The 71,600-nt window shown below is 33.7% G+C and overlaps 1 protein-coding gene across 1 annotated transcript; it reads left to right on the top strand.

Moving 5' to 3' along the window:
• Positions 1-29,011: 29,011 nt before the first annotated feature.
• On the top strand, positions 29,012-40,256 carry LOC126882343 (uncharacterized). Its single transcript, XM_050647240.1, has 2 exons — positions 29,012-29,687; positions 39,138-40,256. Exon 2 carries the CDS (start codon positions 39,468-39,470, stop codon positions 39,852-39,854), a length of 387 nt encoding a protein of 128 aa, XP_050503197.1. The 5' UTR covers positions 29,012-29,687; positions 39,138-39,467; the 3' UTR covers positions 39,855-40,256.
• The last annotated feature ends 31,344 nt before the right edge of the window (positions 40,257-71,600 follow it).

Below are 71,600 nucleotides of genomic sequence, written 5' to 3'. Positions count from 1 at the left end.
CATAGTCAAGCACAGTGTTATAAATCTTAGTTAGCAAGGTTCTGTGGTTTATCGTATCATAGGCCGCTGTGAGGTCTATCAAGGCTACTCCCACTATCTCCCTCTGCTCAAATCCCTCCTCTATGTGCTCTGTTAGGTTCAGCACTTGGCCTGTGCATGATTTACCTGGTCTGAAGCCTGCTTGTTGTGGGATTAGTTTTGCATCTAATGTTTCCTGGATGCGGTTCAAAATGAGGCGTTCATACAATTTATATAAATGACATAGAAGAGATATCGGACGGTAGCTACTCGGAAGTTCAGGGTCTTTACCAGGTTTTAGATGGGCTACTACTTTTAATTTACGCCACATTTGTGGAATCTGGTAGGTAGAGCGACAGATGTTAAATAGATCGAGCACCCATTGCCTCGCTTTTTGCCCGAAGTGTTTTATCTGCTCTGTTAGGATTTCGTCCACCCCAGGGGATTTTCCGTTTTTCATACAGTCAATACCATTTTTAAGCTCTTCGATGGTAAATGGGTTTCGCAAGAGAGTTGTTTCCTGGTCTTGAGTTCTTATAATCTTTGGCGTTTTGCAACGATTGTTTGTTTTGCCATGCAGAAGCAGTTGGTGGGCTATCTGATTTGGCGTTATTGCACATGGCTCTTTCACCTCTGTGGGATCACCATTAAGTTTTTTGATCATATTCCAAGCCTGCTTACTACTGTGCGTCAAATCCATCTTACTTAAAGTCTCGCTCCACCGTTCTTGTCTGGAGGCGCTTAGTATTTGCTGCAGTCTCTCCCCTATCTCTGTCGTAACTTCGCTAAATGGGTCTTTACTATATTCTTCGGTGTACTTTGTCATAATGTCCTTTGCTTCATCGTTCAGACCAGATATGTAATGTTATTGACATCCTCTGGGTATGTGTTTACATGAGGTTCGTTTTACAAGTTTGATGAACGCATCATAGTTTTTGGGGATCGGGACTATATTTTTCACTTGTGTTTCCAATTCATCAGTATATTTTTCCCAGTTCGCTTTTTTGAAATTAAACCTTCGTTTGAAAGGGATTTTGGGAGCTTTTATAGCGCTGTATACGGATATTCCTACGGACCTATGTTGTGTCTTTGGTATAGGCTTATATATCTTTCTGACGCAACGGTCCTCTAAAGACATGCTGATAAAGGTGAGATCAGGGTTGTAACCTTTCTTCCATATTTTGCTTTTAAATGAATATGGCAGTTTTGGACCATGCAGCAGTGCCAGGTTGTTTTGTTCAGCCCACGATTCCACAAGATCTCCATCAGTTGAAGCGTAGCCCCAATGAACATTATGACTATTAAAATCCCCGAGAATGAATCTGGTTTTTTGAGAATCAAAATTTTTGGAGAGGAGAAAACAAAGTCTCTCCAGGGTGGTTTATACAAAGATGTAACTGTGCAGGCTCCTATTTCGACGGTCAGAATTTCAATGTCATTGTAGCATGATTTTTGAGCTGACGTTACATCAATATCTCTTTTCACGAAGATGGCGCTTCCGTGCTTTGCACTTGGATGTTCAATGATAAGCTGCATTCCCTCAACGCTAGGTATATGTGCTGATATGTCACGGTGAGTCTCTTGTATGCATAATATATCACATCTGTGGATTTGACACAGTTCAGACAAAATTTCCTGTTTATTACAAGTAATACCCTCAATGTTTATGGTCATCATTGTCAATGTAGGCTCCGAGAAGAGCCGTTGATTCTCGTTTGTTTGTCCGGATCCAGTGGTGGAAGGATTGGCCGCCCGAGGGGCGTTTCCAGGGAGCGCCAGTGACATTTTGTTCTTACAATATCACTTGCGTGGAGGCTCCTTCCGTGCTCCCCGTCTACATCTACAAAAAGGTACCTATGTATAGGGTTACCATAATTTATTAAGGCCAAATCCGGACAGGGGTAGTCCAAGAGGTTGTAGAAAATGTAAAATGTGAATTTGATTGTGTTGCTACCTCTACATTGTACATACATGCGAAATGCATATGGCACAATTAAAATTACAGTTGTTTCGCTACAATATGCAACTAACATCGAAAATCTGTGCCAGTTTAAAATACATATACACCTATGTTTTAACATACTTTAGACCTAGAAAATAATATTACAGAACGAGAGGTGCTGCGCAGAATGAAATTTCCCACCGTTGGGCCAAGTGTTTTCATTTTTTTAGTAAAGAAAAAAATCCGGACATTTCTCATATCCGGACATGTATTTCACATCCTGACTGTCTGGACGAAATCCGGACGTATGGTAACCCTACCTATGTATTACTACATATTTGATTCTTTAATCCCAGAGAACGACAGTTCTCGCCAGTGGCGCACAACACCCGTACATGCGACACTATATATACACGAAATTTTCGATTTTCTAAATCTGACTGAATTGAAAATTGGACCAAATCCCATCATAAAGTATATGAAAAAACTCGCCCATTCATATGTCAACCATCCATTTTGGCCCATGGGTGTGGATTTTACGGCCATTCCCATTTAGGGTCTGTTTTTCGTTATCGTCCCCAAAACTCACAAAAATTTCGAAAATTTAAGTTCGACCTTTGCGGCTTCTGATAGTACTGATCATTACCTTTCCAACGCATGTTTAATTTTGACAATCGGTTATACCATTCAAAAGTTACCGAGCTAAGAAATTTTTTTCAATTTCTATTAAAAAAGGAGAAAATGTTTGTATGTATGTGTGTATGTTTGTGGAAAAGTTTCACCGATCTAGATTTTTTTTTCGGTGTCTCAAAAGGGGGTCAGGGCCGATTCAGAACCGGTGTAGTCTGACTTTCGACCACCCATAAGCCAGCCATAGGACTTTGTAGGTACAAAACGGCATATTTTTGGGGGTATATATCTTAGGTTCTAGGAGAGGCAGTAAAACCGCAAATACACCAAATCAATAGCGTTGAGTTAAGCTTTCAAACGGTGCCTAAGCGGTTAGGATCAGACATACACACGGCTCAGTATAGCCAAAAAACTGAAAAACTAAACTTTGAAAATTTTGGTTTTTCGATAATTACTCAAAATTTCAACCTACGAATTGTGCCAATAATTGAGTGTTTGTAGGAGGACTCTAGACGCGTCTAACGGTGTATACCTCATATCTGGGAAAATTCGAATTTTTAAGTTATAGGCTTCATAAGTGTGATCAAATCTATTTCCTGTGGGAAGAACAGTTTTTCAAGCTCAATAATTCCTGCAATTAGTACATTATTTCACGGTTTTTGCTCCAAATTTTAAAGAACCGCTTAGATTGACATGAAATTTGGCATACGCATAGCAAACAAGTCAAAGAAAAAAGTGATATTGTGCTGATGTGTGCTTTTGCCCTGGGGGTACGTTTCACACCCTCTCGGGGGTGAAAAAATCTATGTCCAGAATAGGTCCGGAAATGGATAAACTGACTAATTTTAAGCAACTTTTGTTCTATAGAATTTTTTTGCAAAATCAATACTTTTCGAGATATTTGCGAGTGAATATGTTAATTTTTCAAAAAAACCCACGTTTTTAGACGGTTTTTCGCAAATTAGTCCAGAAGTAAGTGTTTTAGTGAATATGTTAATTTTTCAAAAAAACCCACGTTTTTAGACGGTTTTTCGCAAATTAGTCCAGAAGTAAGTGTTTTGTCTAAAAAACATTCTTGGAAGAAATATAGCCTGTAAAAAAGTGAAAAAATGGTCTATATACTAGGTCTCTACACCTAGTAGAAGCTGAGTTATAGCTAATGAAAAATATGTTCATATTCGTCAAATCGTCTGTCTTTCTAATACCTCGTAACCCCAAAATCATGATTGTTCAGGAGACAAGAAAAACTATTGCTATTCATACGCTCAGCAACGGGGATGCGCGTTATTAGAAACCCTTTTAATAATATAAGCAATGAAGTATGGCTTACAAGGTTTTTTGGCTTACATTATACAAATCTGCAAAAAACGCATTTTCCAATTTTTGTGGGTTACGAGGTATTAGAACGACAGACGAAATCCCAAATAGAATATTTTAAAGTGAAATAACCAAAAAATGAAGCACGTTTTGAGGAAAACTCATTTTAACTTTTTTAAACTGTTTAAAAAAGCTTTATTTTTGTTTTATAAAAAAAATTGTAGCATTAAAATTAAACAAATTACGCTCAAAATAAAGTTGGTCCCCTTTTTTGGCAAAAAAGATCGGGAAGATAACCCCCTAATTAGCAACTTAATGAAAATGAAATGAATCTACCGCTTCGCAAGTTACTTATGTTGTATTTATATGATCTGTAAGTTTCGCCGATTTAAAGTGCTTATTTTTGAAAGGGTAGTTAAAAGAGCTTAAACGAATCACTAATCACGAGCGTATGCAAACTTAGAAACACCAAATCTTAACCAATATTTGTCGTACAGACAAATAAAAAATACAAAATATTTAGGAAAGCAAAGCCGACTTTTTTTATTGTTTGAGATTTTTGGTATCTCTTACCATTTTTAAGTTATTTTGATAAAAACATTTTTTTCAAAATTTAAAATTTTATTTTAAAACCAATTTTTTTCAAAAATCAGGACTTGGAGTCGATGAAACTTATAGATCATATAAACACAACATAAGTAAAGTAACTTGTGAGGCGGTAACGATTAATTTCATTTAAGTTGCTAATTAAGGGGAGATTCTCCCGATTTTTTTTCCAAAACAAAAGGGACCAACTTTATTTTGAGCGTAATTTGCTTACTTTTGATGCTAGCTAGAAATTTTTTTTATAAAACAAAAATAAAGCTTTTTAAACACTTTAAAAAAGTTGTAACGTATTTTCCCCAAAAAGTGCTTTATTTTTTGGTTATTTCACTTTAAAATATTCGATTTGGGATTTGACGAATATAACCCTATTTTTCAGTTCTACTAGGAATAGAGACCTAGTCAGTATATACACAAGTTTTTCACTTTTTTACAGGCTATATTTTTGCTAAGAATGTTAAACACTTACTTTTTGAGTGATTTGCAAAAAACCGTCTAAAAACGTGGTTATTTTGTTGAAAAATGAACATGTTCACTCGCAAATAACTCGAAAAGTATTGACTTTGCGAAAAAATTCTATAGAACACAAGTTGCTTAAAATTAGTCAGTTTATCCATTTCCGGGCCTATTTTGGACATAGATTTTTTCACCCCCCAGAGGGGGTGAGACGCACCCCTAATGCAAAAGCATATCTCGGCACAATATCACTTTTTTTTCTTTGACACGTTAGCTATGCGTATGGCAAATTTCATGTCAATCCAACCGGTTCTTTAAAATCTAAAGGTTTTGCAATATTTTACCGTTAAAGAACGTACTAAATACAATACCTTCAGTTATCATACTTGACCTTGAATGCATCAGATACTAGACTACTTGTCAATACGTTTCAAACTCATGTTTAGTGATTAAAATCGGTTAAGCCGCTTCGAAGTTACCAAAACTCCAAAGTATAATCCATTTGCCCATTATCGCCGAAATAGTTTATATAGTTGTAGTGGTTACGACGTTAAATTTGACAGGAAAATCCGAGTTCATTTACCGGCCATCCCAATACTTTTTTCAATCTGTTTCGAATAGAAAAAAAAATCTAGTGTACATTCAATGGGCACTAGATCATTTGAGAGATAATGCTAGAAAGACGACCATTTATAATGCTTAACGTGGAATCGAAAAACATTACATTCAACTTCATACATTTAATTTATAAATAACTTTGAAAAACTCCTGATACAAGAATAAAAAACCGCTAAGCGCCGTAAAAATGAGTGGCGCATACAATATTCCAGCTACAAAAGAGCTGATATGAATATTACGTGGCGCGAAAATGTATTTTCATTTTGTTGGAAAATAAAATTCTAGAATTTGTAACTCAAAAACTACCTGACCAACTCACCTGGAATTTTACATATATTTTCTTTAGACATGCCTTGAGGTAACGCTGTCGAGATATTTTTTGTTTTATGCTTATTTTTTGTTTAACAATAATAAATATGTTGATTTTCAACCTTATTTGCAAAATAATTATTTGTTTAGCCTTCTGACTGATATCAAAAAGTCGAATTCTAAGTCAGATAAAACTAAAAAAACTCGACAGCGGTATCTCGAGAAACTCATAAGCTAATAAAATTGTCAAGTCCTTTTTACTTAAAGGACGTAAGTATTTGTAATGAAGTATTACTCGATGTAAAATACTTTATTTTAGAAAATTATGCACATGGTTTCCTTTTATTATCAAAGTATTAAGTACATGACAGCTGTCAACAGTAGTACCAACCTACATTTATGGTTAAGGGAGTTTTACACGAACATAACACCTCCTCCCTTGACCATGAATTACAAAAGTTAACTAGAAGTAAAAGTACTTACAAATTCAATCTGGTAACAGGTTTTCTTACTCTAGTGGAACGCCTTAAAATGGGTTCCTCAGTTTCAGTTTGAGCCCCAGGTACACTATTCGAACTTTCCATATTGTTTGAAATTTCTGATTCATCAGTAATCACTTCGGTAGGTGGTGGTGAGACACTGTGCTCTGGAATTGATGCCTCCCTCGCAAACAAATTGTGAGTAATGGTATCCGGAATGTAACATGTCGGATTATTTTGAGATGGAGTATATTCCCCAATTTGCCGTATTTGGTCTACATGACGTTTCCATGTTCTACCATCATCTAACTGAATTAAATAATGCAATAACCCTAATCTGGGTACAGTAATGCCAAATTGTCATTTAGAATGAAAATAATCACTCACGGAAACCCTAGTTCCTATATCAAAGTTTCTTAGACTCGTATCAGTATAGGTAACTCTATCACTACACGAAGGTTTAAGTAAATCTAATCTATTCCTTATTTGTCTTCCTAACATAAGTTCTGAGGGACTTTTACCTGTAACTGTATGTGGGCTTCTGCGGTATTGCATAAGTACCTTACATAATTCAAACTCCCTGTCATTTCCCTCACTTCGCATAGCCCTTAAACATTTTTTCAGTATTTGGACATATCTCTCCCTGTCCATTAGTTGCAGGATGGTAGGGTGCAGTAAATTTTTGTGTAATTCCATTATCTTTCATAAAAGTTCTAAACTCATGAGAGTCAAATTGTCTACCATTGTCCGTAACAAAAACTTTAGGAATACCAAAAGTTGCAAAAATTTTTCGGCAAATTTCAATAGTATTTTTATTAAATGAACCTACACAAAATGAAGAAAAATTTTTATTTTAAAGACAAAACCTACTTTAAATTTACTGAAATATGTATTAACATTAAATAACATTTACAAAAATTACAATTTTGCCCTTCTTTACTGACTTTAATTTTGGCAAACTCGTCAATCGCATTGTTTAAAGTAGCAGCTAGTGAGGACTCTATTGAAATGAGTGCTATATTTTTTAGTTTTGTTTATCTTATGGACTTTAGTAAATAGTTTTTAATAATTTTTAATTTTGAAAAACTTCTTTACCCACTAGCTACCGAGACAGGGAGTGTTAATAAAATTCTTAGTGGTACAACTATATTTGGGTATAAAGAAGATAGGTTATTTTGGCATAAACAGTTCAAAATCTCCAAACCTTAAAAAAAGGTTTCATGGAGTACGGTATCATTAGAGATATATCACGCAATTTTTCTAGAATATCATTTGACTCTATATATGATTCTTATTATTTTTCTATTGAAAGTGTCGAATGAAGATTCATACAATATTTTTCTAGTGTTTTATGATCTATTTTCCTCCATTAAAAATATCATACACAAATTTAAAATTTTTATTATGAGTTTCTAGAAGCGAAAATCGGCCATTCAAAGAATTAATGGCAATGTCTAAAATATAGATGGAACATTATTTATTTTAAATTTATCTTCCTCTGCTAAGAACTCATCCACAGATTTTTCGTAATCAAATTTGCGATTCTTTCTCCTAACTCGAATTTCATTTTCAGCTAAAAATTCGGAACTTATATCAAGATTTTCTGCAATTCCATTAACAATAATTTTCATTTGGTCTTAGCCAGATTGTCTGTAACTTTTCATTTTTTCTGTAGTTTCTGACAACAGTTTTACACAATCTGACAAATTTGTCAAAATAAGTTCCGTTAAACCTTCACTGGTTGAATCACTAGCTTCAGAAAAACCAATAAAAAATCCTTCGATATTATAGGTATTTGTTCTGACAAGAATTAAAAGCGACAACTCTTATCGTCAATGCGAGCTGTTCAATATGACTTATGTACGTCTGGGGTACAATCGGCGATTATCGAAAAATATTGTGCGATTTTTGGTATTTCGACAATTTCGTTTAAAATAATATTACCAGTTAAACTTATCAAATCATCTGGTCTACTGTTGCTTACATAAATCAGAAACCATGTATCAGACTCTCTTTGAACTATCCTGATGTGTTCTTCCATTACTGGATCAAACTTAGAGAGCAATTTTACTAACTTAAAAAAGTTTCTATTATTAGGTAGAAACAAATGATGTTCCACGAAAAGCTAAACATTGTGAGGCCAAAAGTCTAATTCTTTTTAAAACTTCTCTTCAATAATGTTGAGTTATCTATTATTATATTAGATTTTACTGATTATGCCGCCCCTCTTGTGATGCCGCCTGATGCGACTGCCTCACCGCATCATAGCACGGCACGGCCCTGTATGAGAATTATTTTTAATTGGGTTGTTCTTGTGCTTATTGCACTCTAAACAATTTTTACAAAGTGACTCAATATCCTGGTCTATGTGAGGCCACCAGCAATAACTACGAGCTAGAAAGATTTCATTCTGACTATTCCAAAATGTGCAGTATGTAATTCTGTCAAAATTTTATTTCTCAATTTAGTAGGTATAACTACTCTTTGTCCTCTCATAATAACATCAGATTGTAATGAAAATTCAGCTTGATTTATATTGAAGGTAAATCGTTTATCAACAGGTTTTCCTGTTTTTAACCCAACAAGTAATTTTTTTTGCTTTGTCAAGCGCAGTTTGACAAGTATTCGACCATTTAAAATTGACATTCTTTTTAAGTAAATTATTTCATGGTTGTAAAATTGTAGAAGCATCTTTTAAAAAACCTCTGTAATAATTAATTAGGCCACAGAAACTCCGAACTTGAGTTCTGTTTGTAGGTATTGGAGCATTTGCAATTGCAGTTACCTTATATGTACTAGTAGACACCCCCGCTTTACTCATCTTATATCCACAGTAGTCAATCTCGTCTTTGAAAAATTCGCTTTTATCCAAATTTATATGTAAATTATGTTCAGATAATTTCTTTAAAACTTGTTCAAGTCTTTGTAAGTGTAAGGTATTATTTGGAGCTGTAATTCTTATATCATCCTGAAATATTGAAATACCATCTATTCCTTGTAGCATTTGCTCCATTAAACGTTGCCATTTGGCAGGAGCACTAGCAATTCCAAACATTAATCGATTTGGTTGAAATAAAGCTTTATGGGTGTTTAATGTAAGTAAATGTTTCATTTCATCTTTTATTGGCAAGTGTAAGTAAGCTTTCGTAATATCTATTTTTGTATATTTGTCCCCACCTGCTAATTGGGAAAGTAGGTCATCTGGTGTGGGTAAAGGGTATTCATCCACTTCAATGCAAGGGTTTAATGTGATTTTAAAATCACCACAAATGCGTATGTCCCCATTTTGTTTAACTACAGGAACAATAGGAGTTGCCCAGTCCGAAAATGCTACTTTCTTTAAGACTCCCTGATTTACTAAGGACTCTAATTCTGCCTCAACTTTAGGGCGTAATGCAAAAGCTACAGGACGGGCCTTACAAAATTTTGCTTTAGTACCAGGTTTTAGATGAATTTCAGCCTCTAACCCTTTTATTTCAGCAACTGACTTTTCAAATAAATGTTTATATTTATCTGACAAAGTTGCAATTTCAAAATTTTCATGTAGAATTGTATTACCTGATGTAAATTGATTTCCAGAGCATGTATCCACTCCCGACCAACCAGTGAGTAGCCATCACCATCCACCACATACAACTTTAGAGTGTGCTTTAATTCCTGGTGCTCAACCTCCACTGAAACTAAACCTAAAACATTTAAATTATTTTTGCAGTATGTAGTTAATTTAACATCCGATTTTTGTAATTGTAATGCAGGAAAATATTTTTCAAATATATTTTTATTTACGATTGTAACAGCAGCGCCAGAATCAATTTCAAAATTTAAAATGTTACCATTCACTTTATAAAAAATTTATCTTTGCAATTTCCAGCATTTACTTCTAAAACCTCTTGAGCAGAGTTTACTGAATTTACTTGCCTGTATGAATTTTTTTGTGCCTTTAAACAAACTTTTTGAATGTGTCCGACGTTTTTACAAAAGTTACAAAATAAATGCTTTTTATTACATTTATCAGCTAAATGCGAAGTGTCTCTGCATCTATAACAAGTCCTATTACGGTTATTTGACATTGTAGAAGTATTTTAGGAGGGCTACTATGATTAGTTACTGTATTATTATCATTTCTACTAGTGTTTGTATTTTTATGAGAACTTTTTGCTTTCACATTTAAAACAGTTATACTAGCCTGATTGTAATTATTGTTGTGAGAAAATTGATTACTATTCTTTTCTGAAGTTTCCATGCTTGCTGTAATTTCTACGGCTCGGTCCAAGTCCAATCCCTTTGTTTCTAATAGCCTGGCTTGAATCCTCTTTGACTGTAAACCAAAAACAAACTGATTTCGTATAGCACTTTTTAAGTATGTGGAAAAGTTGCAGTTTATGGCAAGTTTCTGTAGAGAATGTAGGTATTCTTGTATACTTTCGCCTTCTGCCTGTCTTTTTGATTGAAAAATAAATATTTCAGCAATTTAAAGTGGTGCAGGGTTGTAAAAATTATCCATTAACTTAACTGTATCCTCATATGACTTGTCTTCAGGGACCTCTGGAGCTAGTTTATCACACAGTGTATCGTATGCTTCCGACCCCATGTAATGTAGTAAATAGGGCAGTTTCATTTCCTCTGTAATTTTAAAAACTTTGTATGCTCCTTCCAACCGTTTTACCCACCTGGACCATTTTGTAGCTGTCTGGTTAAAAAGTTCAACGAAAAACTGGAATGTAGAAACTTGTGTAGACATTATTGGAGCTGTAGCAGGTGCAACTATCGTTGCAGTTGTAGTCGAGGAACTCGTTGCTGTACCGGCTGTAGTTGGAAGCGTTGTAGTTGATGTAGGTCTGTAGTATTTGTCTCCATTACCCTCGTCGCCAAATGTCAAGTCCTTTGTACTTAACGTAAGTATTTGTAATGAAGTAATACTCGATGTAAAATATTTTATTTTAGAAAATTATGCACATGGTTTCCTTTTATTATCAAAGTATTAAGTATATGACAGCTGTCGTTCAGATGACAGTAGTAAATATCAACCTACATTCATGGTTAGGGGAGTTTTACATGAACATAACAAAATCTTTTTGAATTTTTTGTTTACCATGATCCAATCATGAGTTCTGATGTCCACTGCAAAATTCATTAAATTTTGAGGTGCCCTCTAAAAATTTGCACCGTTGGCTTATTTTTCCTTGAATTTTTTCTTGAGTAATCTATGAATTGTACTAAATATGCCTATTTAATTTAAAAATAAAATAATTCTACCATACTTAAAAAAAATGTGTTTGAAATATTGATTTAAACCCCTTCGCCCCCCTTAAGGATAGCTATGACACGATTTTGATAGGCAACCCATGCTAGAAATATTTGTCTATGTATGAAATTTAATAAAAATAATGTTTCATCCGACAAGCAGATGGGTACTAATTCAAAAGCTATCTTTTTAAAGTTAATAATGAGATTTTCAATTAATATTTAAATATCCATACCAGTGAGAATTTTACTACACGTAATTTGCTGTGTAAAGACAGAAAAAGCAGGGATAATCGTAAAATATTTGCGCCTACACCTGTTTGTGCCAAACATTAATTGCAACAAACATTAGGTACCTGAAATTTGATTAGGTTGGCTGTAAAAATATTCAATCAAAAATAATTTTTCTAAAATAAGTACATATTAATCTATGTTCGTCCTTAATTTACTAATATTGGTTGAAATAACAAAATACCTACGTAGTTTTTTTATTTAATGGCATAGACATTAGTCATTCAGCCAGTTGCAATAAAGAATATACAATTAGTAATACAGTAAATAATACAATAGCATCGGAAGAAGACGAATTTCATGGTTGAAGAACCTGAGAGAGTGGTTTGGATGGAGCTCGAAACAACTATTTAGAGCTACTGCCTCAAAAATTAAAATAGCTATGATGATTGCCAACCTCCGTAGCGGAGATGGCACCTGAAGAAGAAGAAGAAATAATACAATACAATAATACAATAAAAACAATGATGGATCTCTGATAAAGTGATATAAAATTTATGATAAAAAAGGATACAAATTTGAACTTAAATCATAAAAAATTTCATGCCTGCGAGGACCGTGCGTGTATCTGACAAGAAATATATAATGGTATTGTATATTTGTTGTGAGACTGTAGCTAACAGAGACTGCATATTGAATGGTGCATGCATATTTTTTTTATTTAATGGCATAGACATTAGTCATTCAGCCAGTTGCAATAAACAATATACAATCCTATCCCTAATACAAAGTTAAACAGACACAATATAGTAATACAATAAATAATACAATACAATAAAAACAATAGTGGAACTCTGATAAAGTGATAAAACATTTATGACAAAAAAAGTAAAGATGCAAATCTGAACTTAAATCATAAAAAATCTCATGCCCGCGTACAAATCTTATAGGACCGTGCGTGTATCTGACAAGAAATCTATAATGATATTGTATATTTGTTGTGAGCCTGTAGCCAGCAAAGACTGTATATTGAATGGTGCATGCATATCAAGTTTAATTAAATTTTTATAGAGAGAGTTTGAATACTCTTGAAACTTAGTACATTCAAAAAAGATATGATCAAGATCACCCTGCTTTCCGCAATGTTTGCAATTATCGTCTTCAATCACATTTATTTTATATAAATGACTTGGATAGCAAGCATGCCCAAAACGTAGTCGATTTATAGTTGTTATATATTTACGTGGAGCTTTAAAACTCTTAAACCAGGTACTTTGTGAAATCACTGGTTGTAAAGTGGTATATCTTGTGGGGTTTGTTAAGCAATAAAAATTCCATTCCATTGTGGTTTCTTTTAAAAATAGTAATAACATCTGATACACATAAAGAATTGACAATAAAGTGCCTGATGTTATACTGGATTTAGCTAAGTAGTCTACATACTCATTATCTTTGAGTCCAATATGTGCCTTAACCCAAATAAATTTTATATTGAAGCCAGAGTCTTCTAACTGCTTTAACATATAACATATCCTTTATTAAAAATATGTAAGGATTACTAAATGTTTTGGGCAAAAAAGTATTTTTGATATTCTGTAAAACTGATAGGCAGTCTGAAAGAATTAACGTTTTTTTAGTATAAGAGCTTTTAATATATTTCAACGCTTCGAGTATGGCCAATGATTCCGCAGAGAAAATTGAAAACTCCTTGGGAAGTTTATACTTGAATTCGAAACCTCCTGAGGGTAAAAAATAAGCACAGCCAGACCCTTCTCTTGATTTAGATGCATCTGTTTATATAACTGTTGCATCACTGTAGCAGTTCAAAATAGATTTCAGGATATTGTTGCTGATTATGTTGTTTTCGTTGTATGTAGGTATTATTACATCAGTTTTATGGAACAGAGCAAAGTAGTCTAAGTTTTTGTCTACTGTGTTTAATTCCTTTAAAAAAATAGGATTGTTCTGTAATGCAGTACATAAAGGCGGAGATGGTTTTTTAATCCAATACTTGTGAGTAAGATCTGATTCGTTAAGATGACATATACTGGAAAATAATTCGAAATTTGTAGTGTGTGCTTTAAGTACCCATTTTTCGCTTAGTAAATTTCTTCTAATCTCTAAAGGTGGCTCAGAAGCTTCAACATGGATTGGTTGTATAGGTTTGCGGAGGGTTGGGATTGGGATGTATTATTTGGAATGTTTTGATTTTTATGTGTGGTAGTAGAAGGGGATGATTTTTTTGAATATGTTGGGAGGGGAGGAAAACTGTCTTCGATATTGTCTAGTGTGGAATATCTATTCTGAATAAACAATCCCGAGAAGGACGATTCACAGTAATTTTTTGCCTCGATAAAGGAAATTTTTTGCTCAATCATCACGTTCTTTATCTTTTTTTGAGGTTCGTATTTTGGACACTTCTTGGATATAGAAACATGATCTTTACTATCACAATGTATGCATTGAACATCATTATCTTGACATGTATGATCTTCATTTTTGATTTGTCCACATTTTATGCAATGTGCTTGTGGACTGCGACACTGCTTGGAAATATGTCCAAATCTTAAGCAATTGTAACACTGTGTTACTCTGCCAATGTAGGTTTCAACAGGAAAAAATACACTATTGAAATGTAGCTAGGAAGAATATTTCCTTCGAAGGTGACTATCATTGTCCATTTGGGTACATAGCTAGTTTTTCCATCGGTATCAACTTTTCTGTAAGTTCTTTTAAAGGCTATTATGGGGGAGGGAGATTTACTATTATCTAACAAATACTTTTCATCGTATTGAGTATCAATATCTCTTATTAGGCCTCTAATTTCTAGTAAATGGTTAGGGACATATGCTACTAAGTTTTGGTCTTTTAATTTTATATTTTTAAGCAAATTATTTGCATCTACGATTGACCTTAACAAAACTTTAATTCTGTTTTTTCCAATGGCTTTTATTTCAATAATATTAGGAATGTTCAATTTTTTATGCAAGATGTCCGCAACAGTAAGTGGATGTAAACGGCCAATATCCTGATTGTTTGATTTTTCTATATATACATAAACGTTATTAAAATTGTACTTATCTGATGCAACGTTGAACAATTTTGTTGTGTCGGCACTTTAATAAAATATCTGGTTTTAGTTGTAATTTTCGCAGTAGAATCATCCAAATTTTCGATTAAACTTGATTCAATAATATCCATTTCACTATTCTCACTAGCACCTGAAAAGTTTTCACCTAATGGTGTCCCTGTGGAAAAAGCTTCCCCCATTGGGGGTCGCTTATAGCACTGTTTATCGCACTCAATCAATATCAGTTTTTAAATCACACCAAGTGTCCCTTTTTCTACTAATTAACTCGCTAAATAGTTAATTTTATTAAGAGCAGATTTTAATAGGCACTGTCAGTTTGACGTTTTGCGTGACGGTGCATGCATATTAAGTTTAACTAAATTTTTATACAGAGAGTTTAAAATGCTGTTGAAACTTAGTACATTCTTTAAAATTCTTAAACCAAGTACTTTTGGAATCACTGGTTGTAAAGTGGTGTATCTTGTGGGGTTTGTTAAGCAGTAAAGATTCCATTGATCTTTCCATATCAATAGTTGGTTTCTTTTAAAAATAGTAATAACATCTGATACACATAAAGAATATGACAATAAAGTGCCTGACGTTATACTGGATTTAGCTAAGTAGTCTACATATTCATTATCTTTGACTCCAATATGCGCCTTAACCCAAATAAATTTTATATTGAAGCCAATTTTAGCCATATTGAAGCCATATTTTATATTGAAGCCTAAATGCTTTAACATATGGTTCTTTTCATGAGCATTTTTCAGTGCGTCACAAATGATAGGAAAAAGGTTAGTCCGTGATAAATACACATTTATGACATTTATTCTAACATGACATTTTAGTTAAATCTGACAGTTGTCACATTTTATTTGCAATTTGGTATAAAAACAAATCAATTGCATAGGCGTAACCAGGATGATCCTATGGGGGGGGGGGGGGTTACAACTACTGGAAGGTCTCTGAGGGCTATGGTGTTAAGCTTATAGAGCTCAAAGTACATCCCAATGGGGGGGGGGTTATAACCCCCAAAACCCCTCCTGGTTACGCCTATGATCAATTGTGTTTATTGCATTTATAAAATGGTATTTTCTTTGATTTGTATAGTCTTATAAATTGTACAGATTAATTTTTTTATATAAATAATATAATATTATTTAATATTATATTATTAGCGCCATCTATTGACAACTAGATTAAATGTTATAAATGTCACCGGCGAAATGTAATCAGAAACGTGCGTTTTTTTCTGTCACATACAATTTAATGCGTTAGAGAGAAATCGAAAAACTGTGACGCACTGAAAAATGCTCATGAAAGGAACCATATCCTTTATTAAAAATATGTAAGGATTACTAAATGTTTTGGGCAAAAAAGTATTTTTGATATTCTGTAAAACTGATAGGCAGTCTGAAAGAATTAACGTTTTTTTAGTATAAGACTTTTTAACATATTTCAACGCTTCGAGTATGGCCAATGATTCCGCAGAGAAAATTGAAAACTCATTGGGAAGTTTGTACTTGAATTCGAAACCTCCTGAGGGTAAAAAATAAGCACAGCCAGTCCCTTCTCTTGATTTGGATGCATCTGTGTATATAACTGTGGCATCACTGTAGCAGTTCAAAATATATTTCAGGATATTGTTGCTGATTTTGTTGTTTTCGTTGTATGTAGGTATTATTACATCAGTTTTATGGAAGAGAGCAAAGTAGTCTAAGTTTTTGCCTACTGTGTTCAATTCCTTTGAAAAAATAAGATTGTTCTGTAATGCAGTGCATTGGATTAATCCAATACTTGTGAGTAAGATCTGATTCGTTAAGATGACATATTATACAGGAAAATAATTCTTGTCTATTGTAATAAATAATATTTGTAGAGTATGCTTTGAGTACCCATTTTTCGCATAGTAAATTTCTTCTAATCTCCAAAGGAGGCTCAGAAGCTTCAACATGTATTGGTTGTATAGGAGTAGATCTCATATCACCTAAACAGATTCTCAAGGCAGAATTTTGGAAAACGTAAATTTTTCTTAAAAGGTTTCTGGAAGCAGAACCGTAGAGAGTAGCACCATAATCTATAATGGATCGTATATAAGCTCTATAAAACAATAAAGATGTTTCAACATCGCAGCCCCACCACACTTTAGTTGTCATTCTAAGGAAATTACTACCTTTGTTACATCTATCCAGCATATATTGTATGTGTTTTTTCCAAGTTAGTTTTTTGTCCAGAATGAGGCACAGATATTTGACATTATTTTTAAATGTGAAAGATTGATCACTAAGTAATGCATCTTGGTTTATAGGAAGGTTGTGTCTTGTAAAGACAGATACTGCTGATTTGTTAATTGATAAATTTAAGCCGTTCTCTAAGAACCATGAAAAGAGGGAACTACAAACTGTACCTACTTATGTTTTGCATACCGTTGTCATATTTCTTGCTTTCCGTGTAGACACAAAAGTCGTCCGCATATTGTATGATATTGTGGTATACCGTGATAATTATCTCGAGGTCCTATTAGTTTGTTATTATGATCTCTGATGTAAATTTAACAATATCATTAATAAGTCACATTCTCAAATTATTCTTGAAAATAATACATGGTCGTATAAATAAAAAACTAGAAGAAGGAATAGATGATAGTCAGTTTGGGTTCAGAAACGGACTAGGAACCAGAGGCGTTATTTGCTTTTAATGTGTTAGCTGAAAGATGCATGGACATGAATGTGGATGTGTATGTTTGTTACGTTGATTTTGAGAAAGCTTTTGACAAAGTAAGACATGAAAAATTAGTCCAAATTCTAAAGACAAAAAACATAGACCTTTACTGGAATCAAAGAGCACAAATTGTAATAGATAACGAACCCAGTCCAGAAATTGAAATCAGGAGAGGAGTTCGGCAGGGATGTATTATGTCTCCATTACTCTTTAATGCATATAGTGAAGCCATTTTTGAAGAAGCATTGCTATCTCAAAGTGATGGAATAATAATTAATGGAAGATCTATTAACAACATAAGATATGCAGATGACACCGTGATTATGGCAAGCTCTGCTGAACAACTCCAACTACTACTAAACAAAACAAACAATTTCTGTGAAGAATATGGACTAAAAATGAATATAAAAAAGACCAAATACATGATAATAACTAAGAAAACAAACATACAAACAAGCATACATTTGGGAAATGTACCGATAGAAAGGGTTGATAAATACAAATACCTAGGAACCTGGATTTCAGAGAAAAATGATCAAACAACAGAAATAAGGACCAGGATAGAAATAGCAAGAAATGCGTTTGTAAAAATGAAAACAGTTCTCTCCAACAAAGACCTTAGCTTAGAACTGAGAGTAAGAGCTTTGAGATGCTACGTGTTCTCGATACTACAATATGGACTTGAAAGCTGGAGATTAAAGCAAGAACACATACATAAGCTACAGTCATTTGAAATGTGGTGTTACAGAAGGATGCTTAGAATAGCATGGACACAGAGGAAAACGAACACGGAAGTACTGCGAGAAATGAGTAAATAATGCGAAATAATAAACACAATAAAAATAAGAAAGTTACAATATCTGGGACACGTAATGAGGGGACCGCGATATGAAATGCTAAGACTGATAATACAGGGAAAGATAAGAGGCGGAAGGAGTATAGGAAGAATGAGAGTGTCATGGTTAAATAATTTAAGGGACTGGTTTAGATGCAGTTCTATAGAACTCTTTAGAGCAGCGATGGATAGAGTAAAGATAGTGATGATGATATCCAACCTCCGATTAGGAGACGGCACTTGAAGAAGAAGAAGATGTAAATTACCCTATCTGTATAGAAACCGATTATTGTGTTAACGAAAGCAATTGGCATATGAAAAAAATTTACCATTTTATGTTTTAAGGTTGATAAACAAACTGAATCATATGCTCCTTCAATATCTAAGAATAGTGCTGCTAAGTAGTTATTTTTAGTTAAGTTATTCTGTACATCTACAACAAGTGTTGTTAAAGCGTCTAGAGTTCCAAAACCTCTTTTGTAACCAAATTGGTTTACAGGGAGTAAATTCTCTTTTTGTAACCACCAATCTAATCTTAATTTTATAAGCCTTTGTAAAGTTTTAAATATACAAGACAGTAAGGATATTGGTCTATATTCTATATGAACTTACGATGTTTGGGTCCTTTCCGGGTTTAAGGATAGGAACAAGTAAGATGTTTTTGAAAGAATCGATAACTATATTTTTTTGGATATCATTGAAGACATTTAAAAGAAGTTTTTTAGCAACATGTGGTAGGTTGGTTAACATGGGGTATTTTACGTGATCGATACCAGGAGAAGTATTTACAGTCGGAAAAATGAAAGAATACCCATGAACGAACATATAAAACACACTGTATTTTCCTGTCACCGTGTCACAAAGAAAATTGTCCAGTGCAGGTACATGTAACAATAATTATTACATGTACTTGCGCTGGCCAATTTTTTGTCTGACACGGTGACAGGAAAATACAGCGTGTTTTATATGTTCGTTCATGGGTATTCTTTCATTTTTCCTACTGTATGCGGCTTTTAAGGGCAAAATCTAATTCAGTTTCAGAAAATGGTTTTAACAGGAAGTTATTATTTGAATGATGACTTTGTGTAGATCGTGTAGGTGAATTTTGATCAAATGGAGGACATACTTTATTAAAAAGGTCGTCTAATAGATTATCATTGAAGGGTTTTATACTAATAGGTGCTTTTAGATTCATTTTGTTGGCTTATCACCATATCTTCTTAGAGGAGGTATTTTTGTTTAAATTAGAACACCATTTAATCCAACTAGCTTTGGCTTTTTGTTTCAACTGGTTTTTAGTATGAGCAGTAACTTTCTGACAGTTTAGATAGGTACCTAATTATCAAGGCCTGGTGAACGTTTATACATTGCTAATGCTTCTTTTCTGTCATTGATTATCGAATCGCATTCTGGGTCCCACCATATTGGAGGCGATCGATTTTTGGATTTAAAAATTTTGTATTGAGGAATAGATCTATTTGCAGCATCATTAATGCAGTCTATTAGAAAACTATAATTTTCATAAGTATTGAAAGAGTTATTGTAGTTGGAAAACATGTTTTCAATTAAGGATGTATACAGGGACCAATTGGCTTTCTAGATATTAGATTTGCTTTTTGGATAAATTATTTCTTGTGAGGTGTTGGCGTGTTGGTTATTGGTTATTCAAAAAACAATAAGGCACCTGGACCTGATGAAATCCCTTCAGAAATACTCAAACTACTAGATGAAAGGGGAATTTCAGCACTACATAAAATATTTAATTTTATTTATGAAATTGGTTGCTATCCTCAGCAGTGGTTGCTCTCTACATTTATTCCCCTACCCAAAAAAGTCAATGCAAAAAGATGTGAGGATCACAGACTCATTAGCCTGATTAGTCACACTTTAAAAATATTCTTAAAAATACTACATCAAAGATTATACAAAAAATGTGAATGGGACATCAGTGATTCTCAGTTTGGGTTTAGGCAAGGTTTGGGAACAAGAGAAGCAATAGTAGCAACACAGGTGTTGGTCCAAAATTGTTACGATCAGAGGAAGGACGTATTCCTGTGCTTTTTAGACTACGAGAAAGCGTTTGATCGTGTCCAACATCACAAGTTAATGGAGATCCTCAAGAAGCTTGATATAGACCAAAAAGACATAAGATGCATTGAAAACTTGTACTGGTATCAGGCAGCACAATTAAAAATAGACAATTCTATATCCAAATCCATACATATAAGAAGGGGTGTTCGACAGGGATGTGTGCTTTCCCTCTTTTATTTAACATTTATTCGGAAGCCATATTTCAAGAGTCTTTGGAAGATGCAGAGATGGGAATCAAAGTTAATGGAGTGTTGATCAACAACATACGATATGCTGATGATGCTGTCTTAATTTGTGACAACATCGCAGATCTTCAACAACTTGTCACTATAATCGGAGAATACAGTAAGCGAATGGGATTAGAGATTAATACCAAAAAGACCAAATTCATGATCATCTCCAGAAACTTGGATGCATTTGAAAACTCCACCATAACACTGAATACTAAGTCCATTGAGAGAGTGAGCAAATTCAAATACCTAGGAACGTGGCTTTTTGAAGACTGGGCATCGGACAGGGAAGTAAAATGTCGCATTGAGCAAGCTCGACAAGCTTTCGTAAAATTCAGGAAGGTACTGACCTGCTCAGAGTTCGACCTTACACTGAGACTAAGGTTTACTAAATGCTACGTGTGGTCGGTGCTGCTATATGGCATAGAGGGCTGGACACTCAAAACGAGGGATATAAACAGATTAGAAGCCTTCGAAATGTGGCTTTATCGCCGTATCCTAAAGATACCATGGACGGCGAAAGTCACAAATGTGGATGTACTTAAAAAATCAACCAAGAACGTCAGCTTTTCGAAAACACCGAGAAAAGAAAAACGGCGTATTTGGGTCACATCATGCGAAACAAAAAATACCAGTTCCTTTAACTTATAATCCAGGGTAAAATTGAAGGCAAGAGAGGAATAGGACGCAAGAAAATGTCCTGGCTCCAAAACATAAGGCAATGAACATGGATTAACGACATACAATCTCTGATACACATTGCAAGAAACAGAGAGTTAATGGAAAATGTGATCGCCAACATCCATTAGTGGATTTGCATTTGAAGAAGAAGAAGTTGGTTATTGAAAAATTCATAGTTATAGCAAACTGATTCGAGCCTAAGGGTCAGATAAAACTGACCAAGTGAATTTACTGGCTATATTAGCTGTGCAGAGTAAAATGTCAATAATAGATTTTTGCGTACCATATCTAGGAAGATATATGTAGGTTCTCCATTATTCGAAGTTACAAGATCTAGGTCTTTGATACTGCTAACAATTTGGTTACCAACTGGATCATTACGCAGTGAGCCCCATAGTGAGTGATGAGCATTCATATCTCCCCCAATTAAAAAAGGTGATTTGATTTGTGAGAAGATATTTATCCAATCGTTTTTGGATGTACTAATATTTGGTGGTCTATATATAGATGAAACACTTAATTCTATTGTGTTACATTTAACGATAGCACCGCAAACTAAAATATCCTCATTAAAATTGTTTCTAATATTTATTTTACAAAATGGTATAGTTGTTTTAATTAAAATTGCAACACCTGCATACCCGTCATCTTGGCGAATTATATTATAACCTTTAAATGTAGGTATAATTTTTATTTGGTTTGAACCAGGTTTCACTTACTAATACAATATCAATATTTTCAGTTATTAAAAAAATGAATTAAACTATTTTTATTTGGAACAACGGATCTACCGTTCCATTGCAAAATTTTTAATGATGTAAGTTCTGGGTACATGTTATTAATTAGTGATATCCTCCAAAATCATTTTTACACCATGGTAAATACTATCTTGACTCATAGTTTTTATATCATCTACAGTTTGAATATTTGTGATCAAATTAAAAATATAATTGGAAATGTGTTTCCAATACTCTCTGATCTGGTTTGTTTTGACAAATTGCATAGCCAGTGTTTAAATTAGCAGGGAGGGGTTTGGAGGGGCCAAAATTAAAAGGGAACATGGGTGAATTGTTTTGTGATTCTTCTTCTTCTTCTTTAGGTGCCGTGTTTGTATTCAGACGTTGGCCGTCATCATGTTTACAATTTCCTGAAATCTCTATCGGCTGCTGCCCGAAATAATTCTTCTACTGTGCAGCCACACCATTGTCTAATATTACGCAGCCATGAAAGTTTCTTTCGACCAATCCATCTCTTTCCCTCCACTTTTCCTTGAATTATAAGGCGAGGCAGATGGTATTTAGGTCCTCTAATTATATGGCCTATTAGTCCTCTAATTATATATTCTGTTTTTCTCCTCTTTATGATGCTTATGAGCAGACGTTCTGAATTCAGCATTTGAAGAACATCTTCATTGGTAGTGTGTAAAACCAACGATATCTTTAGGATTCGTCGATAGCACCACAATTCGAATGATTCCGTTTTGTTTAGCATTGTGGTTTTTAACGTCCATGTCTCACAACCATACAATAGGATAGATCACACATAACATTTCAGCACCTTCTTTCGAATATTCATCGACAGGTTTCTGTTACATAAAACTGGTTTCCAGGTCATAAAAGCCTTCCGTGATATTTCGATCCTAGTTATTATCTCTTCATCAGAGTCACAATTTACATTTAACCAGCTGCCAAGGTACTTGAAATGATTTACCCGTTCTAACTCTTCTCCATCAAGAGAAAGCTGACCTTGATCTATATTAATCTTTCCAACTGCCATCCACTTTGTTTTTGAAATGTTAATTTTAAGGCCTCTTCGATAACTTGCTTCACTGACTAGATTTAGTAGTGTCTGAAGATCTTTTCAATTTTCAGCAAGAATGGCTGTATCGTCAGCGTATCTAATATTGTTGATTACTTCTCCGCCTAGCCTTACTCCCTTGTCTGTCATCCAAAGCCTCCCTAAAGATTTTTTTTCCATCGGTATCAACTTTTCTGTAGGTTTTTTAAAAGGCTACTATGGTGGAGGACGCAGGTCCTCCCTAAAAGACGCAGGTCAACATATAACCAGGCTAAAATGGAGCTTCGCAGGTCATAACGCTAGACAAACGGACAATAGGTGGAATAGCACGATACAACAATGGAGACCATGGACAGGAAAGAGAGCAAGAGGACGACCCCAGATGAGATGGGGAGACGACATTAAAAAGATAGGAGGAACGCACTGGAAACAGAAAGCACTAAACAGAAGCGAATGGAGGAAACTGGGGGAAGCCTATGTTCAGAATTGGACGAATTAAAGGGCAAAAGAAGAAGAAGATGGGGGAGGAAGATTTACTATTATCTAACAAATACTTTTCATCGTATTGAGTATCAATATCACTTATTAGGCCTCTAGTTTCTAGTAAATGGTTAGGGACATAGCTACTAAGTTTTCGTCTTTTAATTTTACATTTTTAACCAAATTATTTGCATCTACGGTTGACCTTAACAAAACTTTAATTCTGTTTTTTCCAATGGCTTTAATTTCAATAATATTAGGAATGTTCCATTTTTTATGCAAGATGTCCGCAACAGTAAGTGGATGTAAACGGGTAATATCCCGATTATTTGTTTTTCAATATATACATAAACGTTATTAAAATTGTACTTATCTGATGCAACGTTGAACAATTTTTTCTCTGCAACTTTTTGCGGAGGTGGGATTTGTTGTGTCGGCACTTTAATAAAGTCTCTGGTTTTAATTGTAAATTTTGCAGTAGAATCATCCAAATTGTCGATTAAACTTGATTCAATAATATCCATTTCACTACTCGTATTCTCACTAGCACCTGAAAAGTTTTCACCTAATGGTGTCCCTGGGGAAAAGCTTCCCCCATTGGGGGGTCGCTTATAGACCTCTTTATCGCACTCAATCAATAACAAACACCAACAACTTGTTAAGAACAAACACCAACAGTGTCCTTTTTTCCACTAATTAACTCGTTAAATAGTTAATTTTATTAAGAGCAGATTTTAATGAGCACTGTCAGTTTGACGTTTTGCGTGACAGTTTAGTCCGCGAGTCTTTACCCGTGCGTCATTAATACCTGGCGAGATAAAACACAAACTTTTTATCTAGCATCATTCTCTTTCACGCATGAAACTCATGACAAACCAGCGGCCGTTTGTTATTAAGTAAAAACACATGTCATTTTTATGAACCATCTAGACTCAATGCATTGAAAAGAGATAGGTACAAAAAAAGACGATTCGGTATGTTTTCATATTTTAAGCACAATTGGTTTGACGTTTCTGCTTTGTTTATTTTTGTGGCTGTCAGTCAGTTGAATTTTTTGCGGTTTTTGTCTAATTTTTGCGTTTTGAAGTTTCTTTATATTACACAAACAGTTGTTTTCACAAACTTTTTTTTTTGTTGTTTTTCACAATTGGGCTCTGAAATTTTAAGGTAAATAATTATATTTTGGCAATTAATATTTAAAACATACAAAGCTAACGTTACTCACACAGCAAAGAAATTATTGTGTTTAGATTTCGGTCAAAGTGAATAAAATAACAAACATAAAATATGTTATTGAATTTTTTTATAAATTGTTTATTTATTTATTAATCAATAATAATAAAATAATTTATTAAGCTACTTCAAATGTAGCTGTAAATCTGCACAAAAATTTTGAAGCAAAACTTACATTTGACATTCTATATATTTGATAACGTCAAATTTTAAAATAAAACCCGTAATCGGAACAGTAGCCACTTTCTGTCAGTTGTTGTTACGTGAAATAAATTTCCGACTTATTTCGTATGCTTTAAATGATGACGCACGGGTAAAGACTCGCGGACTCAACTGTATATCAATATTATTTAAACAACAACTCGTACCTACGTAGTTAAGATTATTGGTAAGTAAAATCGTAAAATATTAATAAAAACAGAATATATTCTATCTAGTTGGGTATGGCTTTGACACTAAATTTGATTAAACGTTTGACATTATACTATTTTTATAGTCACAGTTGCTTTGTTACAGTTACTATAATTTCATCTGTTATCCAGTGTTTCCGTTTCACAGGATTATTAAATTTATCTTTGGATGATCAATTGGTGTTTTTACACCATGTTTAAAAGTTTCCCATATTTCTTGTGATGTTCCGTTAAGAATAGAGGGCATTATTTTAAATACTTCCTGGAGAAGGTCGTCTTTCTTTTTTAGTTATATCCTGTTTGTCGCATTTCGTTTGTTGGGCGCTTTAAGTTTAAGCTTTACTTAAAACTAATATAAGACATAATCATAAGAATAACTAATTACAAATATTTTAAATACAACTCAAACATGTATCTGTTGGGAGGTTGACATGGAAGGGATATGACATGTCGACAGTGCTTCTTATGGTGGCATAATTTGTAAGCCGTCCCCCACGGGCGATAAATTCAGTTCTTTTCCTTCACTATATTTTGTTACCGTAGTAATGAAATTCACCTCTTTTTTTTTTCAACCAGATCCTTTGGAAACACGAAGGATCTACATTACCCCTCGTTCACATAGTGTTTACAATCCGGGTCAAAGCACATAACCATTTTTATTATACAAAATACAATGGCTCACAAAAGTTCCTAACCTTTGCTTGGTGAATATCAATAAAAAACTATATTTCATAGAAATTTAATATCGAATTATGGTGGTATTATCTTATAAACGCTATACTTAAGCAGAATAAGCAGCAGAGGAAGCACAATTTCAACTTTATAGGAATTAAAATGCTTGAAATTAGGTAAATCCTGGCTTTTCAACCTTTGTTTACAAATAACAATATGCCTGTGGTGACATCACGACAGACGTGACAGACATTTTCTACCATAAAGATGGAGTATTTATAGCTTTCTATTAATGTATTGATACATTAGCAATTTAAATTAATAGGAAAATTTTAAATAATCTCTTGTTTTTGTAAATCACACATAACGCATACACATAAGATCGTCCACCGCGACGTCAGAGTGTACCACGTGACCTATAATCATAGTTAACGCTCCCAGTGGATACACAAAATTCTTAACTATTCTGAAGGACCTGATGAACAATATTTCTTCATTCACTTCTATTTTGTGCTTTTCCTTTCCAGTCAGGGGCATCATTTGATAGGGTCAGGTCAGGGGGCATTTGCCCCCCCTGACCCTAAAAATGACTGAAATTTACAAAAAATACATCAATTTTCATCATTATATCATATTATGATGTATTATATATACAGTGGTTCCCAAGCTTTTATGTGTGGCGACCTACCTTCTGATGTTTTTTCATATTCGCGACCCATCCTTCACCTATGATGTTATATATTTACGGTATTCATCTACTGTAAGAGCCACGCCGCGACCCACCTAAAATCCGCTTGCGACACACTAGTGGGTCGCGACCCACCGGTTGGGAAACGCTGATATATATATATATATATATATATATATATATATATATATATATATATATATATATATATATATATATATATATATATATATATATATATATATATATATATATAAAAACAAAATATGCACAAGATGGAATGCAACCATAGACACGTGTTTCTGACTTATTAGTCGTCATCAGTATGATATAGCTAGCGCTAACCTCTCCTTGTTTGATTATATATATATATATATATATATATATATATATATATATATATATATATATATATATATATATATATATATATACGTCTTCATATCAAGGCGAGATCCGACTAAATCGAGGACAACCCGAGATCCACCAATAGGAAATTAATTATTGGAGTATATTGTTCATAAGGATCTTTATAATTAACATATTAATCATGGCACACTTAGAGGGGAAAAGATATTTGTACTTAAATTTTTCTGATAAATTTACAGCGAAACGAGATCCGTCGCTGAAAAGTAAAGGGGAGGACTTATATACGAAATTTTAGATATTTACCGTTCAACGCGAGATCACACACTGATGCCAGCTCTAAAGAGTATTAGTCGAGCGGTTGGAGCTCGTGTTGTATTGTATATTTCCCACGATATAAAGATATATATTGGGCGTAACTTTTAAGTATCGCTTCTTTTGTGTCTTTAAAGTCTACGATTGACCTTTCAGAAAGTCCCTTAGTTTTATTACATACATAAGGGTGTGAAAAAAGAAAAATAATACTTGACAAATAATAACCATTTAATAATGATAATTATTTGCAATACAATATTTTAAAACTATACATTAATATTCTTAAAAAAACACTTACTACGAAACCAAAATGTAATTATTATATTCTTAAATAATACAAATTGTTACAAAATAATTATTTAAATGATTGCTTGTTTTAAAGATACATTACAAGAAAGTAAAATTTTTTATAAATATTACTTAAGTTTAAAAAATAAAATAACTCAATATGTAATTATTATTTGATAGTTAAAAAATGATTTTAAGTAAAATGATTTAAAAGATAAAAAGAAACACACATAATTTTCAGGGTCAACTCCTAATTGCATGAAAATTTGGATTTAGATTCTACCCATCCCCCACTTCAAAGTTGAATTTGTGCCGTTGATTGCTTTTACTTGGAGGGTGAAAAAATATACGTTTAAAATAAGTCCGGAAACAGATCTGACTAAGTTTAAGCAACTTTTGTTCTATAGAGTTTTTTTAACTTAGGTACTAGGTTAATTTAGTAGTAGGTACTAGAGTCACTTGCGACTAAAAATATTTACTTTTCAACAAAAAAAAACACAAATACTCAAAAAGTAAGTATTATATCGAAAAAATATTCTTGGAAAAAATGTAGCATATAAAAAAATCGAAAAAATGGTATATTCTTAGTCTATAGAACCAGTAAAAGTAAATTGGTAGCTCATAAAAAAGACGATCTTATCCTTCAAATTCCAAATCAAATATTTTAACGTGATACATAGTACCAAAAAATGAAGCTCTTTTCGGGGAAAACCCATTAAAATTTTTTTAAAGTGTTAACAAAAAGCTTTATTTTATTTTATAAAATTTATATACGGGTAGGAGAGACAACGGAACGAATTTTCGAACGTTTAAACAGACGACATCCCAGATTTACCAATTTCTGGACAATTGATCCAAAGGTTGGATTCTAACAACGAAACAGTTGTGGATTTTCAAGTTTTCAATGAGAGTTAGAATGAAAAAACATTAGTGACCTCGAGTATGATGGTTTGGAGAATTTGGCTGGTTATATCTGCCATAAATTATTGAAGGACTCCAGTATTCAATCCGAAGATGTTTCAACGTACACGTGGGTTGATCATTTGAGTAAGTGTGGTTTATGTAAACCATCAGACACTCTCTTGTCATATATTAAGTAACTAGAGACAATTATTCCTTCCACATGAATGGTGATTCCATTTTGGTAACTAAAAATTATTTAGAAAACCTTATGTCCAAAAGTGTAACTGTAGACTGTTCTAACAAAGCGAACAAGATATTTTTTAAGTCTCGGATGTACTTGTATGTACGTCTATTTCACATGCACAAAATTTAAATAAAGTGCATGGCATGAAAACTGTAAAACTTATTTTTGTCTTTTTTAAGCCTCTTACTTAAATCTGATGAAATACATTATTTAAAAAGTAAAAAATTTTGTTTTTTTATCAATCCATTAAATTTATGGTTTTATTTTGGGGCTTTTCTTCCCCTTGGTAAAAATTATATTTACTAATATGTAGGCCACTAATCAATTTTTGCCAACTAACGAAATATAATAATTTTAGTAGATATCGATTATATGAATATTTTTATTTTCCGGATACCAATATAATCAAGAAACTGGGAACTTTACAAATAACTGAAAATCAATTTAAATAAAAGTAAATAGTTTAATAATTTTCCTCTAAACTATAAAAATCACTTAGTTTCTTTTAGTCATAATTCATTCATTTGTATTATTCTCAAATTTCATTCGCGTTCGTATTACGAACGCATAGACGGGACTATGCTTTACTCTGTTGTTAACGTCATGCGCCAATCGGACGAGCTTACGTAACTAGAATATCAGGGTGTGCATATTTCCGGGTCCCGGTGAATTCGTATCTATTTTAATCCCCATCCTAATTACAGACCAACTGGCAACTCTGGTGCGCAGGTAATTTTTAAATAACGCATTAACTACCGGTGAATTGGTAACTTTCATTTTTTAAGTATTGTTGATAATCTAATATCGGTATTCCAGGTATTTAGCGCTGCACTCCTAGAAAATGGAAAAAATGTCACAGGAAGTGAAACCGATGATGAAACGAAACGCAAAAGAGAAAACTTGGATGATTGTTTTAATAGAAGTAAAATTAAAAAACGGTCACCAAGCAAAGCAGGCAACGAAAACAATGAAGACATGGAAAATGTTATGATTACAATAATGAAAGAGCTAATGAATAAAAACGATGAAATGCTTCAGGAAATAAAACAAATAAGGAAAGAATAACAACAAACCAATAAAGAGTTAATGGGTGTAAAAGCAGAGAAACAAAAACTAAAAAAAGAAGTAAAACAGCTACATGAATGAATGGAGCAACTGGAGAAATTTAGCAAAAAGAAAAGCTTGATCGTAACTGGGTTGAAAGTAGAAACAAATGATTATAAGAAATTAAAAGAAGAAATGGAAAATTTCAGAGCCCAAGAGTTGCAAATACAAATAAAACTAAGAAGTGCAAAAAAAATAGGAGAAACAGTATGCGCAATAGAAATAGAAGCCCTCACGGATAAAATGGAAATCCTAAACAAGAAACGTAAACTAAAACAGCATAAATATCGTATCTATATAATATTAGGGGAGCCCAAGCGGGGATTTTTGCAGTTACTCGAGCGCGTCAGATTATCATATGGGGAGAAACGTGGTACCCTGCAGATGTACCTCTGCCATATATTGGCTCTTAACACAGGGGAGTTCGTTTAGGGGGGCCCGAAAAAAAAAATCAATCCTTAAAAATACTCGAAATTGTCAGATTAAGATAAGGTAAGTTAAGTACATGCAAAACAGTATATATTTAAAAAATCTGACGATTTGAGCAGGGCGTAAGGGAATTGGTGAGTCACAAAGTTTCACAAGAAAAAGGCGAATATTTCGCGAAATAAACGTCAGATCGAAAAACTAAAAACTACACGTTCAATATTTTTCAAAAATCTATCGATAGATACCAAACACGACCCCTCGCAGAGAGGGGTGGGGGGTAAATTTTAAATTTTAAATACAAATCCCGCGATATTTAGCAAAATAAACATCAGATCGAAAAACTGCAAAATACACTTATTTAATATTTTTGAAAAATATATCGAATGGTACCAAACGCGACCCCCACGGAGATGGGGTGGGGGGTTACTTTAAAATCTTAAATGGGAGCCCCCATTTTTTATTGCAGATTTGAATTCTCTGCATAAAAATAAGCAAGTTTTATTCGAACTATTTTTTCGAATTATGGAGAGATGGCGCTATATTAAAAAAAACGATTAATGGAAATGGAAAATTAAATTAAAAAATGGCAAGCGCCCGCTAAAATGGAAAATTTTACTTAACTTTTTTTGGTTTTAGGACCTAATAATCACAACCCAATAGGTCCCCAAAGCGCTCGAGTGACTGCACATTTAGCATACTTTGCTCCCCTACCATAAACAACGATTGGACATCGAAAGAAAAAGAAATACAAAAGGAAATAACTAAAATAGCAAAGGACGAAACAAGCAAAGGTAAGCAAACGAAAATCGGCTACAAGAAATTAATAGTGAATGGCAAAATCTAGATATGGGACGAAGAGAGAGAACAGCTGATAGAAAATTCAAAAAACTAATAAACGAAGAACAGCGGCTGAAATATGATATTGACATGGCAAAAAAAGACTCGGAAATGCAAACGGTTAACGAAAACAAAATAACGCACACAAAATAAAGAAAGAATCTCAATAAGAAGAAAAGAACAAAACCCATTAGAATGGGCTCTTGGAATATTAGAACCATGCTGGCATCAGGTAAGATGCAAGAAATAGCTCTTGAAATGAAAAAATACCAACTAGAAATCCTAGCCGTACAGGAAATACGATGGAAGAAAGAAGGAAAAATTGAGAAGAAAAACTTTAGCATGTATTATTCGGGAGAAAACAAACAGGGAACGAATGGTACGGCATTTATGGTGAACAAAAAAATGAGGGAAAAACTGATACAATTCAAAGCAGTTAATGAAAGGATATCTTACATAAGAAAATAAACAAGCCCACATCTCGATAGTCAATTGCTATGCACCCACCGAAGAAGCAAACCAAGAAGATAAAACAGAATTCTAAGACATCCTGGAAGAAACCTGTGAAAATATTCCGAGGAATGACATATTAATAATATTGGGTGATTTCAATGCAAAGATCGGAAAGGAGGACTATAATCGTAATGTAGCTGGCAAAGAAACCATTCATGAAACTACGAATGATAATGGAGGAGAAATCTGCAACCTAGCAGCAGCAACAAATACATATATAGTTAGTACTGGGCATAAACATAAAAAAGAATACAAAATAACATGGATGATACCAGGAAGAATGGATGGAACCCAAATAAATCATACTCTAATTTCGAAAAAGTGGACACAAATAGTACAAGACGTAAGGTCATATAGAGTGGCAAATGGAGGCACTGACCACATATTGTTGATAGCAAAACTTAAGATGAAAATAATCAAAGCAAATAATCATAAGAAAGGAAAAAGGAGGAAATGGAATATAGCCAATCTGAAAACGCAAGAAACAAAGCAACAATATACAGAACAACTGGAACAGAAATTGGGTCAGTACGAGCACAAAGAAATAGAAGGAGAATGGAAAAACATAAAGAACAGCATAATAGAGACAGCAGAACAAATAATAGGATTCCAAAAAAACAAAGAATCGAAAGAATGGTTTGATGAGGAATATCACCAAAAAAGTCAACTGAAGCACCTCGCAAGAAACAAATGGCTACAAAGTGCCGAACAGGAACAACTGGACCAATATAGAAAAGAAAAACAAGAAGCATTGAAACTCTATAGAAGAAAGAAGAACACATGGATCTCTGAACAAATGCAAGAATTAGAAACGAATAATAAAGACAACAAGAAATTGTTCGAATAGATAAAACAACAACACAGTACCAAAAAATCTGTCACAAAAATAAACAAAAAAGATTGGGAAAAACATTTCACGGACCTATACAAAAACGACAATAAGGCATATTCAGAGGATGAGGATATAAGAGATAACAGAGATGAAGAGGAAGTCGCACCTACTTATTAGGAATTCATGGAGGTATTAAAACAACTAAAAGTAAACAAAACGCCAGGGCCAGATGAAATCAACAACGAACTGATCATCAACGGCGGAGAGGAGCTCACGAAGCGAATGCACAAGTTAATGGTTACAATTTGGAAGGACGAAAGCATGCCCATAGAATGGAAAAACGGACACATCGCACCAATCTTTAAGAAAGGAGATCCAACTAAGTGCTGCAACTACAGACCAATTATGCTACTAAATACAACGTATAAGATATTGACCTCAATTATAAGAAACCGACTAAATCAATACACAGAAAAAATTATAGGACCATATCAACAGGGTTTTAGAACAATAGATCAAAGGAAGATCAACAATAGATGCAATACAGCAAAAGTTAAAACAAATGAGGGCGATACAAATGACATCAAAATAGAACTTGAAGTAAGACAAGGAGACAGTCTGTCAACGACAAACGACACTATTTAATATCGCTCTAGAAGGAGTAATTAGGGACACAGGGCTGAAAAAGACAATTATTCAAAGCTCAACACAGATCATAGGATATGCAGATGAACTGGGACTGGTAGCACGAGATAAAAAAAGACTAGAAGAGGCACTTTTAACCCTGGTAAGAGAAGCAAAGACGAGAGGACTAATAATCAATCAGAATAAAACAAAATTTCTTATAAGCACACGAGACAATGTAAACAGAATAGCAGACATAAAGATAGGTGAAAATACATTCCAGAGAGTAGATTGCTTCAAATACCTGGGGGTGATGGTGGACGGCAAAAACGGAAGGAGTATAGAGATAAACGACAGAATTAAAGCAGGTAATAGAGTATATTGGAAATATCACCAGCTACTCAAGGACAAAACCTGAGCAAAAAAAAACAAAATCAAAAATATACACAGCAGCAATCAGATCAGTGATAGCCTATGGAGCAGAAGTAATGTGCCTTGCGAAAAAAGACGAAGAAAAGTTAAAAATAATTGAGAGAAAAATTATAAGGATACATGGCCCAGTAAAGACAGAAACAGGTGAATATTGAAAGCTGATGAACCATGAAATAATAAATATAAATAAAGGAGAAGATATAGTAAAATTCATTAAAGCACAAAGCCTCAAATGGTTTGGGCACACACAAAGAAGAGGGGTAAAAGAACTGATCAGGAAGATAATGAACTGGAAACCAGTAAAAAATAGACCAAGAGGAAGACCAAAAATTAGATGGGAAGATCAACTGCTAGACGATATATCAAAGATGGAAATTGCAAACTGGAGAGAAAAGATTCAGGACCGGAGAGAGTGGAAGAAGATAGTAGAGAGGGCAAAAAACATCACAACCTATGAACTAAGACCTAAAGGAAAAGCGGACTAATTTACCGCGTGAAATGGATTAAAAGAGCTCATATTTGAGCGAGAAAAAAACATCACAACCTATGAACTAAGACCTAAAGGAAAAGCGGACTAATTTACCGCGTGAAATGGATTAAAAGAGCTCATATTTGAGCGAACTATACTCTAACAAGAGTGAACGGTCCATATAATAATTCCAGGTATGTACCTGTATAAATTACCCTCCTTGAAGTTGGTGTAAAAGGTATTCACCATTTATGTATTTTCTTTTGGAAGGATTACTAGAGAAAATCCAAATAAATTTTGAAAAAATGGCTGAAATCGCTGAAATTCTTGTAACAGATTCCGTAATGACTGTACATGGGTGGTAAATGATTTTAAATTTCACTTAAAGAAAGTGCTAAAAAGTCTAAAACATTTATGGTACTGTTCTGCATCTGGTTTCCAGGCAACCTGTTATACCGACGGTTGACTTTTTTAATATTTTGAGTAGTAACTATGTTGGTTATCAACAATTTGATGTCAAAAATGCACATTTTGCCATTTTTTGTCTACCAGTAAGAAGAAAAACATTCAAAACAAAATTTAAGATAACCGCATTATAGAGCATGTAAAACAATTTAAACAAGGTTTTATAAATTTCGCTATAATTAATTGTTGCTTATAAAACTATAAATTAAGTCAGTTTAACGTTAATATAACTTATGTAAAAAATACAACTTATATCTCGATATTACGTGAAATAGCTCAAAGAAATGAGTAAAAATACACGGTTTTTATGACACTCAGTGTAACTACGTAACAATTGTTTTAGTTTCTCTATGGACGGAATAACAAAATTTATGTAAATCTGACCAATCTTTTCTCAATTTAACTATTTATTGACAATTTAAATGAAAAATAGCCGATTTTAAGAATTTTCTATAAGTCTATAAGTTACAATGTTTTACCAAAAAACTGAAAAAAGAACCGATTAGTTTATTGAAATAGCCTTAAAATGAGTTGAAGTAAAATAGAATTGGAGCTTTGTTTATCAATAAACATTAACTATTCAAATTTATTTCTTACGTTTTAAGCTAACTACCTGAGGTACCCCTAAACCCTAAAAATGTCATCAAAACGACGATTTTGAAGCTCTTTCGACTGGATTAAAGAAGCTATTATCGATTCAAACAAAAGTTGTGTATTTTTAATTCTAAATTTCAACTATTTAATTAAAAATAAAGTGTTTCATTTGAAAATTCAAAGTTGCTACACCCACCGCTTTCGCAGGCAGAATAAGAACCCTGCTATTGCATAAGTATATAGATTTTGAAAATCCATTCAAAAAGCATTCCAAAGTTTTTTCGATATGCCGTCTAGTTCTCGAGATATTTGACAATCGCCTTTCTGGACAGAGCCCTTAAATAATGTAAACATTCTTATTCAAGCTAGACATAAGCCGAGTGAGAGAGCTGACCGTGAAATTCTATTGCGATGTTTCCAAATTTACCGGATCTCGGATTGTCTGCAAAATATATATTTACCATATACACAACGGATCGCGCGCGCTGCCCTCTACAGCGGATTTAGTGGAACCACTGCAATATAAAATTCACCAAAAGGGGTGCAAAATGAGGTCCAGACAAAAATCGATTTCCTTGTACCCTAACCATTGTTACATCGAGATGTCACTATATACACGTGAATACAAGGTGAGATCCAAAATCGGATCTCGCCCTGCAAAACGGATCTCATCTTGTATAGCTTATGATACAAACGGATCTCGCCTTGATATGAAGACATATATATATATATATATATATATATATATATATATATATATATAATATATATATATATATATATATATATATATATATATATATTTTATTTATATTTGCTTCTTTTAAAACATCGTGACAACAATTCTCACTTACTTTCCCTGATGATGCCCATGAAAATGGGCGAAATATATTGGAATAAGTAAAAAGAGTACACTTTGTCCATATTCAGCTGGTTACCCAAATTATAGTTACATATATAAAAAAAAAATAGTTACATATATAAAGGGCGAAACACATTTCTAAGAACTGGTGTTTGGATCTTTGATTCTATTCAAAAAATTTTTCCCAACCCGAAATGGTGGATGTGTGAATTGTTCGTAAGGGGATTTTTCCACATTCTCTATTTCATCTGTTTGATATATATATATATATATATATATATATATATATATATATATATATATATATATATATATATATACGTCTTCATATCAAGGCGAGATCCGACTAAATCGAGGACAACCCGAGATCCACCAATAGAAAATTAATTATTGGAGTATATTGTTCATAAGTATCTTTATAATTAACATATTAATCATGGCACACTTAGAGGGGAAAAGATTTTTGTACTTAAATTTTTCTGATAAATTTACAGCGAAACGAGATCCGTCGCTGAAAAGTAAGGGGGAGGACTTATATACGAAATTTTAGATATTTACCGTTCAACGCGAGATCACACACTGATGCCAGCTCTAAAGAGTATTAGTCGAGCGGTTGGAGCTCGTGTTGTATTGTATATTTCCCACGATATAAAGATATATAATGGGCGTAACTTTTAAGTATCGCTTCTTTTGTGTCTTTAAAGTCTACGATTGACCTTTCAGAAAGTCCCTTAGTTTTATTACATACATAAGGGTGTGAAAAAAGAAAAAGAATACTTGACAAATAATAACCATTTAATAATGATAATTATTTGCAATACAATATTTTAAAACTATACATTAATATTCTTAAAAAACACTTACTACGAAACCAAAATGTAATTATTATATTCTTAAATAATACAAATTGTTACAAAGTAATTATTTAAATGATTGCTTGTTTTAAAAATACATTACAAGAAAGTAAAATTTTTTATAAATATTATTAAAGTTTAAAAAATAAAATAACTCAATATGTAATTATTATTTGATAGTTAAAAAATGATTTTAAGTAAAATGATTTAAAAGATAAAAAGAAACACACATAATTTTCAGGGTCAACTCCTAATTGCATGAAAATTTGGATTTAGATTCTACCCATCCCCCACTTCAAAGTTGAATTTGTGCCGTTGATTGCTTTTACTTGGAGGGTGAAAAAATATACGTTTAAAATAAGTCCGGAAACAGATCTGACTAAGTTTAAGCAACTTTTGTTCTATAGAGTTTTTTAACTTAGGTACTAGGTTAATTTAGTAGTAGGTCTAATTCTTGGAAAAAATGTAGCATATAAAAAAAAAACGAAAAAATGGTATATTCTTAGTCTATAGAACCAGTAAAAGTAAATTTGTAGCTCATAAAAAAGACGATCTTATCCTTCAAATTCCAAATCAAATATTTTAACGTGATACATAGTACCAAAAAATGAAGCTCTTTTCGGGGAAAACCCATTAAAATTTTTTTAAAGTGTTAACAAAAAGCTTTATTTTATTTTATAAAAGTTATATACGGGTAGGAGAAACAACGGAACGAATTTTCGAATGTTTAAACAGACGACATTCCAGATTTACCAATTTCTGGACAATTGATCCAAAGGCTGGATTCTAACAACGAAACAGTTGTGGATTTTCAAGTTTTCAATGAGAGTTAGAATGAAAAAACATTAGTGACCTCAGGTATGATGGTTTGGAGACTTTGGCTGGTTATATCTGCCATAAATTGAAGGACTCCAGTATTCAATCCGAAGATGTTTCAACGTACACGTGGGTTGATCATTTGAGTAAGTGTGGTTTATGTAAACCATCAGACACTCTCTTGTCATATATTAAGTAACTGGAGACAATTTTTCCAAAACAGACATTATGTCCAAAAGTGTAACTGTAGACTGTTCTAACAAAGCGAACAAGTTATTTTTTAGGTCTCGGATGTACTTCCGAATTAAAGAAGTTTTTTAAACAAGTCTCTTAACAACCTGACATTGCGTAAAAGAAAAATTATGAAAACTGCTACATAGTTGCTGTATGTACGTCTATTTCACATGCACAAAATTTAAATAAAGTGCATGGCATGAAAACTGTAAAACTTATTTTTGTCTTTTCCAAGCCTCTTACTTAAATCTGATGAAATACATTATTTAAAAAGTAAAAAATTTTGTTTTTTTATCAATCCATTAAATTTATGGTTTTATTTTGGGGCTTTTCTTCCCCTTGGTAAAAATTATATTTACTAATGTGTAGGCCACTAATCAATTTTTGCCAACTAACGAAATATAATAATTTTAGTAGATATCGATTATATGAATATTTTTATTTTCCGGATACCAATATAATCAAGAAACTGGGAACTTTACAAATAACTGAAAATCAATTTAAATAAAAGTAAAGAGTTTAATAATTTTCCTCTAAACTATAAAAATCACTTAGTTTCTTTTAGTTACAATTCATTCATTTGTACTATTCTCAAATTTCATTCGCGTTCGTATTACGAACGCATAGACGGGACTATGCTTTACTCTGTTGTTAACGTCATGCGCCAATCGGACGAGCTTACGCAACTAGAATATCAGGGTGTGCATATTTCCGGGTCCCGGTGAATTCGTATCTATTTTAATCCCCATCCTAATTACAGACCAACTGGCAACTCTGGTGCGCAGGTAATTTTTAAATAACGCATTAACTACCGGTGTGCGTTTTTAAATACAAGAATATTGGAGATAATGGATGTAAAGCATACAATAATGGACGATATAAAAACAAAGCAACTAAGATGGTTTGGCCACGTACAACGTATGGAAGAAGACAGATTACCCAAGCAAGTGCTACGATGGGCACCAAAAGGACGGCGGAAGAGAGGAAGACCTAGGAAAAGCTGGATAGAAGGAATCCATAGGGAAATCGGAGAAAGAGGCTTGAACGAAGACATGTGCTACGATCGAGAGCAATGGCGATTGGGAATCGGAAGACGTCGTAGAACGTTATAAACCGATTATATATATATATATATAACTACCGGTGAATTGGTAACTTTCATTTTTTAAGTATTGTTGATAATCTAATATCGGTATTCCAGGTATTTAGCGCTACACTCCTAGAAAATGGAAAAAATGTCACAGGAAGTGAAACCGATGATGAAACGAAACGCAACAGAGAAAACTTGGATGATTGTTTTAATAGAAGTAAAATTAAAAAACGGTCACCAAGCAAAGCAGGCAACGAAAACAAGGAAGACATGGAAAATGTTATGATTACAATAATGAAAGAGCTAATGAATAAAAACGATGAAATGCTTCAGGAAATAAAACCAATAAGGAAAGAATAACAACAAACCAATAAAGAGTTAATGGGTGTAAAAGCAGAGAAACAAAAACTAAAAAAAGAAGTAAAACAGCTACATGAATGAATGGAGCAACTGGAGAAATTTAGCAAAAAGAAAAGCTTGATCGTAACTGGGTTGAAAGTAGAAACAAATGATTATAAGAAATTAAAAGAAGAAATGGAAAATTTCAGAGCCCAAGAGTTGCAAATACAAATAAAACTAAGAAGTGCAAAAAAAATAGGAGAAACAGTATGCGCAATAGAAACAGAAGCCCTCACGGATAAAATGGAAATCCTAAACAAGAAACGTAAACTAAAACAGCATAAAGATCGTATCTATATAAACAACGATTGGACATCGAAAGAAAAAGAAATACAAAAGGAAATAACTAAAATAGCAAAGGACGAAAGAAGCAAAGGTAAGCAAACGAAAATCGGCTACAAGAAATTAATAGTGAATGGCAAAATCTAGATATGGGACGAAGAGAGAGAGAACAGCTGAGAGAAAATTCAAAAAACTAATAAACGAAGAACAGCGGCTGAAATATGATATTGACATGGCAAAAAAAGACTCGGAAATGCAAACGGTTAACGAAAACAAAATAACGCACACAAAATAAAGAAAGAATCTCAATAAGAAGAAAAGAACAAAACCCATTAGAATGGGCTCTTGGAATATTAGAACCATGCTGGCAGCAGGTAAGATGCAATAAATAGCTCTTGAAATGAAAAAATACCAACTAGAAATCCTAGCCGTACAGGAAATACGATGGAAGAAAGAAGGAAAAATTGAGAAGAAAAACTTTAGCATGTATTATTCGGGAGAAAACAAACAGGGAACGAATGGTACGGCATTTATGGTGAACAAAAAAATGAGGAAAAAACTGATAAAATTCAAAGCAGTTAATGAAAGGATATCTTCATAAGAAAATAAATAAGCCCACATCTCGATAGTCAATTGCTATGCACCCACCGAAGAAGCAAACCAAGAAGATAAAACAGAATTCTAAGACATCCTGGAAGAAACCTGTAAAAATATTCCGAGGAATGACATATTAATAATATTGGGTGATTTCAATGCAAAGATCGGAAAGGAGGACTATAATCGTAATGTAGCTGGCAAAGAAACCATTCATGAAACTACGAATGATAATGGAGGAGAAATCTGCAACCTAGCAGCAGCAACAAATACATATATAGTTAGTACTGGGCATAAACATAAAAAAGAAAACAAAATAACATGGATGATACCAGGAAGAATGGATGGAAACCAAATAAATCATACTATAATTTCGAAAAAATGGACACAAATAGTACAAGACGTAAGGTCATATAGAGGGGCAAATGGAGGCACTGACCACATATTGTTGATAGCAAAACTTAAGATGAAAATAATCAAAGCAAATAATCATAAGAAAGGAAAAAGGAAGAAATGGAATATAGCCAATCTGAAAACGCAAGAAACAAAGCAACAATATACAGAACAACTGGAACAGAAATTGGGTCAGTACGGGCACATAGAAATAGAAGGAGAATGGAAAAACATAAAGAACAGCATAATAGAGACAGCAGAACAAATAATAGGATTCCAAAAAAAACAAAGAATCGAAAGAATGGTTTGATGAGGAATGTCACCAAAAAAGTCAACTGAAGCATCTCGCAAGAAACAAATGGCTACAAAGTGCCGAACAGGAACAACTGGACCAATATAGAAAAGAAAAACAAGAAGCATTGAAACTCTATAGAAGAAAGAAGAACACATGGATCTCTGAACAAATGCAAGAATTAGAAACGAATAATAAAGACAACAAGAAATTGTTCGAATAGATAAAACAACAACACAGTACCAAAAAATCTGTCACAAAAATAAACAAAAAAAATTGGGAAAAACATTTCACGGACCTATACAAAAACGACAATAAGGCATATTCAGAGGATGAGGATATAAGAGATAACAGAGATGAAGAGGAAGTCGCACCTACTTATTAGGAATTCATGGAGGTATTAAAACAACTAAAAGTAAACAAAACGCCAGGGCCAGATGAAATCAACAACGAACTGATTATCAACGGCGGAGAGGAGCTCACGAAGCGAATGCACAAGTTAATGGTTACAATTTGGAAGGACGAAAGCATGCCCATAGAATGGAAAAACGGACACATCGCACCAATCTTTAAGAAAGGAGATCCAACTAAGTGCTGCAACTACAGACCAATTATGCTACTAAATACAACGTATAAGATATTGACCACAATTATAAGAAACCGACTAAATCAATACACAGAAAAAATTATAGGACCATATCAACAGGGTTTTAGAACAATAGATCAAAGGAAGATCAACAATAGATGCAATACACGTACTGACACAAACAATTGAAAAAAGCTATGAACATGACATAGAATTACACATACTATTCATCGACTTCCAACAGGCCTTCAACAGCATATACAGACAACAATTATTAAAAGAAATGAAAAAAATGGAGATACCGGCAAAATTAATAAGACTAACTAGAATGACAATAAAAGACTCAACAGCAAAAGTTAAAACAAATGAGGGCGATACAAATGACATCAAAATAGAACTTGAAGTAACACAAGGAGACAGTCTGTCAACGACAAACGACACTATTTAATATCGCTCTAGAAGGAGTAATTGGGGACACAGGGCTGAAAAAGGCAATTATTCAAAGCTCAACACAGATCATAGGATATGCAGATGAACTGGGACTGGTAGCACGAGATAAACAAAGACTAGAAGAGGCACTTTTAACCCTGGTAAGAGAAGCAAAGACGAGAGGACTAATAATCAATCAGAATAAAACAAAATATCTTATAAGCACACGAGACAATGTAAACAGAATAGCAGAAATAAAGATAGGTGAAAATACATTCCAGAGAGTAGATTGCTTCAAATACCTGGGGGTGATGGTGGACGGCAAAAACGGAAGGAGTATAGAGATAAACGACAGAATTAAAGCAGGTAATAGAGTATATTGGAAATATCACCAACTACTCAAGGACAAAAACCTGAGCAAAAAAAACAAAATCAAAAATATACACAACAGCAATCAGATCAGTGATAGCCTATGGAGCAGAAGTAATGTGCCTTACGAAAAAAGACGAAGAAAAGTTAAAAATAATTGAGAGAAAAATTATAAGGATACATGGCCCAGTAAAGACAGAAACAGGGGAATATTGAAAGCTGATGAACCATGAAATAATAAATATAAATAAAGGAGAAGATATAGTAAAATTCATTAAAGCACAAAGCCTCAGATGGTTTGGGCACACACAAAGAAGAGGGGTAGAAGAACTGATCAGGAAGATAATGAACTGGAAACCAGTAAAAAATAGACCAAGAGGAAGACCAAAAATTAGATGGGAAGATCAACTGCTAGACGATATATCAAAGATGGAAATTGCAAACTGGAGAGAAAAGATTCAGGACCGGAGAGAGTGGAAGAAGATAGTAGAGAGGGCAAAAAAACATCACAACCTATGAACTAAGACCTAAAGGAAAAGCGGACTAATTTACCGCGTGAAATGGATTAAACGAGCTCATATTTGAGCGAACTATACTCTAACAAGAGTGAACGGTCCATATAAAAATTCCAGATATGTACCTGTATAAATTACCCTCCTTGAAGTTGGTGTAAAAGGTATTCACCATTTATGTATTGTCTTTTGGAAGGATTACTAGAGAAAATCCAAATAAATTTTGAAAAAATGGCTGAAATCGCTGAAATTCTTGTAACAGATTCCGTAATGAGTGTACATGGGTGGTAAATGATTTTAAATTTCACTTAAAGAAAGTGCTAAAAAGTCTAAAACATTTATGGTACTGTTCTGCATCTGGTTTCCAGACAACCTGTTATACCGACGGTTAGTTTTTTTAATATTTTGAGTAGTAACTATGTTGGTTATCAACAATTTGATGTCAAAAATGCACATTTTGCCATTTTTTGTCTACCAGTAAGAAGAAAAACATTCAAAACAAAATTTAAGATAACCGCATTATAGAGCATGTAAAACAATTTAAACAAGGTTATATAAATTTCGCTATACTTAATTGTTGCTTATAAAACTATAAATTAAGTCAGTTTAACGTTAATATAACTTATGTAAAAAATACAACTTATATCTCGATATTACGTGAAATAGCTCAAAGAAATGAGTAAAAATACACGGTTTTTATGACACTCAGTGTAACTACGTAACAATTGTTTTAGTTTCTATATGGACGGAATAACAAAATTTATGTAAATCTGACCAATTTTTTCTCAATTTAATTATTTATTGACAATTTAAATGAAAAATAGCCGATTTTAAGAATTTTCGTCTATAAGTTACAATGTTTTACCAAAAAACTGAAAAAAGAACCGATTAGTTTATTGAAATAGCCTTAAAATGAGTTGAAGAAAAATAGAATTGGAGCTTTGTTTATCAATAAACATTAACTATTCAAATTTATTTCTTACGTTTTAAGCTAACTACCTGAGGTACCCCTAAACCCTAAAAATGTCATCAAAACGACGATTTTGAAGCTCTTCCGACTGGATTAAAGAAGCTATTATCGATTCAAACAAAAGTTGTGTATTTTTAATTCTAAATTTCAACTATTTAATTAAAAATAAAGTGTTTCAGTTGAAATTTCAAAGTTGCTACACCCACCGCTTTCGCAGGCAGAATAAGAACCCTGCTATTGCATAAGTATATAGATTTTGAAAAACCATTCAAAAAGCATTCCAAAGTTTTTTCGATATGCCGTCTAGATCTCGAGATATTCGACAATCGCCTTTCTGGACAGAGCCCTTAAATAATGTAAACATTCTTATTCAAGCTAGACATAAGCCGAGTGAGAGAGCTGACCGTGAAATTCATTTGCGATGTTTCCAAATTTACCGGATCTCGGGTTGTCTGCAAAATATATATTTACCATATACACAACGGATCGCGCGCGCTGCCCTCTACAGCGGATTTAGTGGAACCACTGCAATATAAAATTCACCAAAAGGGGTGCAAAATGAGGTCCAGGCAAAAATCGATTTCCTTGTACCCTAACCATTGTTACATCGAGATGTCACTATATACACGTGAATACAAGGTGAGATCCAAAATCGGATCTCGCCTTGCAAAACGGATCTCATCTTGTATAGCTTATGATACAAACGGATCTCGCCTTGATATGAAGACATATATATATATATATATATATATAATTATTAATATGTAGTGACTGTTAATAATACAAAAAGAATAATTTTGGGGAATGCAGTCAATGTGTTTTGGGCTGATTAGAAGTGAAACACTTTGAACTTTTGTCGAGCTTTCGGACAATTTATTTCCTTTATCAAGACAATCTAAAAATACAAATGTTTAAATTTAGATGAAAACTAGAAAAATAAAAACTTACTGCTCGTGGTTTACAAAATAACTAACATAATTATAAAAAACATAAAAATTCTTTCTAAAAAATATAAATTGTAAACGTAAATTAATTTTGAAATATTATTCTTTTTATATATATATATATATATATATATATATATATATATATATATATATATAGTAATATTTGAATAATAATAATAAACTTTATTATATATATATATATATATATATATATATATATAAAACAGATGAAATAGAGAATGTGGAAAAATCCCCTTACGAACAATTCACACATCCACCATTTCGGGTTGGGAAAAATTTTTCGAATAGAATCAAAGATCCAAACACCAGTTCTTAGAAATGTGTTTCGCCCTCTTCAACCTCTCTGGGCTTATCAATAAAGATGAGAGGTTGAATATCTTTAGACACATTCCAGTCAAAAAACATGATTTCGTACGAGTGGTCGTCAAACCATTAACCTTGGATCCTTTGATCACTGAGTGTGTTTCAAGGATCTACATCTCATGTTTATATATATATATATATATATATATATATATATATATATATATATATATATATATATATATATATATATATATATATATATATATATTTCTTCGGGCTGGGAAAAATTTTTTGAATAGAATCGAAGATCCAAACACCAGCTCTTAGAAATGTGTTTCGCCCTCTTCAACCTCTATGGGCTCATCGGTGAAGATGAGAGGTTGAATATCTTCAGACACATTCCAATCAAAAAACAACATTCGAGACCTAGACATAGCAGGAACGTAAATCTACGCCCAACCTGACAATGCCATTCTCAAGTTTTAATTCCCTAACTACTTTAGAGTAAGTAAGATAATGTTTATGAAAAAACAAAAGATGTAGATCTTTGAAACACACTCAGTGATCAAAAGATCCACAGGTACTGGTTTGGACGACCACTCGTACGAAAACAAACAAATGAAATAGAGAATGCGGAAAAATTCCCTTACGAACAATTCACACATCCACTACTTCGGGCTGGGAAAAATTTTTTGAATAGAATCGAAGATCCAAACACCAGCTCTTAGAAATGTGTTTCGCCCTCTATATATATCTAGAAATAGTGTATATGTCTAGAAATATATATATATATATATATATTTACTCCCAGCGTATGAAGTGAGCCACATATCAAAAGAAACTGCGGTTGAAGTGAGGTCCTGTACAAAGTGAGGTCCAGTATACGGACCTCACTTAGTCAATCAATGTAAGACTTTTTCGTAGACATGTACTGATAGCAAACACTGTTTTTTTACAAAAAAAAGTGGGACCTCACTTTGTATGGTCCACATCAATTTTTAGTTCAGAGATTTTCCGCATAGAGGCGCTGACTTTGGCGTATATTTTCTAACCATGTATATTCTATGCCCTGTTGAATAACTTACGATACACATAGTGAGGACCATACAACTGGCAACATCTGTTCAACCAATCTTTAAAACAGTGGATCGTCAATCGTCGCATAAATTCAAACAGTACAAAAATGTTTAATACTTTAATCCTTTTTGAGAGCCTAGGCGCAAAATTTCGGTCGAGTTCTTTTTAAACGCATTTATTTTTTTCGAATCCTGAGATAACTAATAGGTATTTTAAAAAAATTTAAACGCAAAATAGAAAACTACATTATTCCCGAGGGCAGAAAGTCCCTTATAATGAACAAAAAGTTTCTTTTGAATGATATATTTAAAATTAAAAATCAGACTATTTTTTTTCACCCCTGTGACTTATTAAAATAAATATTTATAGAAGTTCTCAAGGACTTTCGACCATGGATAATACAGTAATATTTCTTTCTGCGTTTAAATTTTTTAAAAATACTTAAGGTTTTCTCAGTATTCGAAAAAAATGAACGCATTTAAAAATAATTCGAGCGAAATTTTTGCGCATATGCTCTCAGAAAGGCTTAAAATACTATAAATTTTTGTAATCAGTATTTCAATAGTTATTTATGATATAAGTGTTAAAAGTACACGTTTAAGGCACGCATGTGAAAGTTTGCAGAATGAGCGACAGCGAGTTCTGCAATTCACATGAGTGCCTTAAAAATGCACTTTTTAACAGACATATCATGCAATATTTTTTCTACAAACGTAATTACAGGACAATATCTACAAAAACTTTTACTTGAACTTGACTGACATTCCATTTTTATATTTTTTTGACATTACATCAAAATTGCCTATACGATCAATACGAATTGCAGTGCCATAAAATTTTTAAAGCACTAGTGCCTTAAAGCAGCGCCGGATAAAGGGGCGGGCGAGCCGGGCGACCACCCGGGTCGCCAGAATTTGGGGGCGCCAAATTTTGAGAGACGCTGATATATAAATATAATATTTACCCCCCTCCGTGGCTCAGTGGTAAGAGCGCCTGCCTGTGGATCTAAAAAATCCGAAAGGTTGTGGGTTCGAATCTCACCAGGGTCGGAAATTTTTCATTTATTATAAATTAATAAATAAATATAGTTTCTGTCCTCGTGGGATCGGTTCTCACCGGAGGGACCGCAGACGTTCGGATACAATTAGCGTCTCTTTGCAAAGACAATGACGTCGACATTGCAAAGTAACAAGGCGCTTACTCAACACACACTACTTACACATGACACTAGGTACCTAACTGTTCAAAATTACCGTACCTACCATGCCAATGGCCATTAGTTGTCGAGGCATTAGCTAAACAAAAAAAAAATACAATATTTTTTACATTCATTATTTTTTTGGACTTTATAGATTATCTTTGGGCTAAGATTACTCCTAAGACAATTAATATTAAATAATTGTAACAATAAGAAAACTATTTCTAGCTCACAAAAATTCTCTAATAAAAATAATGCAACCTAAAAATTGTTATGGCTTTTAAAGGTCATTTGTCAGGTAATACCTATCACTTTTATGGTATTACAATGTTATACATACATACTTAAAATACACGAAGATCAGATTTACGAAGTATCAACAAATTTATGAATAGTCAGTGATATTATTATACTGCTGCTTGTCATTATAGCCTCAATGGTTAAATAGTTTTGTCTTCCTGTTCTGTAAACTTTGCTTTATCAACATTGTCGTGTGTCCGTGGGTGTGTAATTTGAAATAAAAAAAAACAAACCAGGTATATCTATATGAATTAGAATTGACAAGTTCTTTTTCATAATATGAATATATAGAAATTTATTTCGAATACTTTGTACGCGTTAAGATGTTTCACTTTTTGCATAAAAACGGCACGAACGACGTATGAAAAAAAGGAATAATAGATTTTTGTATATATCATAAATTGAACGAGTAATTCCAAAATGATTTGTTATTTGAAATATCTCAGTGGCGTACTATGTTTTTCTTTAAAAAAATTCACACCATTTCAACAGTAGATATAAAATTATTAATTTTATGTCAAAAAATGCGCAATAATTACCTCTTAAAACACATCCAATTTCATTTGCATATCTGAACCGGTTTTAGAACAATAAAGAAATCGTCAGTTTGTAAGAAAAATGTCAACACCCCATATCTCGGAAACGAAGTATTTGCTGACATATGCTTATAGAGCAAACTGTCATTATTTTTTCATATAGAATTACCCTTTAAAGTTTGTCGCATTTATTTAGAAACATCCTGTTTTTTCTTGACCACCCTGGATTTCCATAGTTTTTCCTGTATTATTTCACTTGACCGTTATTTTCAGTTCTTTCTGTTTTTCCAGTCCTGCAGGTTTCTTTTCTAATATTGCTTCGTCCATTTTATCTCTAAAAGATTTTCGGGGTCTGTCTCTCTTCCTTCTTATATACTCGATAGGTTATAATGTTAATATAATGTTATATGTTACATACATTTATATTGCAATTCAGTTTGCTCAATTTTCCTCCCGAAAAATTCCCCAACCAATTCAACCTATAAAAATTTTCCCATGTGCTTTCAAATTACCCTAAAAATGGGCGAAAGTACCCCAATCTGGCATCTCTGATTCGTCGCTCGTTGTAGACGGCGTCGGTGTATATTGTGTTGTCAATTGGGATATTCCCAAAACTCCCAAAAGTGATGATCCTACCGATCTACCGACATGTCCCTAGGATCTATCGAGTTTAAAAAAATATCCAAATGACATATTTTACTTAAGAGGAAACAGTAGCGATCAACAGGTAGCGAAAACGCGTTCCAAGATTGCGGCTGTAATTTTGAATATTTTTTCGAGATATGTGGCACACGTATTCGTAATATAATAAAGAATGGCGGTACAGAGCCCAATTTAAAAAATATATTAATATGTGGAAATTACTCTGTAATTAAATACAATAGATATTAAAAAAACGAACCTGTACCGCCACTAAGAAGAACAAAAAAATACACTTTCTTCAAATAAACTTTTTTATCCGATGCCTAGATTTTGTGTCATTTTGGAACTACTAAAATTTTTTATTTCATTAGTAGTTCCAAAATGACACAAAATCTAGGCATCTGATAAAAAAGTTTATTTGAAGAAAGTGTATTTTTTTGTTCTTATTAATGGCGGTACAGACTCGTTTTTTTAATATTGTATTTATTTACAGAGTAATTTCCACATATTAATATATTTTTCAAATTGGGCTCTGCACCGCCATTCTTTATTATATTATAAATACGTGTGCCAAATATCTCGAAAAAATATTCAAAATTACAGCCTCAATCTTGGAACGCGTTTTGGCTACCTGTTGATCGCTACTGTATCACCTTAAAAATAAATTCGATAAACCAATTCATCATTTATTGCCATCAAAAAATTTCAGTAGGTAGTATTTTTTAACACGTTTGTATAATACCTTTCATTTCCTAAGAATTATGTATTATTTAAAAATTACATAATGGAGATTCCTAATCGTATTTCGGTATTCACATTTCATACAAGAGTCTCAAAGTACTCATGTATAAACAATTTTTAGATGATTTTGGGAATATCGATTTCAAGCAGATCACATACCTTTTTATGTAAATATTCATGTGTTTCATAAAAGCTGATGTGACACTTTCGTCCAGTTCTTTATTAGTAAATAAAAGTTGAATTATGGTTGTTTGGGTTAATAATTATTTCGCATATTATTTATAATACATATAGTAGGGGAGCAAAGTATGCTAAATGTGCAGTCACTCGAGCGCTGTGGGGACCTATTGGGTTGTGATTATTAGGTTCTAAAACCAAAAAAGTTAAGTAAAATTTTCCATTTTAGTGGGGACTTTCCATATTTTAATTTAATTTTCCATTTCCAACACCCGTTTTCTCCGATTATAGCGCCACCTATCCGTAATTAGAAAAAACGTTTCGAATAAAATTTGCTTATTTTTACGCAAAGAATCCAAATCTGAAATAAAAAAAAGGAGTTCCTATTTAAGATTTTAAAGTAACCCCCCCCCCCCCCACCTCCGTGGGGGTCGTGTTTGGTACCATTCGATAGATTTCAGAAAAAATATTCAAAAATTGTAGTGTATTACCTATAAGCAGTTACCGTTAAGCCGGGTCCAGACTATGTAACAAAACATGTTAAATAACAAAGTTTTGTAACTTGTTACAAAATTTTAAAAAAACAAGTTTTAAAACACAGTGTTGTATAACATTTTTCTGGTTATATAGCATGTTTTATGTTATCCAACAGATGTCGGTAAACATCAAAGAAAGTTATAAAACCGCACCGCGACTGATCTACACCTAAAAACATGTTATTGAAACATTCTCTGGCATAGTACCTACGCGAGCAGCAACCGTTGGAGTCATATCGCCTTGTTCATTCTGGAGTGATTATGCTAGATTTTTCTTTGCTCTGTTCACGTAGGGTCATTTACGCGATGAAATTGTCGAAAGAACTGACTACTCATCAGAGATGGGCATCGACACGTCGACTTTAAAGATAGAAGGAAAGCACGCGGCTAAATGTTGTGTATGTGGAAATGTGATAAAAAATACAGCTGCAGCAAGATTGCAAAGTCACAGGTAAGAAGAAATATTTTAATTAATTTTAGCTGGATAGCTATAGAGATTTATTCTCTGAAATTGATATTTGTATCGGCTGATAACTAACCCCGTCCCGTACTTTCATTTTAAGAAACGTCTGCAAGTTAGATCGTGGCAATGGTAATCAATCCAATAATGAAATGTCGCATGTTTCGATATACGAAAATACTGGCTCAGACACAGGTTTTACACCTACAGTTAATCCACAAGTGAGTATATAGGACGTATGTTCTACTACATATTTAGCAGGGGCGGATCTAGAAAAAATTTTGGGGGGAACTTTTTGAAATTACATTTATCTATAATATAAAAATGAATCGTAAAATGTGTTCGGAGCCGCATAACTCAACAACGCATGGATCACCATTTCGGTAGTAGTATATTGGAGAAAACATGGCGTCAAAAACCGTATAGCCATCTAACGGCAAGAAGTGAAAATAACGCACTATATATTATTGTAGATTTCTTGATTACTATTTAATTCGAATTCGGAAGGGGATATAAATTGCATCAGTTTTCACCCCAGAATTTGTATTCTGAGGTTTTCACGTTGTTGCATCTCTATATACAGGGTGTCCCATTTAAAAAACACCAAGTTTATTATTTTACGGCAAAAAACGGATTGGCCTATTGAATTAAGTACAAAACGCTGTATCTATGCCAACTTCTGTATACAGGGTGTCCGTAGATCCGCCCTTCATATTTAGTCACCTTAGAGTTTCTTTTTATTTTGAATTTTAGAATATAACGAACGGTAGTTACGAAGTTATGGAAGATGGTTCGCTAGCTATTGTGACTGGAACTTCACCTGAAAACATGCTAGATGGAATTATAGAAAATTCATTAGATACCGATGCCGCCTTATTGGAATTGGAAGAAAACAATGGTGTAGCAATTCAAGGCACTCATAGTATTGTTGAAAATATGATGTTATCAACTACTGATACTGAGAGTAGTAATTTGACTAACTTAAGTACTCCAACTTCCTCCAGCACAAGCTACACAAGCACGAATAAAAGAAATTTATTCGCTACATCTCAAGCTAGACCAGCCAAAAAATCAAAGAAAATCACCGACTATATGGACATATTACAAGAGTATGAAGAGGAGAAGATAAGCACTGCACTAGCCAAATTTATATTCGGCTGTAACTTACCATTTACTGTGGTAGAATCACCTCTCTTTAAAAATTTTATAAAAACGATCCGTCCTGCTTATTTAGACAAAATTCCTGGCCGGAAAAAACTTTGTACATCGCTTTTAAATAAGTGCTATGAAGACTGTATTGAGATTTCACGTAAAAAAGTGGAAACCGAGTCAGTCATTTTGTGTGACGGTTGGAAAAACTCATCTACTAATTCTAAAACGGTTGTGACAATGTTGCATAGTGCAGACGGAAAAAATGCCTTTCTTGATGCTTGGGATTTAACCACGGAGTCTGAGACTGGAGAAAAACTTGCCGAAATAATAACAGAATCTAAAAAAATTGCAAAAGAAAAATACGATGTAGATGCGTACGGTATAGTTTCGGATAATGCTAGTGCAATGATTAAAATGGGATCCCTCCTCAAGCACAACATGTGGCACTCTACGTGCAGTAGCCACACCGGCAACCTTTTAGCCAAAGACGTGCTGGATAAAAAGTTAGTCGACAATGTGGTCATTGTCCTCAAAGAATTTAAGCAACCAGATTTAGAAAAAATGATAGTTGATAAGGGAGGGCGCAGAATCAAATTGCCGGCCGAAACAAGATGGTGCTCTTACCGAGATTCTTTCGAAAGTCTCCTAGAAAATCTGGTATACATGAAACAAGTAGCCGCTGTAACGAAAAAAAAAGATTAAGCCGAAAGTCAAGGAATTAATCTTCAACGATGAATTTGTGGATGAGATTCAACAGAACATAGAAATTTATGAACCCATTTGTAATCTGATCAATGTTTGTCAGAAATCTGACACATCTGTAGCAGATGCCGTTCATCTGTGGCTCAATTTGAATCTGCCAGATAACCTTAAAGAAAAATTGAAACACAGACAACAAATGGCGTTAAACGTGTCCCAGATAGCACAAGTACGTTTTATGGACATCCAATGGACGTACATCTGTGTACATTGGAACGTCCAATGGACGTCCCGCTAAGGTACAATGGACATCCGATGGACGTCCAACGAATGTCCAGAGTTCACAAAATTGGACGTCCATAGAACGTCCGCTACCAACGTACATTGTACGTTGTATTGGAGCTTTCAGTGTACACCTTATGTACATTCAATGTACGTCTTATGGACATTTGTAGGGCACTTTTCAGAAAGCAATCTAGTATCCTTAATTTTGTGAATACATAGCAAAAAGCCTTCTTATAATATTAAACTTATACTTAAAAATATTACACAAAAGACCTTTTTTATTTCTCTTTACTATAACTTCATTATAATATATACTTTATTATAGGAACTAGGAACTTCATTAATGCACGACTGCACTTGCACGATAAACAGAAAACACAAATATATCGAAGGATGTATTTTCATAAAGACGAGATTCAGATAATGACGCCCTAGGAAGCATGCACATTAAAGAGGTTAATCTCTGTTCTGTTTCTGTTCCAAACTATTTTTAGAGTCAGTACCGTTGTTGTATATTACAAGCGCGTTTGCCATTGTGTGAATTATCATAAATAAACCATCCTTCAGTATTCCACAACAATTAACAGCGATAATCCCCTAAAAGTACCTGCCTAATACTATCTTTCACGACCGATAGCGCGAAGAGCGACAACGTTGTCAAGAAGATTCTCATGTAGTTTGTATTGGGACTTAATATAATAGTCGCGTTTTGTGTAAAATATCCATGGACCACAAATGGATGTCCAATGTACGTTGAAATCAAACGTCCAATGGACGTCCCGTAATGTACGTACATAGTACGTCCAGTTTTGGTCCATGGACGTTTGGACTTTAAATGTACGTTATATGGACGTACATCGGACGTTGTGTGCTATATGGGGTACGCATTAACTGCGTACTATCTGCATCCGAAATATGAAAATTCCAAGCTTACGTCAGAGCACACTGGTATAATAACTCAGTTCTTACTCAGAAAGTTGTGCAATCAGGGCATAGAAGAATGGGACAAATTTAACACTAAATCGGGTAAGTTTTTCAGACAAAATTATCGCTCTTTTGATTTTTAATATATTAGGTTTACAATTTCAGGAATATTCTCAACACTTTGGGAAAAAGGAGTTGAAAAGCCTCTAGTATTTTGGCGAGTGGTCAAACTGGAATGCCCAATTCTTGCTAAAATGGCTCTCAGACTTCTAAAAATGCCAGCCTCCTCAGCTCAAATCGAGAGACTCTTTTCAAATTGGGGACACATTCACAGTCTGATAAGAAATAGATTAACGTTCACTAATTCCAAGAAATTGGTACATATTTATGTTTCATTAAAGGGAGAGTATCCTGATAAAAATAGTTATGACCTGGACGAGGAAGAAATTGTAGATATGGACGGGGAAAGTACAACTATTTGATGTATTATTGGTTAAATGTTTTCTTTGGTTAAAAATTAGCAAAACCGCAAAATGTTGTAATGTTTTTATTATGCAGTCTCTGCCAAAGCACGAAGAGATTCAACACTGTTTCAGTAATTATTATACTATAATTATTATAATAAAGAGTTAGTAAAATTTAAAAAAAAGTAAACGAAATGTTAGGAAACAAGGTAAGGTTTCAATGTACTGAGATATGTTTGATTGTGGTTTTGAATCTTACCTCGTTTACTGACGTTTAGGTTTACGTTTCTTTTTAATTTTTTTAAACCTTTCTGTAAATGTTACGAGTTTACGAGTAACGATAGAAAATTAAAAATCTATGAAAATTTGTTTTGCTGGTTTTTTCTGGTTTTGCATCTATATGGTAATATTTTAGATTCATTACATTGCATTACTCTATAAATTGTCTCTATATGAATCTATTTAAAATTCATTTACACTTGAAAAACCTGCAATCAAACAATTATGGAATATCCTATGAATTTGACAATCGCAAGTTAATAGTGAGGTTAAAAGTTTCAAAAGTTTGCATTAATGCATACTTTTTCAATAAGTCAGCGCAGCCAGATTAACCTAAAATTTCAAATTAGGGCGCACGGAACGTCATTCTGATCGTTTGCTAATTGTCGACATACTCGACATTGTCGACATTGGCAACAACTTTAAATCACTCGACATCGACATGATTGTCGACATGTCGACAATCGAATTGTCGACATGACATTATCGACACCGCCCATCCCTGCACTCATTTAATTGAGCTATTTCGTAAGTAACGAGTATTATGGGATTGCTATGGGATGAGCTACATTTATTGATTTAAAAAACAAATAAAAAACACGATGAATAGACTGAAATAGAAGTGAAAATAGATACAGAAACTGTAGTTAAAACTAATGCACGTACGCCTATAACTCAAGCCAACAAAAGAAAAGCAGTACGCGGAACCTTACAGCAAATCGGTGCAAATCAACTCTAAATTTGACATAAATACTATTCTCTACAGAGCAGAGTGTTCAGACATAAAACCTGTAACATTCACTTCATTCGCTACACAGATGCAGACTGCTTCATCAGCTACTCAAACAGGCACTCAATCATACAATATATCTGAGCCTTTCTATTCCGTCCACTACACCTACATCCGCTACTTCTCCAGCTACACCAATTCAAACAGACAGTGACACTCAATCATGAACAGGTGAAGACGATAATACTGAGGAATTAAATTTTACACAAATGTTATACTTCCTCTCTGAAACAATGAGTAAAAAGTTTAAAAAATATACTTTGCTAATAATATAACTGTTAATCTTTCTCTTATTGGAATTGCATCTCGAAATGTCTTTCCTGCCTATTTTATGGCCGATGTCATTTATAAGAAATTCAAAATCAGAACTTTCTATTCTTAAGAAGTTTTTAAAACTGCCATCACATTTAATGTCTCCTGTCGATGGGTCTATGTTATCTCTTTCCAGATCAGCTAAAAGAGCTGTACCACTACCTATATTTTGCTCGAGCTGCTAATGAAGGACACATCCAAAATATTAATTTAACACGCCGGTGTCGCCTCCACAATATTACACAAGCTGCTGTTGCTATGAAGAGATCCTCCATACTTATATGACGCAATTCTATATACTACCTAACCTACCAGCTATCCATCTAAAATGCTGCAAAATTTATGCGCATGTTGTTGTTTTGTTTTTTGTTATATAGTCTGGATACTCATGCTATATTATACCAAGTTACATAACAAAGTTGTACAACAAATTTGTTGTACAACTTTGTTATTAGCATGTTTTGTTACATAGTCTAGACCCGGCTTTAGAAGTTCCCCGTTTCAGGAAAAAATATTGTCTTAAGAGCGATAGCCTAGTGACCTAGTGGGTAGACCTCGGATCTCGGATTCGTAAAGCAGAGGTTTCGATTTCAAATCCGGGGTGTGGATCTCCGATTTTTTTATTTATTGTTACTGCATTCATGTCTGTAGACAATGTTGCAATCTATTATGAGCACCATAAAAAAATATAGTAATAAAATAATAAATAAATATTTCAAAAAAAAACAAGAAAAAAAATACAATCACTGGAAGCGAAACTAAACAATACGGAAGAAGTATAACCACTGGATTCGGAACTGGATATGGAACTGGATAATATTAGAAAACTGATATTATAATATGTAAGCAGTACGAGCCTAGTAGGCCCATGGCTTGATGTACTATTCTTTTCCACTCCCTTTTGTCAGTCGCTTTTGTTTCCCAGTTCCTTAAGTTAATTCTTCTCATATCTTCTCTAACTCCATTACTCCATCGTGACTTCGGTCTTCCTCTTCGTCTTTTCCCTGCCAATGCACTAGATAGTACCATTCTGGGAATTCTAGATGGAATCATCCTCTGCACATGGTCCAACCATCTAAGTCTTTGCGCCTTAATTACTGCTAGTATGTTAGGATCTTGATAGAGCTCAGTTTCCCACCGGGTGGAACAACAACTCTTGATGTTTTTTTGTTGTGACCCATGTTTCAGAAGCATACGTTACTATCGGCCTTATTACCGTCTTGTAAGTTCTTAGTTTTGCTCTTCGTGATATATGTTTACTTCTTAACAACCCATTAAAAGCAAATATAGCGCGGTTGCGCGACATAATTTTCTTTTGTATTTCTTCTTCATAGTTAGGATCTCTTGTGAAGACAGTTCCTAAGTACTCAAATCTCTAAACTTCTTCGAATTTATACTGTGTTCCCTTCGCTGTTGTCATTGTTATGTATTGCCCCCGAACGAATTGCTTATTTGTTCATTCCATATACTTTGTTTTTGCTTCATTTATATACAATCCTTTGGTTGCTGCCCTCTCCTCGAGTTTCATGACTGTTTCTATAAGTTCTATTTTGCTCCTAGCTAAGATTACCAAATCGTCTGCGAATGCCAAGCACTGATGTTTTTTGTGGTAGATCAGACCTGTTCTATTAATGTTTGCTTCCTGTATAACTTTTTCTAGTAATATGCTAAACATTATAGACGGTAATGGATCACCCTGCCGCAGTCATTGTTTGACCTCAAAGCTTTCTATGATAGTATTGTTTATCTTGACTTTATCATACTGATATATCATACTGATATTGTTTAAAAACACTAATAATATTGATATAAAATGTTAATCAATTTTATTTATTGTTATAAGAATCAAAGGTAAATATGATTAGGCGAATGAAGCCTTAGGTTTCGCAGTCAATATCCCAACCACACACACATGTTGCAATCTATTTCAATACGGTTTATAGTACAAACTATACACTTAGTATTAAAATAGTCTGATATATTTTTTTAGTTGAGGACACTTGTTCACATTGCATTGTTTCAGGATAAGGTGAAATATCTTCAATAAATGGAAAAAAGCATGTATGTCATATATTATAATACTTTCTATACTCTTAATATGTAGTCTCGTATAAATTTGTAGTGACATGATTTTAAGTATAAGAACAAGAAGCTTGCAACAATTTTCAGAGAAAATAGAAAACTAAAACTATTTTAAAATGATTATTCGAAATAAAACATATGATCATATTCACTGTATTTGCCATCTAGTGGAATAACTGTAAAATTAAGTCAGTAAAAAAGGTACATTAAGTTTAATTAAATTAAGTAAATCATCTTGTATACTAAAATTAAGGTTGGAAAATTGTCGTTTCAAAATGAAAATCGACAGGGGCAACAGTACCTATACTAAAATACACTCTGTATAGATAATTATGTCAATGTTAATAATACTGGATAGAGAATTGAATATCCTTTCAAATGAGCTAGCACACGCCCCTATTCCCTATTTAAAAATAAGGGGTGGGGGAAATGGAAGGGAGGGGGTTGACAAATGACAGATATGTATGTACCGTAAAAACTGTGTTCCCCTTAGATCAAAAGTCGGGCTTTTATATTTATATGTTAAGTTCAATATAAATTTCACATAACTGAACTATCACTGTATCCTCCATTTTGATTATTATTGTTCTCAACTAACGCTATTTTCAAAATTCTTGCTTTCCTATCCATCTTTAACGTAAATTATTAAAAAATATAAAACTATTTCTTTATTAACGCTAGTCTCCGATAAGGCTACCGTGATTTAATGCTGAGGTACTAAAATGTTATAAAATTAACAAACAGTACGAGCAAGAACAAAGAGTCCACATCCTTCTTATAACTACAAGTGACTGAAACAACGAAACAATAATAATTCTTACTGTGTTATACAGAAAAAGGCAGTAGAAACGATTAATCTCATATTTATAGACAACACTGTATGGTCCTCACTTGATGAGCTGTAAGGAAATATACACGTAAAGTTGTCCTCACTTTGTGCGCATAACGAAAAAGTATATACAGTCTCACTTTAATAGCTGCGTGTAATGGCCTCACTTGGGTGGCAATATACTTGAACAATACGGGGCACATATACGTAATCTTTTTTGTGTATACTCGTCATTTTTTAATTGCTATTTACTTGTCAAGGTCACTATGAAGAGTTGAAACGATTATGTCTACGTTTTCTACCGGTCCTCACTAAGTGCGCGTAATGTCAGGACCTCACTTTGATATCTGTGCATAAATATATATATATATATATATATATATATATATATATATATATATATATATATAATGCTTATAAGAATAGATTATAAGCCGCAAAAACTATCTATAATTAACGTTTATGCACCCACCGAAAATAGTGACGAAATAACCAAACAAGACTTTTACGAGAAATTGGAAGAGACAGGTGATCAAGTGCCAAACAGGATATACTAATTATCCTAGGGGATTTTAATGCACAGGTTGGAAGAGAAAGTTATATTCAAGAAGTGACAGGCACACATACATTACATGACAAAACCAATGACAACGGGGATATATTATGTGGCATAGCAGCAGCACTAGAAATGGAAATAAGTAGCACCAAATATTAGCATAAAGATGTACACAAAATAACATGGTTAAGACCTGGAACTAATACCGGAAACCAAATCGATCACATTCTGATCAAGAAAAAACAAGCGAAGTCAATAAATGATGTACGATCATCTAGAGGAGCGAACATAGACTCCGACCACTTCCTGGTGATTGCAAAATGCAAAATTAAGGCAAAACCAAAAGAAACAAGAGTAGCGAAAAAGAAATGGAACATACAAAAACTGGAGGAGGATGAAATAAAAGATAGATACAAAGAAGAACTTAAAAGAGGAATACAACACGAAGAACAAGAAATAGAAGAACAATGGAAACGAATTAAACAAGCCATAGAAAAGGCCGCGGATACAGAAATTGGCACAATAAGAAATATCAGAAGAAATGAATGGTTTGACCAGGAATGTAGAGAACAAATAGAAAGAAAGAATAAAGCCAGATTGAAATTGATAAACTCAGGAACAGCAGAAGATATGGAAACATATAGCAGAGCAAGGACAATAGCAAAGCAAACATGTAAAATGAAAAAGAAAAGAAAATTAGAAGAAATAATGATGGACATCGAAAGATAAAACATGAGAAATAATTCTAAGCCACTATATAATTACTTAAAATTAGGAAAAAAAAACAAAACCGATGGTAGCCATAGAAGAAGACATTTGGATAAGACATTTCGAGGAATTATATAAAGCAACAGGTGAGATGACACAGGAAGGGAACATAATAAGGATAAGACAGGACGCGGAGGAATACAAGGAACCTACATACGAAGAAGTAGCAGAAAGTATCAAGAAGATCAAGAACAGAAAAGCAGCGGGTTATGACAACATAAACGGAGAACTCATCAAATATGGTGTAGAAGCTCTAACTAGAAAAATACATGAATTAATTGTAACGATTTGGAAAGAGGAAAGAATGGCAGAAGACTGGAAAACGGGAATAATTATAACGATACCCAAAAATGGAGACCAAAAAATATGCAAAAACTATAGAGGAATCACCTTGCTAAATGTGACATATAAGGTCATGACGGGAATAATAAAGAACAGACTAGCAGAGCATACTGAAAAAATCATAGGAAATTACCAATATGGATTCAGAAAAGAAAAATCGACGATAGACGCTATTCACATAATAAGACAAATCATGGAAAAAGCATATGAACACAACATGGAACTACATATGCTTTTTGTGGATTTTAAACAGGCCTTCGATAAATTAAAAAGAGGAGAATTAATAGAAGATCTAACACGCATAAAAATACCAGACAAATTAATACAGTTAATAAAAATGACAATGAAAGAGGCACAAGCAGTAATAGATTTAGGTGAAAAGAGATCAGGGTCCAAACCAGATTTAGATCAGGGTCCAAAACGGAGTCAGACAAGGGGATGCCCTGTCAACTGAGTTATTCATTACAGCTCTAGATTGTGCAATAAAAGAAGCAACAAATAACGGAATAATTAATAAAAATGCAGAACAAATAGTAGGTTATGCAGATGATATCGTTATAATAGCCCGGGACACAAGATCATTAATTAAGGCATTCGCTGAAATAAAAAGGGGGCAAAAAGAAGAGGACTAGACATAAATATGGAAAACACAAAGTACATGAATGCAAGCAGATTCAAGAAAACAAGACTAACACAAATTATAATAGATAATTACAGATTTGAGAAAGTAGATACATTCAAATACTTGGGAACGATGATTAGTAGAGATAGTGAAAGAATATACCTGAAACAGAAACTACAAGCAGGAAATAGAGCTAACCACAAAAATAAAAACATAATAAAAGATAAAACATTAATCAGAAATACAAAGATGCAAATATATAAGACTACCATAAGGCCAGTGGTAATGTATGCCATAGAAACCAACACCCTAACGTTAAAAGAAGAAGAACAGCTGAAAGTATTTGAAAGAAAAATAATGCGCAACATTCTGGGACCAAAAGTAATCGAAAGAAGACCCTGGATGAACCACGAAATAAAACAATGGATGGAAGGAGAAAACATAGTGAAAGAAGCAAAAGCACGAAGAATAAGGTGGTATGGTCATATAAGTAGAAAAAGTGAAGATGCTCCCATTAAAGTTATTACCAACTGGATACCCCCTGAGACAAGAGAAGGAGGCAGACCAAAAGCAAGATGGAAACAGCAAGTCAAAAACGACTTAAGAGTTATGGGAATTCGGAACTGGAAAAAAAAAAGACTGAGAACCGAAATGAGTGGAGAAAAGTAGTGAAGGAAACGAAGACACACCAGAAGCTTTGAGGAGACAGATTAGAAGAAAAGTGGACTGATCCCCCATGTCTTAACGGATCATTAAAGTGAAAAACAGCTATAACTTCCACGGGAGTGTACAGCTTATATACATACATATATAATGCTTGCCCCCCATCAAAATTTCAAATGACGCCCCTGTTTCCAGTCCCTCACCTTCACGTGTTTAAGGTCTTCCTCCACGTTATTAATCCACCTCCTTCTGGGCCTACCTCTTCTTTTGGGACCGATTAGTTTTCCGGTCATAACTTGTTTAGGCATTCTGTTCTCTGCCATTCTTTCTACATGTCCCAACCACAAATTAGTGTAGGAATCAGAGGTTGAACCTCGCAAAATGGATACAAGTCCGGTTTTATTTTTTTTTCTGGTATATCAAGGGGCGTTTATTATGAGACTAACTTTTTCTTAAAAAATTTCGCCACGGAACCCCCCTTTTCATCCCTTTAAAGGGGGTAATTTGTGGTTTTTGCAAAACGTAGCCCTTCCTGTACGTTTTGCAAAAAATTTATTTAATAGTAAAATAAAAAGGAATATATTTCCTACTATTTATTTCTCGGCAGCATCTGTCTATCACCCACCGTTTAGCGGGGGTGGCGCCCCAAAGTTGACAAGTTTTAAAAAAAGATGTTTTAAAAAATTGTTCTTCCCTAACTGTAATGAAAATTAAGAAAAAACCCTGGGGAGATTAATCACAAATAAGTGGCTGATTTTTTGGTATAGGTAGGTTTCATTTAAGGGTAATTGCCCATTTTTTAATTACAGGGTGTTACATTTTAAAAAACCCCTTTTTATACCATCTGAATCGTCTATGCCAGAGTAAAAAACTTTCAGCGATTATCCATGTACCGGTGTTATTTACAAATGTCTATAATTCATCCCCATTTTTGCCCGGAACCACCCCAAAAAAATGAGAATTAATAAAGAAAGTGATTTTCTTGGAATCCTTCACACACCATGCCGTTTATTATAATGCTTCATATATCATTTTGTGCACGTTCTTATTACCCATGCATGGACAGCAAAAGTGATTTCTTAATGCAACCCCTGTAGCAAAAATAAATAAATAAAGGGGGGGTTGAAATTTTTTTTGCTTTTTGACGCATAAGGACATATGCTCCATCAATAGGTTTTTTCATAAATATATATGATTATTGCAACATCCCTGCGGAAACTACCCCTATCCTTGAAAATAAACTGCAGAAACTACCCATATCCCTTGGAGAGAATATTTTGATAATTTTTTCATTACCTATGCATTTTTTTAAAACAAAACTTTACAGAATTAAAGACCACTATTTTCTCTACAAATAAGGCCTTATCAATATTTTTCGTATAAGCAACCGTTACGGCACAGTGGCGCCGTAAACCTCAGAAATACTTTGGCGGGCTGCAGTTTTTGTTTTTTTTCGTCACCTATTCACAGAACACACTGCCTGCTACAGATTATGACCTATGCATATTTTATTTTCTTTGCACGCTACAGCCACAGTGGTGGCCCAATCAATTTTTGATTATTTTCTTTATTAATTCTCCTTTTTTTTTTGGGTGGTTCCGGGGAAAATATGGGGGTGCATTATACAAATTTGTAAATCAAAGTAGTACATGGATAATCGCTGAAAGTTTTTTTACTCTAGCATAGGCGGTTCAGATGGTATAAAAATGGGTTTTTTAAAATGTATTACCCTGTAATTAAAAAATTTGCAATTGCCCTTGAATGAAACCTATACCAAAAAATCAGCTATTTATTTGTGACTAATTGAAGCAGGGTTTCTTCATAATTTTAATTACATTTTTTTTAAAATATCTTTTTTAAAAATTTGCCAGCTTTGGGGCGCCACCCCCGCTGAACGGTGGGTGATAGACATATGCTGTAGGGAAATAAATAGTAGGAAATATAGTCCTCTTAATTTTCCTATTAAATAATTTTTTTACAAAACGTACAGGAAGGGCTACGTTTCGCAAAAACCACAAACTACCCCCTTTAAAGGGATGAAAAAGGGGAAAAAGAAAAAAAAAAAAAATAAAACCGGACTTGTGTCCATTTTGCGGGGTTCAACCTCTGTTTCCTACACTAAATAGGAATTGAAAAACTTCGATTAAACTAAATATTTTTTATTTCCATTCACTTTTTCAACTACGAGTATTCTACTGACAATTCCTCATTCTCCAAATGCTATATTATAAGAAATATGTTTTATTAAAATATTTCTAAAACCCAATAATTCTAATAATTATATTTTATACTATACGATCTAAAAGATGAAATGCTTCAACTATTTCTGCATATTAAATACTTTAATTGCAGGACTGTCATTATCATTAAACAGTAATTGTTTCGTACAGATACTCTCCAGCATTCAAACAGTTATAATAATATGTAATATTATTGAAAATAATTTTATATATGATTTTATGAACTGTTATAAAGGAAGCCAAATAGCAACTAAGCGAGTATATCTACATTAAATTGAATTTAGTGAATAACTGAGATTCCACTGTAGGCCAGATTAACGAGACGAGTTTATTTCATTCATAGAGAATCTGACCAATAGAAAACTATAAAACTAAAAATTACAGCGGTAATTCTTTTTCGATAATTTCCCGTCGTCAAGTATGACGTGAGATGCCCTTCGTTGCTACGCAAAAATGAACATTCAGTAACATTAATGACAATTAATGTTTTACAACTTGTCACAGAGAACACCAAGAAACAGGTTTAGCGAATATGCAGGCGAAGATATCAATAAAATATTAGTTAAAATGATTTAAAAAGACAGTTATATTCATGAAATAATTTTAACGAATTACTTTCGAGCTCTTAAAAATTACCGATTTATTTTGCCCTCGTGACACTTTGATATAATTTCACTCCCTTTTGGGTCATAAAATTAAAACTGTCAAAGTGTCACTTGGGATACAAATCGATAATTTTAGAGGTCTCGTGTAATTACTACTGATTATTTTTAATTTGGCAGCCTTTGTGGTTAATTTATTATTTTTTAATTTTATGCAAAAGTTTAGTGGTAGCAAACTTTGAATACTTCTTGCTTTGAATACTTTTGAATTTGTATAATATGATAATTTAATTCTACTCTTCTCTTCCTTATCCAGTTCTTGATGTTTTCTACTTTGCATCTCAGTCGAATATGTCCGATAATGTCTTACCATACCATCGATTTTTCTAAGGGTTTTCGTCTCTGCTATTTCTAGAATATTTTTGTTCTCTATTCACTTGATATTTCACTTCTGTTTCGAGCTTTCCGTAGCTAGATAGTGTGATGCATAGATATTTAAACTCAATCCCTTGTTCTATTATAACCTTCTAGCTTCAATTTACATCTTAGTAATTTGCTGTTTTAAGGATGCAATCCCTCTCTTTTGGGGAAAAATTTTCTGGCGACTATATTAAATTGGTACAGCATACGTTGTAAACACTTTGAGAGATTAATTACTTAAATCATCTTCATTTTGAAAGAATATTATTAGTTCATCTGCAAATCTGCATAGCAGATTATTTTAAGTTGTTTTTCTCCCATTTGGTATACTTTTCTCGTTATTACTTATTTTATTATTTCAACCATGATCAGATTAAACAATAGAGCACCCAAGGAACCCCTGTACCTTATCCCATTGTCAGTTTCAATTGAGTCAGTTAGTTCTACTTCTAATTTTACTTCTATTCTGTTGTTCTGGTAGATATTTTCGATCCAATAAGTGGATAATGTCCTTTAATTTGATCCTGTCAAATGCCTTCTTAAGGTCCACGAAACATAAATATGCCGGTTAGTTGTATTCTAGTGGTTTTTCTTTCACATGCCTCATTATAAATATATGTGTCTCGTTATAATTAGTTTATTCACCTCTTTTCTTGGTCCTCTAATCATTCTCCATATTTCTATTTGTGTTCCGTAGAAGTCGTGTTCTATTTGTTCCCAGCGTTCCCTTTTTATTTGTGTGACAAAGTTTTCGTTTCATTTCGGATTAGTTTATGGCGGTTGTATGCTGTTGTGTTTGTTGTGTTCTACGTACTTTTCTGCACATTTTGTCTTTACTTTCTCTTTAAATCATGAAGTTTTCTTTTTGATATGTTAGTGTTCGTTACTTTCCTGTTTTCAAATGTTTCTATTGCTGCGTTAATTATGTTATTATAAAGTTTTTCCAGCTTTCCTCGATGTTATCGTTTTCTAATATTTCATACGCAGCAATCTTCTCTATTATTTTTCTGTATAGAGGAAATTCGCTGAATATGAAATAGTCTGGGCAATATGGGATAGCAATTATTTCTATATCCTGCTAGCGCTACCTCGCTTACGATTGGCGTATTAAACACGTGGCAACACCTGTTGTTGCCCGCGCATACTATTTATGTCATTCCGATCTGCTTCCGCGGAGAAGCCATTAGTAAAAGCTTGTTCGGTGAGCATGGTTCGGAGTTTAGGTAACGCTGCAAATTTTTTCCCATAGTTTGGAAATTTTAAATAGAAACTTATTTTGGCGATCAGGTACGTACACAGTAGATAACAGTGCATATATTTAGCTATTCTAAACATTTGGAAATTCAATTAATATCACGTCAGTATACGAACACATAACCTCTAAATGATGAGGGTACCTAATATGGAATATCCAATATTAGCCGATATTCCATATTGCCCGATATTCCGTATTACCCGAAGTTCCGAAGTACCTATAATGTAGACTTTTGTAATGAAATGACAACTAAAAAGCCTGTTAATTAAAGCTAAAAGACAAATCTGGAATGATGATAACATGCGCAAAGCAATAGATGCTGTAAGGAAAAAAAAGGATGTGTTATTTAGCGGCATCCAAGAATTTTGGCGTTCCTCGTAGCACACTCGTTCGCTGTTGTAAGGAAGGTGGTGGTTTTATTCAGAAAAAATAACTTGGAAGAAAGCCTGGTTTCACCAGCCCTAGAAAGTGAATTGGTAACATATCTTCTAGAAATGGAGAGGAAATATTTCTGGAGACGTGCGTAGAATGGCTTTTTAGCTGGCCACACGTAATAATTTAAAGCATACATTTTACCTTTTGAACGAAACTGCGGGCAAGGACTGGCTGTATGCCTTTCTGGAGCGGCATAAAAACACTCTCAGTATAAGAAAGCCCACAGGCACGTCAGAGGTAAGAGAAGTTAGCTTTAATAAGGAAAATGTCACTCAATTCTTTGACTTGTTAGAAAGCATCATGGAAAAAAACAATTTCATACCTATTCCCCGATCATTATTTTCCCAGGAAAACATCCGGCGAGCTGATTAAAAAAGGCGCTCCACCAGGGTCTCTCTTCGCCTTTAGCCCATCTGAGTGGATCCAGATGTTCTTGTTTACCCAGTGGTTCGACCATTTCTTGGAACACACCAAACCCACTCAAGCTAGTCATATACTGCCGGTATTAGATGGGTCATCATCATCATTCTCTTTGCCTTATCCCTGTGCGGGGTCGGCTTTCCTAATTGCATTTCTCCACACAATTCTATCTTAGGTCATATCAATGTCAATCCCCTTTACCAACATGTCCTGCCTTATCGTCTTCCCCAGGTCTTCTTTGGTCTTCCTCTCCTACTCCTTCCAGGAATCTGCATTTCAGCTATTCTTCGTATTGGGTGATTAACGTCTCGACGTTGAACATGACCAAACCATCTTAACCTATGCTCTCTCATTTTGGCATCAATTGGTGCCACACCTAGACTTCCCCTAATATACTCATTTCTAATTTTATCCTTCTTTGTCACTCCACTCATCCATCTAAGCATTCTCATTTCCGCCACATGCATTCGTTGTTCCTCTTTCTTCTTCACTGTCCAACATTCAGTTCCGTACATCATAGCCGGTCTTATGGCTGTTTTATAGAATTTTCCCTTCAGCTTCGTTGGAATTTTTCTGTCACACAACACACCACTCGCTTCTTTCCACTTCATCCATCCAGCCCTAATTCTACTGCATGCATCTCCATCTATTTCTCCATTACTCTGTAATACCGATCCCAGGTACTTAAAACTATTGCTTTTTTACAATCAGTTCACCATCCAAAGATACCATTTTATTTGTAGTAACTCCATCTTTAAATGAACGAATGAATGGTGTTAGATGGGTATCATACCCATACCAGAAACTTTGATGTCATTCTGAAAGCTAAGGAATATTTTGTGACAATTATTTGTTTGCCTCCTCATACAACGTACAAAATGCAACCGTTGGATAAGACGGTAATGGAAGCTCTGAAAACTGATTACAGTGAAGAAGTTAGAGTTTTTATGAGAGCCACTAACAGAGCGATAACTCACTTCAATGTATGTGAATTATTTAGGAATGCCTATTTAAAAATCCAGACAGGACAGAGAGCAGTGAAAGGCTTGAATGCTACTGGAATTTATCCAGTTAGACGTGATAAATTTTCGGAAACGAAGCAAGAATAAAATCAGTTAAAGACCAAAATATCACTGTCCTTCCCATTACCACAGTTTAAAAAGAAGGAAGGAACAAGCGGCAGAAAATGTGGTAAGTCGGTAATACTCACATCGACGCCAAATAAGAACGGGTTAGAGCGAAGTATTTCAGTTGCTTCAAAGCAGAAAGAAATGGTTGTGAGAAGAATTGATGATGGCATACCAGAACCTAGTGGCATTAAGTCCATGCCCAAGAAGATATGCAAACGACGCAAGCCAATTACGTCAAGTTCACAATCATCAGATTCATCCGATGACAATTTACCACTGGCTAAGTTCATCATCATCATTCAACCGGATCTATCCGGATCTGGATATAGGTGTCCCTCAGTCTTCTCCATGCCTTTCTGTCCTGTGCTGTCTGCATCCAGTTTCTGTCGATCAGTTAGATGTCATCAGACCATCTGGTTGGCGGACGACCTCTACTTCGATATGCTTCTTGTCTTGGTCTCCAGTGTATTATTCGCTGTGTCCATCTGTTATCCGACAGTTAGTTGGAAAAAATCCAGAATAAACTATCAATATTCTTCGGACGACGATATTCCCGTAGCCTATTTGACTTCGAAAGACCCTAAATCAGATGTGATTTGCAGAGCCGTGCGGTACATGTTTTCAATATGATGCAAGTCTTCGAAATGCCGCCCCTTAAATATTATTGAAACTCACCTTTTATTTTTATTAAATGCAACTGCACAAAATGAAGGAAAACTTTTATTGAAAAAGAACATACTTTAAATTAAATGAAATATGTATTAACATTAAATAACATTTACATAAATTACAATTTTACCCTTCTGACATTAATTTTGTAATGTAGTGTAGTCTAACGTTCTAACGTAGCAGTTAGTAAGGACTATTTACCTAAATGAGTGCTAAATTTTATAGTTTTGTTTGTCTTATGGAGTTTCGTAAATAGTTTTTAAAAATTTTTTATTTTGAAAAACTTTTTTCCCACTAGCTACCGAGACAGGGAGTTTTAATAAAATTCTCAGTAAGACACAGCACCGGCGCTAGTGTATAAGCAACGAATATATTCGAAAATATAATCGTTGTATATATTCGTTAGTATAAGGTATTTGCCTATAAAACTAGCATAGGCGCCCTTCGGTTTTTTTCAATTAGTATTTTGTATAACATCAGAATAACAACTCCTTGATGCCCCCCAAACAGAGGCGCCCGCCTGCAGTGTATCCCTTTCAGGCCCTTTATTGTCGGCTTTGGTGATACAACTGCATTTGGGTATAAAAAAATTAGGCTATTTTGGCACAAATAGTTCAAAACCTCTAAAGGTTTCATGGGGTATGCTATCATTTGGGATATATCACGCAATTCTTCTACAAGCTCATTTGTCTCTACTTATATCCGATTCTTTTTCTATTGAAAGTATTGAATGAAAATTCTTACAATTTTTTCTAGTGTTTTATCATCTAGTTCCCTCAATTTAAAAATATCAAAAAATTATTTATTTATGAATTTCTAGAAGCGAAAATCGATCAATCAAAGAATTAATGACAATGTCTAAAATTAAGATTAAAAAAATTTAATTTAAATTTGTATTCCTCTGGAATTCAAAAAGCAAAACAACTGGGTCAGAAATAGAACAAAAGTCAAAGACGCAGACCGACATATAGCCAGGCTAAAATGGAGCTTCGCAGGTCATAACGCTAGACAAACGGACAATAGGTGGAATAGCACAATACAACAATGGAGACCATGGACAGGAAAGAGAGCAAGAGGACGACCCCAGATGAGATGGGGAGACGACATTAAAAAAATAGGAGGAACGCACTGGAAACAGAAAGCACTAAACAGAAGCGAATGGAGGAAACTGGGGGGAGCCTATGTTCAAAATTGGACGAATTAAAGGGCAAAAGAAGAAGAAGAAGAATTCCTCTGGAAAGAGCTCATCCACAGATTTTTCCTAATCAAATTGACGCTTTTTGCAGATTTTCTGCAATTTCAATAGCAGTGATTTTCGTTTGGTCATAGCCAGATGTCTGTAACTTTTCATTTTTTCTATAGTTTCTGACAACATTTGTACATAATCTGAAAAATATATACATCTTGCAACATCTTCGAGACTGAATTTATATGAAATAAAATATCATGCCAAAGAACTGCACCGCATATAAATTTATAATTTTTATTATTTTTTGCTAATTCATGTGATTTGACTTAAGTTTCTGAATTTTTGTTGACTACTTCGTCTATTATTTCAAATAAGGCATCATATATTTCACAACAAAAGGTTCCAATGCATCTATTCGAGTTGACCATCTAGTATCACTCAATGGTTTCAGAGTTGCTTGTGAAACATGTTTTTTCAGAACTTCCCAACGATTTGTAGAACCAGAAAAAAATCCATTTATCGATAAAAAAAATCTGACTCTAGCAAAATTGTTCACTTCTAAATGAGTATTTTCATTAGAACCAATAATTTTTTGAAACCAAAACACAGAGAGATAAAACAAACAGATATATAAATTACAAATTATGCCACAACATACACATTAAAAAGGAAAAGTGTACAGTTCTTGAATAATACAAAAAAGGTTGTTGTTTCTTTAGAAGAAGACGCTTTCTTCACTTTTAAAACTAAAGGGTGGCATGCGCATTGCGCAGGGCACGTAAAACGCCCTCGGATATTTTTCAAGTAGGCATTCTATTTTGCACACCCTTTCTTATTCTTATGATTATTTTGATGTATTTTGATTTTCCTCATTATGCCGCTCCCCTTGTGATGCCGCCTGATGCGACTGCTTCGCCGCATCATAGCACGACACGGCCCTGGTGATTTGTATGTTCTGTGAAGAATTATTTTCTAAAAGGTAAGGTAAAGTTTTCAATCCTAATAGCAACATTAATAATATTGAAAAATATTAAAAATACAGTCGGAAAAATGAAAGAATACCCATGAACAAACATATAAAACACGCTGTATTTTCCTGTCACCGTGTCACAAAGAAAATTGACCAGCGTAAGTTCATGTAATAATAATTATTACATTTATTTGCGCTGGTCAATTTTTTGTGTGACACGGTGACAGGAAAATACAGCGTGTTTTATATGTTCGTTCATGGGTATCCTTTCATTTTTCCTACTTGTATTACTAAAAGATTTTTAAATTGAAAACTTATTGGTCTATTTCCCTGGTAACACCTCCATGGATTCTAAAATTTTCAAGCTAGATGGATGCTGGAGTGAAGACAAAGGGAGGGAATTCTAAAAAGTTGCAATTCACAACCCCCGTCTGCAGCTCGGTAAAGTTCCAACGGAAAATGGACCTAGTTACTCTATAGGAGTAATACTAATATAAATCAAATAAAAATGTATACCATTTTTATTCAGTTGCAATGCGAAGGCAAAACAATCTTATTTTTAACTTAGAACAGGGAGTGCAGTCACTCTGAACGACGATTTTCGATTCTTATTGGAGTCTCATCGGAGAGACGTAGGCCTGCTGCTCTCTGCTCGAAGTGACCAAACCATGAAAGTTTATCCCCACACTGCAACTGACGTGTATGGATTA

This window comes from Diabrotica virgifera, chromosome 3, assembly GCF_917563875.1.
Source record: "Diabrotica virgifera virgifera chromosome 3, PGI_DIABVI_V3a".
Lineage (NCBI taxonomy): Eukaryota > Metazoa > Arthropoda > Insecta > Coleoptera > Chrysomelidae > Diabrotica > Diabrotica virgifera.
The sequence above is the reverse complement of the archived record's forward strand: the minus strand, read 5'-3'. Positions and strand labels throughout refer to the sequence as shown.

Coding starts and splice junctions, on each gene's coding strand:
- LOC126882343 (XM_050647240.1), top strand. CDS start 39,468: ATGGAGCAACTGGAGAAATTTAGCAAAAAGAAAAGCTTGATCGTAACT.